Source organism: Poecilia mexicana, unplaced genomic scaffold (assembly GCF_051168715.1).
Source record: "Poecilia mexicana isolate PSO_F unplaced genomic scaffold, ASM5116871v1 scaffold_16, whole genome shotgun sequence".
In the NCBI taxonomy this organism is placed as follows: Eukaryota; Metazoa; Chordata; class Actinopteri; order Cyprinodontiformes; family Poeciliidae; genus Poecilia; species Poecilia mexicana.
Genome location: NW_028263385.1, coordinates 27,009,210 through 27,081,298, shown reverse-complemented (window position 1 = coordinate 27,081,298; position 72,089 = coordinate 27,009,210). Strand labels below are relative to the sequence as shown.

Here is a 72,089-nt window from a genome sequence, read left to right as displayed (position 1 = left end):
CCACTGTCCTTTGGCTCCAGAACTTCAGGCCTTCCACAATGGCTTCAAAAAACTTTGGCTAAAAAGACAAAGAAGCAAATAATGGTTTTTAAAAAAAGCAGTACCATGAATAATTGACTTTGTTGAGCTTTACATTATGTTAGCATGTTATTCCCTCATTAAAAACATACATGAACTGTTGAATTGATTCATTGGTTTCATGCAAGTTTGAGAAATCCTTTAATCTCCCACGTCCCTTCGAGACGCAGCTCCTCCCTGGAGCAGCAGTTTCCAGGTTTTCAAGTTTTGAAGCTACCGCCTTATAGATCACCCACCTCCTCTGTGCCTTCCCCACTCAGCTCCTTCAGACTAGCCAGCAGCAATTAGCAAACACTTGGTGGAACTGCTCATCTGCTGAGGTCAATATATGAGCTACTTCTCAGTGAAACTGGTAAACAATGTGTTAAAAAGTCACCACCACATCATATTGTGGTGACTTCCTGAAGGTGGAGTTTCAGGAAGAGCAGGAGTTTCTTAAAGAGGCAGAGGCCCAATTTCAAGGCATTAAATTACAGAGTAATATTTGATATGTACATCTTTTTCATAACAACTACCGGTAACATAATGATTTGATTGTGCTATAAAATGGCAATATGTGGCTGGAAATTACATAAAGCCATAATGTAGAAATAATAATTATATTGAATATCCATAGCAGAATAACACTATTGCACCTGGAATATTTTTCTGAGACATGTGTTGTTCTTATCATCTGGCTGGAAACTATTTGCTTTTTTTCCCCTCACAATTTTCCACAAATTGTGTGGAAAATTGTGTAAGAAATCAAATCTCTTTGCAAAAATAGCTTTTCTTTATTTTAAAAATGTAAAAGTAGTACATTTGTGTTTTTTTCTGTGCAAATGACAAACATTTTCTAACAGTAGAAATTTATTTTAAAATATTCAGGATGTCTTTTTTTTTCAAAAAGTCGTGTTTGCAGAGAAATTCTCAATAAGTTTTGTTCAGCTAAAGTGTCTCCTTGTGGATTATGTTTTCTGCAACGTATGACAATTTGGACTTGTGCTGCAAAGTTCAGATTTGTTCTCATCTGACCAGAGAACTTTTTTTTTTTTTTTGCATATTCTTTTACATAGATGGTGGCAAACTTCACAATAAGTTTGGGTGTTTATTGTATCGGATTGTATGGTTTCTCATTTATCGCAATAATGATTTTGATTTATTGTCGTCTTAATAATTTCCAGCTTATTGATGTTTAAATCCCCCAAAACTGTCTGTATTGTCAGGATTGTTATTTTTACTATTTTCTCTGCCGTTTGTTCAATGAAAACATTAATAAGTGCCAATAAATTAGAAAGAATGATTAAATGCAGTCACTTTTTGAAATTTAATGATTTAAATCACACTTCTTCCTCCAAATAACAAACGGGAATGTTTTTCAGGAGTGATTTCTGCGACGCATAGCGGCAGCCACAAATAGTTTTTATTGTCACTTTTATTGTCATCACAAAAGTACCAAAAAGTATCGTGATAAAACTTTAAGTCCATATCGCCCACCCCTGTTTGGCAAACGAAAAATCACATCAATGATTGAAACGCAAATCTGGTTGCTTACTCAGAACTGCCGGCGCTCTGCGGTCTTGCTGCTTCCGCCCGGCCTGTCGAGAGATTTATGCCTCCGAAACAGAAAGAAAGCGTCAAATCTCTCATTTCATTGCAGCCTTCCTCTTCCTCCCCTCAAACACAATCCCACCCCTTCTATCTACCTTCCGCCGATCAATGAAAACACACAAACATGACGCTGAACCCATGATAAACACCAGGTCTGCATTTAGAGAGCAGAGGAAATCAACTCCAGTTCAGGATGTGACCACTGCCTCTGCCCAGATCAATCATACTCCTATACAGAGCTCCGTGTGTGTGTGTGTGTGGTGGGGGGGACGCAGACACACACACACATACGCACACCAAATCTTTGGTACACAAGTCTTTTTGTTGCTTGTGTATGCATTAAACTGTTCTACGTTAACAAGTCTCTCAGGCAGAGAGGTAAAGAATGGAGCCGCTGCAACTGGATTCCGGGTCAGCGGTGGCGGGTTTACACTTTCAGCTCCCCTCTCCTTATCTCCCTGATTAGCTCGATAAGAGAATTATGAAGCCAGGCGGACATCTAAAGCTTCCTGGGGGGTCAATGCTGTGATGAGAGACAGCCTTGGAGGGGAGACCGCCGCCTCTGAAACGCTTAACACACACACGCACACGCACACCGCCGGGCCCAGGCGCTCATTTCTACGCTCCATCATCCCTTCTCCTCTTTATCAGAAAACGAAGGAGTGGGAAACAAAAGAGGAGGGAAGTGAAGGAAAGCGGTGAGGCCAGATAGCCGTGCTTCTCTGACTTCCTTCCTGGTGCATTCCAGGTTTTGTGGCCCTCCTTCAAGGACAAAGAGCTGAAATGTTGTCCGCCCCAACACTCCCCCCGCTTTTTTTTTTTTTCTCAAAATGGTGGGGAATGAAAAGAAGAAGAAAAAACTTTCTCTCAAAGCGGCAGGATGCAAAGATCATAAATTGTGGAGGTTGTGTCACCTGATCACAAGAGTTGACTCAGCAGGAAGAAAGATGTGGGAACGAGGGAAACTTCAAATACGGCCGACTTTAAAACGGCCTTTTAAACGATGCGGACGATTACGAAAAATAAAGATAAATAAAATTGATTTAGGTAATTATGATTTTATTTCAGTCAATATTAACAGTAAAAAATAGGCAAAATGTTACAATTTGTTTTATATTAAAATAAGAAAAAGATCCCCCCTCCCGACCCACAAAACAAACAAACTATGTGGCAGGATTATACACATGGAGTGTTCTGTAACTATTGCGGTATGTTTATATTTACGATATTTATATTTTCATTGAATGAGTCCCCCTTGTTTCGTTGCTCACCCCTAAATTATCTTCATCTTTTTTCTTGAGAAGCACAAAATCACACGTTGCAAACTGAGACTGAAGCAAGTAAAGCAGAAATAGGTTTGACAACAGCTAAACATTCACATAAAAGACGCAAAGCAAGTTTTATACCATAAGCAAAGATCTTCCAGCTAAGAAAGATGATTCATTGTAGTCATTATTTAAAAAAAAAAAAAGAATTTTAAGAATAAAGGAAAATAAACAAATAAAAACAAAAACATAATTTCACACTGTTTTTTAAAGACTTTTTTTTTTATTTCACAAAACAGAATTTTGTGATAGACGCACCAATAACTTAGAAACAAAGAGAACAAAATTCAGACACTTTTAAAGGAAAACAGAACAGTTTTAAGGAATACATACTTTTCTGTGGATTACAAAAAGGATGTTTTGCTTTAGGTCTTGTCTGAGTACGATGTGCACTTTTATTTTACATTCATGAACAGCAAAAATTAAAATATAGCGTAATTACCTCACTTGTTTCAGGCAAAATGCACACAAACTTCCAAACCATGTCATAATTCAAATTAAATTGTCTAACCTCAAAATGATATGAAAATGTTCTGGAAAGTAAGATATAAAGAGACGAGGTGGATTTGTTCACTCGTTCAGTTCACAGAGGAATCGGCCAGGTTGGTCTGACAGTAGATCCACAAAGCTGGATTTTATCTGTCAACTTGCTACAACTGGTCCATTCTGCTAAATGCTGAATGAGGCCATGAAAAGAAAGAAAAAGGAAAGCTGCCTTAATCGCTGAAAATTCAGGATGCAAAGATTACATTTGTTAACCACTGTATGAAAAATTTATTTTGCTTTTCCTAAGACAGAAAGAAATTAAACGAATAAAAATTGTATGGCAGCATTTTTGGCCGTCAGGAGTCGGACGTCTTACACAAATATGAACACCTTCCACTCATCTGACCAAGACTTGGGAAAAGAACCTTCATCGTCACATTAGATTGAGTTAAAATAATCTTCCATTTCCCCGACTGCATTCCTCAGACTGTTAGCTTTTAACCCTGAAGCTGCAGTTTATTTAGATACCTGTCGATTCACGTTCAAGTGTTTCCTAAATTAAACGATATTACTTTTCTACTTTCTTCTTCTCCAGATTGCGTGTCGGTAGACCTGGATATTAAATTCCCTATCCTAGTTTTGTTTTGGAACTGTTTTTCCTGAAAAGTGTAAAGAAAAGGAACAACAAAAAAGTAGAGTTTGTTTTTTCTGAAATCGCAAACACTTTTCTGAAGCCCTTCACTGCTAAGTCTGATGGCATCACCGTGGAACGTCGTCTTTGGACCATCTTCTCCTGATTCAGAGAGAGGATTTTCAGCAGTCTAAGAAATAAACACATAGAAGAAGAAGAAGTTGAGTCAAGTTTGATTCAATGACAGTATACACCCATCGTCCCCCAAAACAAACAGGATCTTGTCCTGTTATGGTTGGATCTCTTTTCCTGTTCAAACTTTCCCTTTAATTAAGTAAAATGTGTATGACTTCAGATTATGTGCAAAAATCATGTTTTTGAAACCCCAAAATATGACAAAAATGACAGACACCATTTATTTCCTCACTGTCTAAATTTAAATCAGCCCAAACTTAAAGTGTTTTAGGTCAGTAAAAATTACCAAAATCATTTCTCTTTGCTAAACTCCACAATAGTGAGTGAGAGAATATGTCAGACGACTATTAAAGTCTTCAAAATCATAAGTTTGCTTACGATTACTGTCTGTTGATGGAAAGCCAAGGTGATGATGATGCCATGGCTTTGGAAACTTATGACAAGTAAACTGAGACATTTGAGTTGTGGGTGTATTTTAAGGCCACGCCTGAGACGCACTGCCTTCTGGTTTGATACGTTGGGAAAGTCAAAAGAATTAGTCAAGATATCAGGAAGAGGACTCTATGCAAGTCTGGTCGATCTGTTCAAACAATTATGCTCAAGTTTTGTGTCCCAATAATGGATGTGTTTTGGTCCAAAATGTGCAGATTGGCCCCAGAACAAAAGCCAAACAACTCTCAGAGATACTGACCGAAGGTGGCAAGACAGAGTCATTATCCACAGTGAAACCCGTCCTGCTGTAATATGAGCTGAAAGGGCCACTCAGTGAGGAGGAAGCCATTACTCCGAAAGAAACTCAAAAGAGCCAGGCTGGAGTTTTCAAACACACACAGAGATAATAACCTTTGTTTTTTGAGACATGTTTTGTTTTCTGATTAAACTAAAGTGGAACTGTTTGACCACAATGACCATCGTTACATTTGGAGGAAGAACGGGGACAGTTGTACCATCCCGACAGTGAAGTATGGTGGTGGGAGCATCATGTTGTGGGACTGTTTTGCTGCTGGATGAACTGGTGCATCAACATGAAGGCATTAAAACTTGGACATAAATGGGTCATGTATAAATGACGCTAAGTTTTAAGCCACAGTAGTTACAAAGTGGTACAAGGACAAGAAAGTAAATGTTTTGTATGTGGCCGTCACAAAACCTTGAACTTAGCCCAAGAGAGAATATGTGGGCTGATCTGAAGAACATCTGATTTTTTTCCCCCCTCAACCCTTATTTTAAGGTGAAACTTAGTAAAAACACCAAACCTCCACCCTTAAAAACTGTTATTAGGGCAATTTACACGGCACGAGTCTATAGAAATTAATGTCTCAGACATTTGGGAACCCTGAGACTGATACGTCTATGGTATGTGGAAACAGGATTCTAGTAACTTTTTACTCTGAACATGAGTTGTTTCCCTTCTCGTAAGCCCTTAAAATGAGCCTTTTATGGCTTCCAGCCCCCGCCGCATGCTGCTCTGTGCACTCAATGCCGCAGAAAATTTCTAATTCAAGGTCACGGGTCGTGAGATAAAATCACCCTAATCCTAGAAACACAAACCAGACAAATCCTGACTACCTACAGCAAACCAACTTTGTTCGTTATTTACTTATTTTGTCTATCCTTTTCTCTTCCTTCCATCATCACAATTTTATATTTTTTGAAGAAACTAACTAATGAATTTCCGAACCCTCACACACCACCTCTGGCAATTAATACTTACTTTATGCCAAGAACCCTGGACTTTAAAAACGACCGTATAGAAACAGAAAGCCCTATAACACCCATACCCCGACCCTCACCCAGATTCCCTCTTCGTCTCAAAGCACACGTGCTCCCCGAGATCTTTGACGGCTGATTCAGTCGGTGCGTAACATTCGTAAAGAGATTGCAGCTGTATCCACACCTCATACGCGATGACTATTTCCTCTTGTATCAAATTTGCCTATTCAATGCCCCCCTTTTGCACCCTCCCAGCCCAACCTCCTGCACACCCGTGCCCTCGCCTCTGGTTCGGCCGAGCCGGCCTCTCATGCCATGCCAATTTAATCCAAAAAACACTTCCTATGGCAGCCTGTTAATGTCAGGATAGATTTCCTCTGCGCTCGCCGCGACCCAGAAAGGAGCACCACCCCTGCCACTTTGCCAGGAACCTTTCACGGTTTTGTGTTTCCCAACAAACGGCGAAAATGCTTCAAACCCAATAAAATAGCCGCTGATATTTATTAGGCTGTTATTCAAGTATTTCGTCCCTCCTCGGCCCAGTGGAGACGCACGGCCGCGTGAGCGCGCGTGCACACGGTCCACACACACCTTTCGTCGGCTGCAGACGGATTTGTAATTCTAATGAGGAGCAAAAGATTAAAGAGTTGCGTTGTCTTGGGTGTTACAGTACACGTCTAGCCTTACTGTGAGGACCAGAGGTCACGCAAAGGAAGACAGAGGGAGGAAATTGAGAACATTTCTTGATTAAAGACCTCTGAAACATCTAACCTTTGACTATTCACAGACCGCGCAGAGCTGCGGCTGCACATGCCGCTCCGCTGGGCTCCTTTCATCGTCTTCTGCATCTAATAGCACCTGGTGAAGAGAAGAGGGTAAAGAGCAGCTACTCAGGGACGCATGTCACTCCTCTTGACGTCTGGAGAGAAAACTGGTAAAAGCTGCGGCCGTCTTGGGGAAAAACAGCGACTGTTTGCTTCCAGCAATATTTTATGTGCAAATGACTTTCACACATGGGGTATTATCCGTTATACAGGACCACTGCTGCAATGCTTTCTGCATTTGGTCTCATTGTCACAAACACATGCTTTGCTGCTTGACATTAGAGGTTTAGACTAACATAGAGGAGTTAAATACAAGGTGGAATAAAGATGTTTTTCTTCAGCAGGGACAGTGAAACCGGTCAGAGGTGATGGAGGGGAAAACGAATCGAGTTAAATGCAGGACATTATCAGAGAAAACTTGTTGGAAGGCGCAAAAGTCTTGTGAGTTTTCAGAGTTTCACCTTCAGTAGGACAATGACAGTATGGATATATCCAGAGCTACCGCAGGATTCAGATTCAGATCTTTATACAAGGACCAATGGGTAATTCATTTTACAGTAAATCACAATAAAAATAGCGGAAACATCTATACACCAACAATTAATATTTAGCTAGAGGACTTAAACCCCCCTGCTTCAACCAATGGAGACATAAAAACACAAAACATGTCGATCAAAAAGGTATAAGTGATGGTTTGACTAAAAAGACAAACAGCAGGTTAAGTTTACAGCTTTTACAGACCATTTTAGGACGATTATTAGTAAAATGTCAGACTTATACATCACAGAAACGTATAAAAGAAATGCTATTGTTTTCTGTTTTGAAGGGACCTAAACTGTGAAATTTCTCGAGTCTTTTTGTGACTCTTGGCAGCAGCTTTGTGGTTCTCACATGGGATATGTGTCTCTATGGGCCTAATCCACATTGCATAGAATGTATGTAGAATGGGTTGGCAACTAAAGAGACCGAGGCGAAAACAAACGTCATCCAGCCAACTGCCAATAAATTCATTTCCATGGTAGACGCAATAATGGTACTGAGCTAACGTTAGCAGCTTGACACTGGTAGCCTCAACCTCCTCAAGACACAGAACGCATTGAGCGATGAGGTCTCAAACTTTTGTCTGATCAAGAAGTCCAATAAGAAAAAAAAAACCTATGTAGGATATACATGGGATGAAACAGTGACATGACAAAATTTAAGTCGAGACTATTTGTACAGCACATTTCAGCAACGAGGCAGTTCAAAGTTATTTCTATCATTAAGACATACAGTAAAACAGGCAAGTTCAATTATAAAACGAGCAATAAACATAACATTTTGTCAAATGCCATCATCAAGCAAATACACATCAAATATGTTGGTCAATGTTTCACTTCCTACTAATCAAAGGCAAATTTAAACAGGTGGGTTTTAAGCCTTAATTTAAAGGATCACAGCGTTTCAGGCCTGTGATTGATGTATTTAAGGATAGCCTACAGTTTCTTTGAAGTTAAAACATTTTTAAGGCCTTAATTTTTTTAGATACGTGAAATTAAGACTTTTTGAAGATGTGTGGACACCATGCCAACAGAATGGTTTTAGATCTAAGCCTGTGCTTAATTGCCCCAGTCTACATCAAGGCCCATTTCCATCCAGTAATCTGGTGTCTGACCTCTACATCCAATCTGACTCAGTTTGAGATATTTTGCGAAAATAAAAAATAAAAAAAGGCGTTCATGCAAACATTCTTCACATTTTTTTTTTTGTGCGGAAAAAATCTTCAAAAGTCTGACATCCCTCTCCTCCCAGTGGCACAACTCCGCATAACTCCCGGGTCAATCACGTGGAATCTGTGTTCTGAAGATGACAAATGCGAGGCGGCGTATCTCGACTCGTTCCTTATCGTTGCACCTGTAACAACACGAAACCCTGACTTTAACGGACCGGCCTGTCAGTGACAAACGAGTCTGAAAGCAACTTTATGGGGCGCATCTCCACCTCTTCCTCTCATTCAGCCGAGCCACCGTTTCCTCGTGTCCCCTGACCCAGCCTCCTCACCCCCACCGAGCGCTTTGCTTATCAATCCCGCCTCAGCTCCTTCATCAATCTCTCAGTGAAAATCTTGTTGTTTCCTCGTCGGCTGAGATCCTGCAACGGTTCCCTTTTTCCTGCCCACTCGGTCACAGGATCATAAAACTGTCTCGGCTGGTCACGAGACACCCTGAGAGAGAGAGAAAAGACAAAGCAGGGGGGTGTGTAGGTGGGTTCAGGTTATTGGGATGCCAGGGTCACGTCTCTGAATGGGCCCGGTTGGACCCGACTGGCTCAACAGAGGGAAGGCATCTCTTTCTTCAAAACCTGCGGAATGATTAATGGCATTTAAAGGAGACAGTAAAACACCGCTATTGCATAAAGTCATCAGTTAAAGGTAATTACAAAATATATGGGAGTTTGATTGAATGGGTCTCTTGGGAGTGATCAGGCAGGGAAACTGCAAGCGCAAGCCGTGGAAAGTCGTCAGATGAGCCACAGTGACTCACACACACACCTACACACACCCACACACACACACACACACACACACACACACACACACAGGTTTCTTGAAGTGGGACCTGGTCTGTGTAAAGGACTCTAAAGAGTGGCGATGATTCATTCTTATGCCGGCGTGAGAGCAAAAGCCATGTGCGAACACTGCCCAACGAGTCCCTCTGAGGAATGTGGAAACATCCAGAAAATCCGTTTAAAGCCTTTAGCCGTTTAGCGGCTGCAGCGGGTCGGATCTTTATGTGAACCGATTTCTCACCAATCAGTGAACAAATGCATTTAAGCCACCACAGCAGAGCAGAGTCTCTGGTGTAAGCTGCAGTCACTCAACATGACAGGCAGTAATGTGCATCAGCATCAATATTAATGTTTTTGTGTCCAACTGTTTATAAAAAAAATGTGACAAATGTGACTGTGTAAAATATTCAAGTTCTTGTTACCATAAGTTTATACATTATCATTCTCTCCATATTGCAGTGGTTGTGCTAAAGCTAGTTAGCATAGCAACTAATGACGGATGATAAATGTTTTTGTCTTTCTCTGCCTTTGGGACATTGAGCATAATTGATGGGCAGCAGTAAGCCCCTCCTCCTGGGTCTGATTGGTTGCTTTTGACTGGGAGCAGTGCATTTCTGCAGATTACAGGGAAGTGGAGGAACTCGATCTTTTCATAGATTATGTGTCTCATATTATATTGTCAAGACATGTTAACAGTTTTAACAAATGTGGAAAAACATATTTTTTTTGTCAAAGTTAAACACTGAAGCGTTAAAATATCGTGAAGGTTCTGGATGATCCAAATTATGTGAAAGCAACAATAGTTTAAGACTAACTGCATGTAGAGATATCACAGAAGATTATGTTTATTAATTAAAACAAACAAACAAAAAAAAGCACAACAGCTGATGACCCACATTGAACAACTTTTAACTTAACTTGTGATCTGCTGGTTGGAAGCTCAAAATTTGGATCCGTTTCCAATCAGGAAACGCACCACAACTGAGTCAGCGGATTGGTCAGTCATGCTAACAAGCAACACACTTCAGTGTGGATCCTATTACTGACTGAAGAAGAAGGTTTTGTGTACTCAGTGTCCATCAGGTGCTTGAAAATCAAATGAGAGGGTACGCAGAGATGTACAAAAGGAAACTGTGTTTTTCACAAAATATTGAGACAGAAAAAACAAACAATTAGAGCTTTGGGTTCATTTCAAATGCATTGAACACAAAGATGGAAAAGGTTGGGGGGAAGAAAGGAAGTGAGGTGGGGTAAAAAACATAAAGGGAAACTTGGAGATAAAAGAAGAGGAAAGAAAGAGGGATGAAGAGAATAGAAGAAAACATCTTAGACATTTGCTTCTATATTCTGTGTGCTACGCCTTTGCAGAGAACACATAAAATATATATATTACATTTTTATATAAAATTTTTTTTAAAAAGTGTCCGAATCAGCTAATACTGATAACATCAGGTCAAACCCTTACAAAGAGTTACACTGGTAACTTTTAGGTCTTTATTTGAGTTGTTTGAAATGACGACAATTATTTTTCTTCACTGTAAAACCACAATTGGATATTTTTCATCAGTGTGCTCGAGCCAAATCTTCTTTACAGTTGATCGAGAAAATCAAAATCCAGTTTTTATTGTTGTTTGCTGCCATGGAGACGCAGTGGTGCTGAGTCGCAGGTGGCGGGTGAGAACAGAAAAGCAAAACATGGAAGTTAAGAAAAAAAAAAGAAACAACCTCACATGAATCCCACAGAGGAAGCTCGCTCACTGTACGCGTGTGCTCACGTCTGTATGCGTGTGCAGGTGTGTGTTTGCGTGTGTTTGTGTGTGTTTCTGGGGGGGATCTGTTCCATTTGTTGGGGTGTTGGGGTGCAGCCGTGCATGCAATCAGTTGGTGTTGCTACATCATTTTCAATAGACCTTTTTTTTTTTTTTTGGACCCCAATAACTCAGCGCCAACTCTCCAACAAAGTAACACATACCCAAAGGGACTCATACAAAACACACACACACACACACACACGCACACACACACACACACACACACACACACACACACACACACACACACACACACACGCACGCACACAAAAACATGTGCGCCCTCTTCCAAGCTAAATGATTTAAACCAGTTCCTCATTCGACCAGCAGACGCCATGTGTTTCTCATGTTGCCCTGACAGCCTCTTTTCATGAGATCTTCATGTTTTATTTCAGAGTAAAAAGGACAGAAAGTCTAATCTCTCTGTATCATGTTATAAAGTACAAATCACATTGAGGGGAGGGTAAAAAAGGAAAAAAAAAAAAGAAAGACGAATGAAGGGTTGGTGGTGGTGGGGAGCGAGCATGGCGGTGGTAGTGGTATATAAATCTTCATGGGGTTTGCAGGGAAGGAAACTCTTACGCCGAAGAACAAGAAGCACATGTAGTGAGCAAGCTACCAGGAAATTGCTATAGTCTTGTATGATTTTATAGGGATCTTGGGCATGCCATTCTCATTAATTAGGATGTGGAGTGCGGAGGTATGTTTTACAGGAAACTAAGTATGGGACCCCTGCTGTCTCCGCCTCGGGGCTTCAGCTCCTGAGTGAAAAAAAAGAAGAAGAAGAAAAAAACTTAGAGGACTCTGTAACCAAAGTAAAGCGGGATAATGCAGGTCATATGCACACAAACAGACACGTATTCTTAGAAACACAGTCAAGCACGCATGAGAGGGACGTTATTTGTCGAGGAGGCAAGCGAGGCCAGTAAAAGTGCCCAATCAAATCTGTTTTCCTTTTTCATTGATGTTGTTGAGTGGAGGGGGGGGGGGGAAAGACCAGATAGACTTTCTCAGCGTGACCCTTTGAATCAGCGGGAGTACCATCTGTTGGCCTAAGTGCATCATGTGAGTGTGAGGATGAAGCTAAACGAGCAGAACGTACAGATTCTGCATTCCTGCTCAAGTGGCCGTCTCCTCTTTTGACTCTGTGCGTCCGTGTTGACCGGCCATTTGCAGGTGTCTCTTCTCTTCTCTTCTCTTCTCTTCTCTTCTCTTCTCTTCTCTTCTCTTCTCTTCTCTTCTCTTCTCTCCTCTTCTGCCCGCCCACCCAGGTAGCTCTTCAAAAGTCCACAGCCGTGACTTCATCCTTCGCTCTGCTGTCCACTTAAAAATGGGCGAGGCCGCGCCGCCAAGTTAACCGAAGGCTAAAAGGTAACTTCAGTGACAAGACTGTCAACGTTAGGCCCAAATGCCAAAACTTTGGACTTGCATAGAGACATCAGAGTCCACTTTCTCTTTAATTAAAGGGCTAGTTCAGGAATTTTTGTGGCATTTTACTGACATTGTTAGTGGGGAAGGATTAAAAATAAGAAATGAATCTTTTGATGTCATTAATTAGTGAATTAATCTTGATGAATCATATCTTTATATGTAGCAATATTGGACACAGTAAAGTTTATACAAGAGGGACCAAAACTGAAACTGACTTTCAACATTTCATCACAGCTCAGATTCAGACTGTTACTCCACAGAACCAGACTGTGACACATCTTGGTCATTTTGTACTTTGGTTGTTTTGTATCAAACTTACTAAAGTTATGTTGCCAGATGTCAATTTGCAACAGCACCGAGGATTTCTCGTTACATTTCTTAACAAGGTGGTATATCATGTGTTCTCCAGGCACATAGAGCCATTTTATAGCTGAATCAAGTAACTATATTATAAAACATACTGTACATATCAAATATTACTTCAAAGAAACCTGACTTTGTGATTTAATCTCTTGAAATTGGGCCTCTGTCTCATCCTTCAGGAAGTCATCACAGCATCTCTCCTCTATTAACCGTTTAACAACGTTTTTACCAGCGTTTCACTGACAAGTAACTTGAATGAGCTCAGCAGATGCGTAGTTCCACCCGGTGTTTGCTAATTGCTGCTGGCTAGTCTGAAGGAGCAGAGCAGTGAGGAAGAGGGGGATAGGTGTTCTGAAAAAATTATGTAAGGCTCAAAAAAGTTGATTTTGCATAATACTACCCTGGTCTTAATATAAATAACTATTGACTGTAGTTGTAATTGGATGCTAAATGGTGTGATGGATATATTATGACAATGTCACCAGTCCATTACAGGGTCAACACAGAGACACACAACACAACCTGTGACCCTAGGATGACTTTTTGACCTTGAGTTGATCCATCATGGACGCTTTTGGACTTTGAGGAAAAACTGGACTGTTTGGGGAGAACTAGAAAACTGTGAGAATCAGGATGCTGCTAAAAAAAGAAACTACAATTTAACTTTGCAATGTTGATTTTTTTTTTTTTCCATATGATTGCTGGCATTGCTTATGTACGATGGCAGATTAAGGCTGTTGTAGGCAGAAAAAACAAAGACGAATAAATTTTCACCAAAAACCCAGAAGTTTTGAGACTAATTAGAGAAATTCCCCAGGAAAACCCAAAATCCACTGTTGTCATTATTTCCTTGAGCTCCCACACGGATCTGGAGCTGCAGACATGGATCAGCCGTCAGCGCGAGTCGCCCGGTGTCAGTGCAAGCTGCGCCTGAATATCTGGATGTATGTTTACACAATCTAATGCACAAGTTCAAAGGTGAAGGGGAAAGGGGCTTTTAATGTTTCCGGGTTTATTTACTCAGCCTAGTGTCTGGCTAAGAACTAAAACCCCGGCCTCCCACCTCCTCTAAGGGCTCCCACCTCAGATGACATGACTGGAGGGGAAAGAAAGAAAGAAAGAAAGAAAGAAAGAAAGAAAGAAAGAAAGAAAGAAAGAAAGAAAGAAAGAAAGAAAGAAAGAAAGAAAGAAAGAAAGAAAGAAAGAAAGAAAGAAAGAAAGAAAGAAAGAAAGAAAGAAGCTGCAACAATTCGGTGGATGTTTTTTTTTTTTTTTACAGTGATACACACACACTTTTGGAGAGGGCTGTGGGGATTCAGGATGTAGGGTGTTAACAATTTTAAATAGCTCATGTAATTTTATTTACAACACATCATGAGGTTTAATGAGGAGTTGTTAGATTTTTTTTTTAAAAAGCCGAACAGAAACTGAGTGTCTTTATTGTGCACACGTAAAGGACAAAATCTGTTTGGCTTTTATTTTGAACAGATGTTCAAAATATTAATAAATGCACAAACACGCATGCACACACACACACACACACACACACAAGCTATAAAAACGGCCTTAGGTAGGCAGACTCGCCGTGCCAAACTTTAACTGGTGTTCATGTGAGCGTAGTCAATCATAAACAGTCGAGCCATTTTATTTGGCCAAATCTGTGTTAGCGGATAGCGTTGGCACGCTGCTCCGAGGCCCATAAAGTTGGCATGTCTGTAAATTCATGCATTTATTGACACAAATGAATAGATGCAATGCGTTTCTCTGCAAGTTCATTCAGAATTTTATTTTTTTTTTGTCGTTTTACTTACTCGGCCATCTGGAGAGTTCTGGATGGGTTTCCAGTGTGGGAAGTGCTTTTCTGTTTCTATTTCTTCTTTTTTTTAATCAGAATTATATATGCAGAAAGTTGAATATTACAGCCAGGCTAAATACACAACAGCAGAGTTTACTGTGCACAGATGCACTGTACAGTCAGGTTTGAGTCCAGGAACTGAAGCCAGAGTCATGGCTGACTGTATGTTATAGCTGTCAGGGGGCCTTCTTCTTCAGACAAGGACAAACCATTACATTGTGCAGTGGAGAGAAAGTTTTTTAGTGGGACGATTTAAAACCTCCAGTTCTGAAGCCTTTTTTTCCCTTTTTTTTTAATCTGTACATTTGTTTTATATGTATTTTTTTTCATCAGGCGAATTATTATTATCTTTTTTATTGGGGGGGGGCAAAAATCCAAGAACATGAAGTTCAGCTGGATGGAAAACCAGGACTTACAGTAACTTTGCATCTGTTCTGTTTCTCAACCTTGAACGTTAGCTTGAGTTTTGGTGATAATCTGTCTCCTTAAGATTTAAAAAGGACAAAAGAGTTGGACCCCAACCGAACACATTGTTTTCATGTAGCAGTTTGTTTACCTGAGAAGTCCAAACTCTGGTCTCTGAACGTCCTCACACCCAACCTGACACGGAGAACTCATGGGGTTTTTGCTAGTTGTTATCTCATTTTGCTAACTACAGCTAGCGACACGAGTTGATAGCATAAGTCCTAAATCCTCCTGCCTGGTCTCCTCCCTGACCGCAAGACTGTGTGGCATAAGTTTCGTCATCAGCCCACTCTGGTCTGGACTTGAAAGTTCTTTTAGGTTTTGGTGCCAAAGCAATGGAAACTCTTATTATTTATTTATTTATTTTACATTTAAAATAGCTTTTTGTTGATGTATGACTAATCCTGTTCCAATTACACTATTTTTTCAAGATATCTGAATTCCTACAGGCTTTAGTTTTCCATTAGTTGCATTTTAGAACTAAACTCTCAGAACGGTGCCAAGAGCTTTTTGATCCTCCATAATCTCAGATCTATTTATATTTTATTATTAGACGTATTAGACTTATTATTAGAACAGAATTGTGCAAAAATATGAATTGCACATTTGTTTTTATCCCACCCTGGGATCTGCTTAATTTTTTTTTTTTTTTTAGGCAAGTGCCAATAAAACATTACGTGTTTTTTTTTTATATTTAATGTAATAATTATATTTATGGTCATTTCTCCATTTGGTCATCCATAGCCAATTGTGACTAATGGGATTAACTTTTCTACGCTTGTGGTTTCAGAGAAGTCAAAATGAAAGGTTGAAAATAAGTGGTAAAAAAAATTATTGCAAAAAACAAACAAAAGAAACCATTGAGAAACTAGCTACTATATGAAGGGATTAAATTTAAAGCAAATTATTATTGCGATTGGATTGTAAAAGTGAAGAAAATCAGGATCTGGTTTCTGATACTTGCTCTGTGTCTTCCCCAAATCAAAAGATGCTGTAGCCTTGAGAACGGGCGAACTCCGCTCTCCCAGTCTCGTTTTCTCCGTTTTCAGCCTCCGCTCGTCTCCTAACAGGATCCACCAGCCACTGGACGCCCTGCGTTTCCTTCCTGGTGACGGATGACGAGGAGCAGAATTTTTGCCAATCAGCCTGGCTGGAAATCAGGAATGTCCTCCTCCTAAAGCCATCTTGTTTTCTGCCATTTCTGCCTCCTCCTCCTTTCCCTTTTCCTAAAGGCTCATACCAAACTCACCAGGAGAGCCGTGGCCGAGAACCACACAACTCCTCCAAATCAACCAGAGGACCGCCGCCGACTTCCCAGAAAAGAAGGGACAAAGAAAGCAAAGGCGCTGCACCTGTGTAATTTCCATTCTAGCATAACAACGTGCTACTTTAAAAAATCAAATAAAATCAAGAATAAATGTAATAGAAAGTTAAAAATTCATCAAGAAGCACAGCTTTCTTTTTTTTTTCTTTCTTTTTTTTTTTTTTAGCTTGGTTAGAGAAAAACACAAAACATTCCATTTATTCGGTGCCAAATAAAAAGTAAAAATATTCTTCCCTCTTGAGCCTTTATATACAGTGCCATGTTGGAAAAATACACTTCAGTGTGTCGTATTGTGACTATAAGCTGACAGACCAACGTGAAATAGTGCATAATTGTGAAGTAAAGGGAAAGATTACACTGTTCTCATTGTAAAAATGAAAACGAAACAAACAAAAAAAAAAACCCTGATAAGTGTGGCTTCCTATTTGCATTGAGTCCCTCTAATGAAAACTTTCTAGAACCATCTTTCTCTGTCTGCAGACTCTTATCTGCATTGTGGTCTGAACGTTGTGTCATTTTAAAAACAGTAATATGCGTTGATCTAAATCATTCCAATGTAGGTTTGATGGTGCGTTTAGGGTCGTTGTCCAGCTAGAAGTTGAACCTCTGCCCGTAAAAGAAAAATGTAAAAGAAAAATGAATGTAATTTACGATAAAAAAAAACTTGCAGCTGTTGTTGCCAGAATTAAAATGATTTCTTTTTGTTTGTTTTATAGTGCGGTCTCAGGTCAGTTGCTGCCTCTATCAGGTTTCCTTCCAGGATTGCTCCGTGTTGACCGCCGTCTGTCTTCCAATCAACTCTGAGCACCTTCGTTATCCCTGCCAAAGAAAAACATCCCAAAGAAAGTTCAAAGTTCAACTTTGGTTAAGTCTAACTACCTGACACCTGTTTGCTGTGTCCTCTGAGGCTTGTGATGAACTACAAACAGAACCTGTTGTGGATTTCTCTCCTGATGGAAATCCACAAAGGTCAGATTTGTGCAGTGACCTTTTATCACATGTTCTGTCAACAAGATCTTCCAGAAACGAATGCCTTAGGAAAAATATGAACCCGTGATGCTGTATGATACATCACAGATGAGTGAGGATGTTGTTTCCTTTGCTGTGACAGTCAGTCACAGCGAAGGAAACTAAAACTAAAACTGCAATGCATGGTACTCATGATTTATGTATGTACTTTTCAAACACATAGTGACATTTATATGACTTAAAAGAAATTTGATATTGTAATTTAACGCCTTGAAATCGGCCCCCTGTCTCTTAAGAGACATTTCGAGATTATTTTGTTTTTACTCAGTTTTTAATTGAGTAAAAAAAATTAATCAGTTAATTTAGAAAACAAAATATGATCCTGCACTATCTGCGGGTGGTCCAGTGTTCTGGCTCATCAGAACACCACAGCCCGGGTCACACCTCTTAAAGCTGATAACTGTTTACATGGTCACAGTGTGCAGACCTACAGCACTCTAATATATCCTAAACATTTTGTTCAGGGTACTTGATTTAAAGAAAGGTTTAGAACGTGGTTAGCTTCATGTTAACTTAACTAATAGTTTTTAATGGAAATGCAGCCCTGCATGAGACACCTCTTTACAAGACTTTAAATTAAAACATTTTGTTTAATTTTGGACCTGCGTAACCAATATCAGGTCATTACTGCCAATGCCTCTGGGAATCATTCCTGGTTGTTGAAGCTTTCTGTAGCTACTCAACAACTCGCAAAAGTGTTAAGAGAAAAAAAAGGGATTTACTTGGGATGCACCAACGCAAAGAAGAGTGTACAGTAGTTGTGTCGCAGAGATTTTTAATCTGCTTTTATAAATAAAAAATCTGAAAAGTGTGGCGTGCATTTGTACTAGATATGTATTTTCTTCAGGTTTTGTCACAAATCCTCAATTGGATTTATGTTTGGACATCTACTAGGCCATTCCAACACGCAGATGCTTAGATTCAAACCAAGAACCAACTTCTGCGGATCTGTATCCCTGATGTGTCAGGTGTGTTTGTTGGTCTTAATCAATGTGTTAATTAAGTTCTATAATATTTCGTGACAAAATCTTTAAAAATCGTGCAATTTGGGGAATTTTTACGGTGTTCTTTTGCACTGCATTTTAGGGTTTCGGAATAATGGGGATTAAATAAAAAGGCACACCGCACTTATAAGATGTTTAAAATTATGAATCATTTTCCTTACCTCTTCACATTTATGCCCTACTGTGGGAAAATGAAGTGAGCTTATATACTCCTTTAAGGCCCAATATTTCCTATGCAGACGGAAAAATTCGCATACACAGACACACTCCGAAATGAGAAACAGCATCTCATATCAGTGGGATATAAAATAATGTAGCAGTACAACACAGATACAAATCATAAATCACTAAATAGATAGCTGTCATATCACCCCGGTGTCATTAATCTCTGCGTGCGCTTCTGACGAGCCAACATGTTTAGGGGGAACAGTCAGGGAGGAAGGAGGTTTGTTACAGAAGCAGCATTAATCCGCTCCTCTCCGCACTCTTTGAAGAGCGGGAGCCGCCATGACAGCCTAAACGTTTCCAGAGATGTCACATTTCCACCAAGCTCTAGAAAGGGCTCTCTCGAGCACTCATCCTTTCATGTTTGATTGTGCGCTGGAGATCCTATGATAAACAGACGGGAACTGACGGCAGCAGTGGAAGGAGGAAGAAGCTGGGCGGAGGGGCTTTCTGGAGGGGAGAGAGAGAGATGGGGAAACACACACTGCTTGGCCTGCATTGCCACCAGATCCAGATGCTTCTTTAATTTATTTATTTTTTTATTTTGCAAATTGCTTCTTTGTCTGCTTCGGAAGGCTTTGACATGAACATCTGAAAGAATATCTCCGGGGTCTCTCTCCTCTGTGGAGTTTGTGAGTTTGCGCTGAATCTGATTAGAATGAGGAGAAAAAGTTGGTCCATACATCTCTGTCACTTTCGCTCTTATTGCTCAAAACATGTACATCCACAGACAGATATAGAACAGATGCTGCGAGAGGGGTTTTTATTTTTTATTTATTTATTTTATTAGGTACTGGACGTGTAAGATGTGATTCCTCCATGTGTCACTGGAGTGCAACTTGGCACAACAGGTACATTTAACACTAAAAGGTTCTCTGGAAGCCAAACACACTTCCTGTCAAATCTGGAGCTCACTTTCAAAGATAAAAACTTTTTTTTCTGTGTGTGTGTGTATATCAGGTTTTTATATCCTTATGGGAACCTATTTCTGTCTACAATGTGGGGTTGTGGGGACCATTGCTCCTTGTGGGGACATTTTCTTGGTCCCCATAAAGGAAAATGCTGTTTTTGAGTTAAGGGTTAGGTCTGTGATGGTTAGCAATAGGATAAGGGTTATGGTGGGGGGGGGGGTGTTAGGGTTAGAATTAGGTTGTAAAAAATGAATGGAAGTCAATGTAACATCCCCACAAGTCATGAAAACATGACAGTGTGTGTGTGTGTGTGTGTGTGGGTGTGTGTGTGTGTGCGTTTGTTTGTTTGTAATACCTTGTGGGGACGATTTTCCTGACATATGCTACATTGTGGGGACCAATCGCTCCTCGTGGGGACCTGAGCCTGGTCCCCACGAGGGGAAACCCTGTTTTTGGGTCAGGGGTCAGAGTTAGGGCTAAGGTATGAATTGAGTTTTGGTTAGGGTTAGGTATGTGATGGTTAGGGTTAGGAAAAGGGTAAAGGTATGAATGGAAGTCAATGGAAAGTCCCCACAAAGATAGCAAAACAAACATGTGTGTGTGTGTGTGTGTGTGTGTGTGTGCGTGTGTGTGTGTGTGTGTCCCTGTTTATCAGTCCCATCCTGCCGTCTTTTCCAGCAGGCGCTTGTGTGTTTTGTGTATCCAGGACTCCCATTGGCGCTCTGCTGGGGAGCCGTGGAGTTCTGGAGGAGAAAACAGAGAGGTCCCAGCTGACTGAGAGAAAGAGGATGAGGATGAATGAAGAAGGTGCAGGGGCGAAAAGGAGTTGGGGAGGAAAAGAGGATAAAAATACCATAACACTAGTGAGAAGTATTTTCAGAAGTTTTGGGAAAGAGCTCTTGACAAGCGTACACCTTGATGGATGCAGTGATATGACTGCCTACCATTCAGCCGCACCACAGCATCCAGGCATTTGTTGACAATGCTTGAGTTTTGCAAAGGTATTGTCGTGACCTTTTGAACTTATTCATGTTTTATGTTACAAGCACAATATCTGTCTAATTTTATCATGATTTTAGGTCATAGAGCAACTTCAAGTGTTGCCTTATTGTAGGAAAACTGATGCAGAGTTTAACAGTTTTTTTTAAACATAGAAAAATGTGTAAAGCGTAGCTATAGCTATTCAGCCCCTTTACTCTGATACGCCCAAATCAATTTTAAGGAAACCATGTGAACCCAGCTGTTCTTTGAAGGTTTTTGTTTGACAGACCAACCCCTGATAATGAAGGGTTATTTGCTCCCAAACTATAACCAAATACAGGTTATGGTTTGGACTGGACTTCCTCTGCACCCCCCAATGGCCCAAAACTGTATCTGGGCCGTAGCTATGTTTACAAAATGCTCTGAATGATCTGGTTCAAACTCACAGTACAGATTTTGTACAACAGGTTTAATTCCAGCACATAATTTGTTGCTTTTAAACTTTTTGTTCCAAGGCAGGACAAATTCCACATTTTTAAAGGGGCAGTGTTATTTAAAAAAACTACTTTTTTGAACTTTATTATGTTATCCCCTCTTCAAAAACATACCTGGAGTGTTGCCTTGATTCTTTGACCTATACCTCAGAGGATGAAGCAGTTTACAAACGTCCACACCACAGAGACGCCCTGCCCTGCGACTCCCCCACTCAGCTCCTTCAGACTAGCCAGCATCAATTAGCAATACCTGGTGGAACTGTACCTCCACTGAGCTCATTAGAGTGGGAAAGATTATTCACAAGTAGAAGACTGTTATCCTGTTAGTGAAGGTCCCAACAAATCCACCCCAAAGTCAAATGGTGCACTGGTGAGCGCAATTTTATAAAACCGAATGGCCTAAGTCAAGCATATGTTTGGAAAAGCTCACAACTTTTCTGAAAAGGACGCAATTATGGATTTCTTATGCTTATTCTCAATAATTGCTAAGAGAACTCTAAACTGTGTAGATCCTTGTTAATTCTCCTCCAGTCAGATCATCACATCATCCACCTTTGGGGGACCAAAATGTCAAAGGTCAGACGCATTGTTTCCTGAAAAGTTTGGTTTGCCTTTGAGTGCACAAGATATCAGATGTTCTTACAGAAAACATCTCAGGTGGCAGAACCGAGGCCTCTTTGGAGGGTTTGACGTGTTAGCAGGAGAAAGACAGAGATACAGAGAAGGTCAGACAGAGAGAACGGAATGCTGTTTACCTATTGCGCTCATCCATAAGAGCCCCCTGCCCCCCACCTTCCCTTCGGCAGCCAATCAGCCGAACATTGCCTTGGGTTTAGCGTCGCATCCAGCCAACACCCACCCTCTCCTCCCCCGGGACCCTCCGACCCTAAACCACTGCCACTTTACAAACACAAAAAGATGCGGCACGGCACTTTCCTTTTCACCCTAGCATGCAACAACCCCCCCTCCCCACCCCGCCGACAGCACCCAACACACACCCATGCTCACCCGTAGCCTCCCCCTTTCCCACCTTTGTATCAGTTGAAAGGCATATGGTTACTGCCATCCGATTCCCCCCCAGCTGAAAGTGCCTTTCACTTTGCCGCAGTTCACAAAGAGGTCAGACTACAGCAAACAGAAATATTGTGTGAGAGCTCCCTTTTTTTGTGCCTGAGCTCAGAGATGTGAAGGACTCGAGAACAAGCAAGGAGAGAGAGAGAGAGAGACCCTGATAAAGTTACATCTGGTCAAACAAACCTCAGTCCATTCCTCATGCCAGAGCGGGAGAATTTATGTTGTAGTGAATAAGGAGCCGCATTTGAGAGAATTGACAGGAACTAACCTCGGACTTGGTCGGACATAGATCATTCGTTCAGCCCCAGCATCCTTGCTGCACGTTTTAAAGCCAGGTCAGATTTCCTGAAGCTGCTCAAGCAGCTGCAGTTTGAAGCTTGCTGTTTGGAGCCACAACAGGGATTTTCTCTTGAGTCAAACGGTGATAAATCCATCACTTGGACAACGAGGACGTCTGGTTTGAGGTGACTCTCACAGCGAGGAGATCAATCACGAGCGGGCAGGTGGGGTCGATAGGAGCGAGGTGTTAGAAATATCACAGTGGACAGTGTGTAACACGACGAGCCGCTGTGTCTCAGTACCAAAACCTTGGGGGCCTTGGGGCTATCTTGTCTCTCGCTCTCCCTTTGTGCGGATTTGGTAAATGATTAATAGCGAGTGTTCCTCTGCTGACCTTGTTTGTTAAAAGACTTGTACCTGACAACTTCCCACAGTTGGTGCATGACGAATAAACCGTCCCTGACAGAGACGAGAACCGTCTTCTGTTTCAAGCCGTCTTCCTGGGCCAGAGAAACGAGAAGCTGATGACTCTGAACCTTTTCACTGTCTTTGCTAAAGTTCCCATTGTTAACCTTAATAATCGCAGCCATCAGTTGCGGGGTAAACTTTCAGTCCGCAGGCCTGTAATTACACCGCCTGTACAGGAACCAATTTACGACCAATATTTTTCTTGGCATAAAAGCTACTGAGCTGAAGGTTTGATTTCCAAAGGGAAACTCTGTGGAACCACACCAAAAACACCCAGTGGAAAGAAACCACACAGTCAGATAGTCTTCAACACTTCAAACACTTCACCCCGAGCTAAAGGAGATTAATTCTGAAAAGCTAACTGGTGTTTACTTTGCACTTCTGTGATGGTTTCTTCTAGTAGGATAACATTCGGTGAGAAAGTGTCAGACTCTGTTTCGCTTGAGGTCTTCTGCTTCCCCACAGACCCGGGACTCTTCGAGGGGGTCTTCTCACGGCTGCCTCCTTGTCACACACACACCCACACACACATACTGACTCTTAAGAGACGACTGACGACGGCTCTGGAAGTGTGCCTTGTTTTGTGGGTTCATCCAACATTTCTGCGTCTCCAAAACTCCTGCCAACATGCCGGGGCAGCATTGTGGTGAAGTTACGCAAAAAAAACACACACAAAAACTTACAGATATGACAGTTGTTTAAGAGATGATGCAGAGTTTGAATGTATGTCTGTGGCAGTGTGTGTCTGTAAGGGGGAATGTATGTGTGTTAGAGCGGAGAGGTTTTTTTGTTTTTTTTAAACACTGAATGGAAGACTGTCTTGTGCCATAAATCTGTCGCTCATTGGGAAGACAAAACGAAAATGGCCCCATCATAAAACATCTGCAACGGCTCCATCCACCACCAACACATAATGGGGCAATTACCAGGGAGGGGGTTTGGGGGGTGGTGGTGGGACAGCATGAAGCCTTCAGCTCTCTTTTGGTTCACCACAGAACGGTTCAGCGATTGTGCCTCAAATGCATACAGTATGTCAGTTCATCCACATGTCGAGATTCTTGGCCTCAAGCTTAATGTAGACCTGAAATTTGCTTTGTCTTATACTTGTTTGTTCATCCTTTTTATACATTCTTCCCCGGAAAGCTTTTCTGTCAGTTCAGCTCTGAACGACTGACAGACGGGCACATCTGATCCGACGTTGCATTATTGACGCCCGATGTTGTCGTCTCGAGGACCCGCGTCTTCCACACCTCGTAATCAAGCGTAATTGAGGTTAACTGTACGGCACGGCTGAAACGCTAGACAGGTAAGCCTCAGCCTCTCATGATTAATGTAGTGTGTTCGTTCTCTGGGCTTTTGACCTTTTGAGATAGGCCAGGCACCATTTTTAAGTGAAAGCTCTGCCTCTGTCGAGTCGGGGAGTTGTCCATCAAGTCCTCTCGGACCCTGCCACCCGACTTCCTTAAACCCGCCATCAGCTCCTGTTCAATTTTGAGTCCTTGTTTTTCCTGCCTGAATGCCCCCAAGCTATGTTTGTTTGTGCCACTTAGCAAATCACAGGTTAAAACTCTTTTAAAACAAAACAGGTTTCCTTTTAAGTAATTGTAAATCCTGAATGAAAGAGTGAAAAAGTCAATGCTGAGAGTTGATAAAAAAAGAAAAACATTCAACAGACCCGAGATTTACAGTGCGTTACTAAAGTATTCATGGCCTTTGAACTTATCTACATTCTTTCTTGCTACAAAGTAAAACTTTGATGTGTTTTATTTTGATTTTATGAGATAGGTCGACACAAATTAGTGCGTAAATTTTTAAGCGCAAGAAAAAGAATAAACCATTTTCCTTTTTTTCTTTCATACAAAAATCTGAAAAACTTGAAGTACCTTTGTATTGAGAAATCATTACTAACATCCCCTCAGGCTTTTACCAGCTTTGCACTGAGAAGCAGCTCGTATAATGAGCTCTGCTGATGAGCCGTTCCACCACGTGTTTGCTGACTGCTGCTGGCTAGTCTGAAGGAGCTGAGTGTGAGAGTCGCACTCTGTGAGGCCAAAGCCTTGGAAATTGCCAATTGGTGGAAGAGCTTCGTCCTTCGAAGGCGGTGCTACTGGATGTCCACCCAGGCGTTTTGCACATCTGAACGGTTGCTACGGGAAATTATTCTCAAACATGCATGAAAGAATCAAAGCAACTCTCCAGGTATGTTTTTGCTGAGGGAATAACATTACAACGTGAAGTAAATTTTTAAAAAGTTGATTTTGCACAATACTGCCCCTTTGACACTGTGGTGAGACATGGTAGTGGCACCATCACACGCTACAGATGCGGGACGTGGATACGCATCAGAGTTGGACATGACAATTCTTATGACATGTGGGCATAAGACTGGTGCCAAGGTTCACTTTTTATTAGGACAACTATAAACCAGAGAACGATCCAAAGAATGGAATGGTGTAGGCAAAAGCAGGTCTATGTATTGCAATGACCTAGTCAAAGTCCAGACCTACTTCTAATTAAGAATGTGTGGTAATTTCAAAATGTGGTAGTAGGAAGTACTGATTCGGGTCACTGACACTATCTTTTTCTCTTATTTTAAACCCCTCGCTGTGTATTTCTGGCCTTCTTTTTCCGTTTAATTTGCTCTCCTCCACTCCGGTATTGGATGTGAAAGCTTCTCTTTTTTTTTCCCTCTCCGTATTTTAGGTCCAGTCGTCCAGACCACTGACTGCCATTGTGTAGCCTCGGCTGCTCAGCAACCGTCCCTGCGCTGATCTAAATTGGCAGTGAGGTCATGTCCTCAACTAGCTCTCAAACCTAACCATTGTCAGAGTTAACTGAGCAAATTTACTTTTAACTTGAGCCCATTTGGACCCTTGCACCAACGCCGACACTCTCACCGCCTCAAAGAAAAAGAGGGAGAGAGAGAGAGAGAGAGAGAGAGAGAGAGAGAGAGAGAGAGAGAGAGAGAGAGAGAGAAAACAATAGACTTTGAGCATACAAGAAGTCAATGTTTCTTTTGACTTGCTGGAGAATTCAACAGTCCGCTTGTTGATCTGAGATGTTGAGGACCCGGGTCACCATCTCTTAACACAGACCAGGGGTAGCAAACGAATGAGGCGGGGTGAAAGGGCAACTGCAGACATTCCTTTGGAAAATAAACAGAACAAAAACGGGCTTCTCTGCACAGGTATTTTAAAGCAGATCTATCAACCTCAGCTGCTGCCCCTTTTCTGAGCATCTAAATATGCTTAATGACACATCTGTAGGATTCCCCGCCCTCCCCTGCCCCTCCCCAATGGAACATAAATTGCTTCTCCGCCGCAAAAGACGTAAAGTAAAGTACGGCTTTGACCACAATCGCTGCAAGCTGCCTTCGTCCTCACGTTTCAAAAGCCCCGGTGGGGAACGAGTTTAATGCAATTAGCAGGTTATCTGTGGGGGAAGTGGAGGAGCGCTCTTCCTGTTGCCGGTTCCCCCGACAGAAGGGAGGTGTGGTTGTCTGTTGGACCACAGAGGAGAGAAGAAAAAAAAGAGAAGATGGGCAGATGCCCTGACAGAGGAGAACATCTAGGTTTACTGCTACGCCACGTAAGGTTTATCTAGCATCCTAGTTTTGGTTTTGGTTCCTCGGTCAGCAGGTGATTCTTGAACACTCCAAGGAAAAGACAAAAACATTTCTTTTGATTTCTTGAATGATTACAAGGAAGCACACACAAATAAATCACAAGCAAAGTGTATCTAAAGTGTTTTTTTGGTGGCCAACCCTGCCTTTTGTGTCGAAGCCAGTGGTTGAATGAAAGGCAGCAGTAGGGGTCACCTCAGGCATCTGCTGCGCTCCGGCACCGTTCAGCTGCCCATCTGTGTACACCACCGTCCTTCTGTTCACCCAGACACAAACACACACACACACACACACACACACACACACACACACACACACCTACACACACACACGCATGTTTGCGTGGCTATCTTTGTGGGGACTTTCCATTGACTTCCATTCATTTCTACAGCCTAAACCTTACCTTTACCCTTTTCCTAACCCTATCCATCACATACCTAACCCTAACCCTAACCAAAACTCAATTCACACCTTAGTCCTAACTCTGACCCCTGACCCAAAAACAGGGTTTCCCCTTGTGGGGACCAGGCTTCGGTCCCCACAACGTAGTATATGTCAGGAAAATGGTCCCCACAAGGTATTACAAACAAACGTGCACATACACACACACACACAAACTAGTGAGGCAGGGGAAACGCCTCTCTCGGAGCGAAGAACATCCTGTGCAAATGATTGCACCAAGTATGTTGTTGGAGGGTTGTTTTTTTTTTTTTTTATCCAGTTTTGGCCAAAAGACAGCTATCAGGCTTTATTATAAAGGAAACCATTGGATCGGCAAACCAAAACGGTGGTAAATGGAAGAAAACAGAGAAGCTCTAAGTGGCAAGGAAATGAAACAGAAACAATAAGTCAGTAAAGTTACTTCAAAGCCCCCTCAGAGTGGGGCTTTCATGCCCATCTGACAGATTTTTATTGCACAGAACTCCATGCTTATGGTTTTCCTAACTGGTGAGAACAATTCTGCTACTGATCAGCACCTACAGCGTTGTGAAAAAGACAGAGTGTGCTCTGTTACAAACTTTTTTAGTGTGTTGTTTTTGGGTGGGTTTTTTTTTTTTTGTCCTTCTTACATGTTCCAGATCATCCAGCACACGTTAATACCAAATCTGGAGTGAAGACAAAGTGCAGTTATGAAACAGACTGTAGGATAAAAACCTTCTAACTTTGATAAATGCATCCGACAACAAACGCCTTTGCGATAACTGCAACATTTTTATTTTTTAATTCTGCCAAATTCAAATGTTTCCAAGCACTCACTCCCAGTATACACTCACTCCACATCTCTGCCCTCAGATTTAAACTCAAACTTTGACTAGCCCAGTTCAAAATCTCCATTTTGTTCTTTATTTAAGCATTCAGAATTGCTCTTCCTGGACTGCTTTGGATCATGATCCTCGTGCAATTTTGGAAGATCGTCACCTTGACGTCACAAAGACATTTTCCTTGAGGATGCTGAAGCAGAAATGGAGTCCCAGACCATCACACTACCTCCACCGTGTTTGACTGCCTGCATGACGTTGTTGTTCAGAAATGCTGTTAGTTTTACACCAGATTTACTCACGTCCTCCTAAATGTTCTCACTTTGTCTCACCAGTAAATAAAGTATTTTCCCCCAAAAATATCGAGATTCATCAAGAGGGGCTTTTTTATCTTTTGAGCAAACGTAAAATGCACCTTTGAGTTCTTCTTGGCCAGCTGTGGCTTTGCCATTGGAACTTCCCCGCCAAGTTGCCCAGTCTTCTTTCTAATTGTTGAATCATGAATATTGACCTTAACTGAGAGTGCTTCAGATGTTCTAGTAGGTTCCTTTACGAGCCACCGGATGAGTCATGGCTTGTTTTTTAAAAGTGTTTTTGGTGGGCAAGTCACTCCTGGGAAATTTGACCAATGTTCCACTTTCTCTATTTGTGGATGACGGGTCCCCAGCGTGATTCACTGGAGCCCCAAAGCCTTAGAGACGACTTTGTTTTTTGTTGTTTTTTTTTATTATTCTTACCAGTCTGGATGTTTCTCATCTTGTGCTAAAATTCCTTTATGTAGCAACACCATGTGTTGCTACATCTTGCATCACTTTATCAGACAGATTCTGTTTAAGTAGTTTCTTTGTTTGGGTGTGGCTGGTCAAAAATAACCAAACAGTATTATGTACCTTCCAGGCATGTGGTGACAATTTAGAGCACTAAAAAGTAAATATGTTACCTTTAACTGTTATAAAAATGCTACATATAATATATACATATCAAATATGGCTTAAAAAATTGACTCTGTAATTTAATTTCTTGAAATTGGGCCTTTGTCTCTTTAAAAACTCCCGCTGTTCCGAAACTCTATCTTCAGGAAGTAGTCACAGCATTGCTCCTCTATTAACCTTTTGACAAAGTTTTTTTTTTTTTTTTTTTTTTTTAACCAGCGTTTCACTGAGAAGTAGCTCATGTAATAAGCTCAGTTGATGTCCAGTTCCACCAGGTGTTTGCTAATTGCTGTTGGCTCGTCTGAAGGAGCTGAGTGGGGGAGTCATGGCAGAGGGCTGCTCTCTGAGACGGAAGCTCAATAGTTTCATCCTCGAAAGCGGAAATCAGCGCTTGGTCTGTCAGGCGTTTTCCATAGCTGAATGGTTGCCATTGGAGACAAAAGGATTTCTCAAACATGCGTGAAAGAATCAAGGCAACCCTACAAGTATGTTTTCTATAAAGGAATAACATTATATCATGATGTAAAGCTCAAAAAAGTACATTTTACATAATGCCACTCCGGGCTACTTTGGACCTCTTCCTCCTTCCCCACATAAAAATAATGACTTCAAAACTGAATTCTACATAGTCTCAATCCGTCTTTTGTCTGGTGTATAATTTAGTTTGATAATCTAAAACATTTTGGTGTGACAGAAGCAAAAACAAAGAAATCTGGAAAGGGGCAAATACTTTTCCACCGCTCCGCAGATCCCCGCTCTGGAGCAGCTTCTACAGTTCCTGTGAAGAGCAGCCTCCACACACAGATGTGGGGTGTCAAGACTATTTGTGTTATACATTCCCCACATTTCTCCCTGCTCCTGATGAAAAGGACCCCTCTCGTTGCCAGTTTTGGTTAACTCTGGACTAATATATATTAGGGCTGCGTTTCAAATAAACACAACACTTTTTTTCGCCTCCTCTCTCTCTCCCTGACTGTGTCTCAGTGTGTACGGAGGGACAATAAGGGAGCCGCGATGAAGAACTTTATAGGAACGTTCAGCTTAAGAGTGAGGGATTGAAGCCGGTAAACAAAGCATTCCTTTCCCTTTCATCACCATTTAATTGTTCCCTTAACACGCAGCCTCACCTCCAGGCCAGTGCCCAGCAAAGCGGCGAGCTTGTCAAATAAAAATAAATCTTAAAGCAAAGGTTTACTCCACTTGTTTGCCGCTTGCTTGGAAACCTGCTAAGGTGACATCGCCGCATTGGTGAATAATGAAGAGTCGGCTGAGGATTCCTCCGTTCCTCCAACTCTGACAGGAATCTGTTGGAAGGTGAGGGTTGCTATATGAACGGATTACTAAAGAGTGCACTGAGCATCCTCCGCCTCCCCTCCTCTAACAAACACGTGAGCAGTGACATGATACTGTACAAGAGTCTGGACAGCATATAACATATCAAAGCAATTTCCTAATTGCTTCCAGGCCAAGGTCGCTGCTTTTATGGGGAGATTTTCCCCCTCCCCCTGTTCCCAACCCCAAACACCCCTTCCCCTCACAACCCCCCAGTTTTGTGTTGTTTTCATCTCCAGATTGGGAAGCATTAAAGTGTTAAGTAAACTTGACCCAGCCGGGTTGGATTCATTGGGAAAGAGTCAGGGTTCCTGCACTCGGTGCCGTATCAGTGACAGTCAGTCCTGTGGATTTCCTCCCCGGGTTCGATGGACACCATATGTTGATGCGGTTTCCGCGGCCGTGGTCCCTGAAACATCCAGGCGCTACGTAATTGCATTTGTTGGGCCATAATGAGAGCGCGTTTGCTAAGGGGTAGCAACAGGATGAGTCTGATCCCATTGCAGACGCAATGTGGATCTTTTCAGGAGCGCTGCGAAAACACTGGTATAGCGCAAAAAATAATAAATAAGACAAAACTAACTTGAAAAAGTCACTCTTCCGCAAGAAATAGGAGCTTGATTTAAGTCAGTTATTCTTGAATATAGATATAATGTACTTGATCCACTGGCAGACTGTTTTCCTTATAGCAAAATATTTTTTCCATGTTATTAATGAAAAAATGTTATTTCCCCATAAAAAATAATAACAACATTGAGTGTTGCTTTGATTCTTTCATGCTTCTTTGAGAAATCCTTTAATCTCTATGGCAACCATTCGACTGTGCAAAACTTGCAGTTGAACCTAGCGCCGCCTCCGAGGAGTAGCTTCCGTCTCACAGCTCAACCCTCCGCCACAACACTCCACTCAGCTCCTGCAGACTAGTCAGCAACAATTAGCAAACACCTGGTGGAACTGTGCAACAGCTGAGTCGTTATTTGGTTAATAATGACACTTTAATGTAAAGATGGTACTTTAAATTGACTTTTAATGCAACTTCGTATTAAAAGTGTCATTATTTACCAAATGATAACAGTCATAAACATCCATAAAGACTTTTTCATGTTCACGACACGTGTTAAGACATATTTATGACAGTGTCCTGTCAGTCTTATGCACACCCTGTCAAATAAAGGGTCACCTTTAGTTCTGCCTCATCACAAGTGTGCTAAGAAATTTGCACTAGAAACTACATGAAAATGAAATAACTTAGTGTTGCATTGAGAATGGACTCTCCAAGCTGATCGTTCTCTTTTAGGAATCAATATGCTAGTTTGTCTCGGTGCCTTGCAAAAGTATTCATACCCTTTGAACTTTTCCACATGTTTTGCCACATTACAAGATCACAAACTTTAACATCTTCCATTAGAATTAGAATTTAACCTCTTCCAAATCCAAATCTGGATCAGTGTGGTATCAGGAAGGATCGCGGCAAACAGAAAGTTGTGGAGAAGTTTAAAAGCAGTTCATTTTTGCACCGTTTAAGCCGACACAGCAAATATGTGCATGAAAGAGAACATGTGGAAGAAGAAGATGAAGAGTTTAAACATGTTTGTCCTGCATGCAAACATAGCAAGAATAGCACCCGCTTCCAATGTTATCAGCACATTAAATGGCCACGATAAGCAGTTATCAGTCCCATACATTAGTTTCAGACTGAGTCTCCAGTACCTCCTAGTGTAGGTACTTATCTACCATTCTTATCACTGATAATATGCAGCTTAACCAGCATCTGAATGAAACCAGAGGGCTTTTTTGTTTGTTTATTTGTTTCATTTATGGGCTGATAACATTTGAAACTGGTGAGAATAGTACTCCACGTCATGTGAATACACCATCCCTAAGGTGGAACATGGTCATGGCCTTATGGTTCTGTGGGGATAGTTTTTCTCCAGCGTCTATAGGGAAGATGGTCTAGTTTGATGGGAAGATAGAGGGAGCTAAATACAGAGGATTCCTGGAAGAAAACCTGTTCGCTGCTTCTTAAAAACCTGAGACCAGAGAAAGAGCTTTAGCTTTCAGAAGGAGGAAGACCCTAAATATCAACCAGAACTACAGTGGATTTACATCAAAATATTCACGTGACTCTTGCATGAATGGCACCCTGACAGCAACGGCAGTAAACAGTTACATGACATATGATCATAATTCTTTCATCATCTATCAGCTAACAGAGGAGACAAGCGCCCTTATACTTGGGAGCGGCTACTTATGCAGCGTTTTGGGGAAATTGTAGTCTGCCATTTTACACAGGAGTTATGGATTCAACACATTTGAACGACACACAACTTTTTTTATATGAGCTGTGAAATGCTGTGAGAGGTATGGTGGAGTCAAATGCGCATTGTTCGAAACGAAACAAAACAAAACAAACAGCCCAACATCATCCTCCTACTACTTCCTTTTGTCTTCTTCCTGGTTTTCAACAGTAGTAACTAGTGGTGGGGGGATCGATCCTAATATCAATAATGTTGATACCAGTGCTGGTATTGATATTGAATGATACTCATGTAAAAAGATCGATACTCAAGTTTTTTCTCTCTCAAGCCTGTACAGACTGATTCATCAAAGTCTCCTCTGTGCCTGTAGGAGCAACACGGTGCCGTCACACCGCACGGAGCAGCGCTGCTCCACCCTCTATGGTCATGTGGTTCAGCGGCGCCAGCCAAACAGGGGAGAACGTATTCTTTCTTAATTTAATTTTCACTTATTCATTTTATTTTGTTTAAAACCAGAAGTGCGCTGAAGGGAATACATTCCTTATACTTTGCATTACTTTCTTGTATTGTTCAACTTGGAAAAACACAATAAGTTTAAAACTGTTTATTTGTTGTGGAGTGTTTATTTTGTTGTACTGTGGTTTGTCAGCCCTCTCAAGTATTTTCTTGTCACGTATCCCATATTGTTATCGGCGATACTGGCCCTGCATTTACTTGGTATTGGATCGATGCCAAAACTCCCAGTATCGCCCACCTCTAGTAGTTACACCCGGATGCGAAACAAGTGTTTCCATTGCAAAAACGCAAAAACATCTTGAGGAAAAAGTGAGATTTAGCTGTTGACCTCATGCATGAAAGCGATAGAAAACTTGTTCAATGCACAATTTACAGGTAAATTATGTTGTTAGACTGTGCTGTGGCCCCCACCTCCCGCCCTTTCTCTAACGATTAACATAAAACCCTGCCAGTGTTTATAATCCCCCCAACATCGATGCAAACCGAAATCCAATGAAGAATCTGCATCCAAACTAGAGCCGGAGGAGCTTTCAGAAAACAATGGGCCTTAGATGTTATGAAGCCGGGCGAAACATATCCCAAAGGACTTTCGGCTGCAAAAGTCATTCTACGTGGGTACTGACTCATGTGGGGCTCGATGCCAAACTTTTCAGTTTTATCATTTGTGAAATATGCGAGAAAACACGCACTAATTTCATTTGCGACTTTGGTTTGTGTCGGTCTGTCTCATAAAACCCCCCAAATAAAACCCAATGAAGTGTGAGGTCGCATCGTGACAAAATGTGAACACGGTTTTTAAGACATTCATTAAATGTCCAAATTTCCGAACATAAACCGAGTGAAATAAACACAAACAGGCAGAACTCACCAGAAATTCCAGACTTTGTTTGGAATTTTATTTGTACAGTAATGGTGTGGAGTAGTATCCAGTAATATGTTATATAAATGATCTCATATATATATCATTGTAAAAGCTCTTTACACTTTAACTGAATGCACCTCAAACTCAGATCCTATATGCAATAATGAGGTAGATAGATATTAATAATAGTACTTTCCACCCTCTGCAAAAAATATCGAAGACACTTTAAATTACTCTTTTTTTACGACGTAAGAAATATATGATTATCATGGAACTCTGTACATCACAAATAATAAAATAATTATAGAATAGACATTTTGTTTTTACCGATTTGAGTGCAGTTTTTTTTACATTTGCAAAGAAACGCCTTTCGAGCGTCACTTCATTCGCAGCACTTTGTAAAGTTTTTTTTTTCTTTCGACTGTACAAAATATTTACAGCTCAGAGATAAAGACGGGAAAAAAATAATGAACAGCAGTGCATTCAAAGCTAATGTGCATTTAAATATAGTCTCGATTGGCGAGTCTATTTTTTTTTCTTTTCTCTTATCTCCTCTCTCTCCCTCCCTCTCTCTCGCTGAACCACTTGTCCGTGCATGGCGCAGGAAGTCGTGGAAGTGCATTGCGTAAAGATGCAGACTTTTAAGCGAATAAAAACAAAAAATCCGCCCCAGTTATGTGTGCTTTTCCAAAAAAAAAAAAAAAATTGATTTCCATGCATCAGGTCCCAGGAGAGGCACAGATCTAATCTGGGTCCTTTTAAGGCAAAAAAAAAAAAAAAAAAAAAAGAGAAATCTCTTGAAGGCATCACCACCGCCATCTTTATCTCCTCACATACAGATCCACGTTTCTGTGTTTGGTACATTAGACATTCACCTCATGTGTTCATGTATTTACCGATTTCTTTTGTCTCTCTCTTTTATTTCCATTTATTCATTTATTTGGTGAGAGCATGCTCTGTCCCGAGCCTGTAATGTCTCCAGTTAGGGAGTGTGTGTGTGTGTGTATGTGTGTGTGTTGGGGGTGGAGGGACGACCCCAAAACGTCCCGATCAAGCGCGGCGCTCCCAGATAAACAGGCTCCTTTCTGGCCCGCAGCCATGCAGAGCGCGCACTGTGTCTATTCGCTGCTTTGCGCCAAAACCTCCTGGACATTCCGCTTGATACGGTTTTTTTAAAGGTCTCTGCGTGGATGAGAATAAATGTGCTGGACGCTTTTAGTGTTAATCAGTTTGAATAAATAAAACTGAAGTAGGGTGGAGGTGGACGGGATGCGCATCCTGTGAGCGCATCCCGTCATTTGGATTAAAACGCTCCTCACAGACCCTGTGAGGAGCTGATCTGTTCACGTCCACGGAGCCGTCAGCACTTCGGCTTGAACAAAATCTGTCTTTTCGTTTTTCCTCCGTTGTTTTATTTATGACACCAACACACCGCTACCTGCAGCCGCACTGCTCCACCACCATCTCCTCGTACTGCTTGTACACCACGTTGTTGCCTGAGTCCGTGAACAGGATGCTGATGGGGCTGAGCTTGGTGGGCACGCAGCAGCTGGGCGGGGTGCTGTTGGGGTCCATGGAGTTCATGAGGGTCTGGATGATGGCGTGGTTGGTGGGCTCCAGGTGCGAGCGCAGCGGGAAGTCGCACACGCCCTCGCAGTGGTAGGCCTCGTAGCCCAGCGGGGCGATGATCCAGTCGTCCCAGCCCAGCTCCTTGAAGTTCACGTGCAGGGCCTTTTTGCTGCACCTGTACTTGGACTTCTTCCCGTGCCGCTTCCCGTGCCGGTTGTTCGGCGCCGTCCTCCGCCGCCGCCGCGGGGGGCCCTCGCCCAGGCCCTCGGCCCTCGCCGGCTTTTCCTCGGCCGAGCGCCGCGACTTGATCTTCTCCTTCATCTCGTTGAACAGGTTCTCCCTCTTCCTGGAGCGGGTGTAGGCCACCAGGATGGCCTTCTCCTGCTGTCCGCGGCCGCTCCTGTCGAGGCCCAGCCGCCTCAGGTCCACCTCGGCGTCGGACTTGCCGTGCACGGCCCGGAGCTGGAAGCAGAGCTGGCTCCTGTGCTGGCGCTGCGTCTGAAACGCGTCCCACACGTCCAGAACCTCCCAGCCGCCGGTCTCTGCGGAGTCCGCGGCGTCCAGAGACCTGGAGTCCAGCGGCTTGTCGGAGCGGCACGGGTAGAGCTGGAGGTGGAAGGGCCCCGCCGCCTGAGGGGCCCCCAAAGCTTTCCTAAATATCCTTAATTCGGCTCCGACCAGCTCCTCTTTCTCGGACAGGGTTGAGACATCAAACAGATACTTCTGTCTTCTCAGAGGAGAGTGCAAAAGATTGTCTGCAAGGAGAAAAGAAGAAAATAATTGCAGTCAGATTCACTTAGAGTGTACAGTGTTCAGAGAGAGGTGGTGTGTGTGTGTGTGTGTGTGTGTGTGTGTGTGTGTGTGTGTGTGTGTGTGTGTGTATGTGTGTGTGTTGAGGGAGTTGTGGGGGGGTCACATTCTCCCACAGAGGCCTTCTCTCTCTTTTTCTTGTTTTTCAAACGTCCACCATGAGCCCGCCTCACACAAACTGCAGCTGACAAGCTGTTCTGAGAAGAAAGGCAAAACCCCTACGGATGGCCGCCACAGAAGTATGATTAATGTCCCCGTCTAATTTCTAATCCACATCCGCCCTCATAATAAATTTATCCGATAATGATGCAATTAAGATGCCCGTTAACGCCTCGCAGTGCTGCCTTAACATTTTTTTCTTTGTGGAAAAAGGGGGAAAAAAAGATGAAAGAAAGGAATGACTTTATCGCATAAATCTTGCGCATTGCGTAAAGTGCGCATTTGTCAGGTTGTTCCTGTTTTTTTTATTTTTATTTTTTTAGGAAAAACACCACACACCGATACATCTGATTATTATTATTATTATTAATATATTTTTTTAATGGCGTGCCACTTTTAATCAAAAAACGGCGTGTCTGGATGAAGAGTTGCGCTAGAAATCAGAATTTGTGGAAACTGCAAAAAATATTATTAGCGATGAAAGACAATCTATCTTTTTAACGAAGCATTCCAGGTGGCACGTTAAAAATATATATTTTTTGCTCCTTATGTTGCTCTAGAAAACCGCTCACAGTGACCCGTCCGGAAGGGCGGTGTTATAAATGATGATAAGAATAAAACTACAGATTCATATTTGTTATTGACAAAAAAAGAGGTGTAGTTAAAATGTTGCTAATACTAACGCCCAACTTATTACTAAATCACACAAAAAAGTGAAATATTTGTCAATGAAATTATTAAAAAATATTATAGAGTAGCTTGTAAATGTGATGCTTAATAATGGTTAACATCCAGCAGTATTTACCATTTTATTTTAATCACAAACTTTACCGGAATTTAACAGAGCATGTTGGTTCAGTCCGCTGCTGTAATCTGTCAGGTGACTGTGAGGCGGATATGATTTAAATGGTTTTATCAAGATTGAAACTTAAAGATTGTCACCTGTCTGATTTGTCATGAACCAGTTCAGCGTTAAAGTCTGATTTGCTACCAAGCTACTCTGTAAAAAAAAAAAGCTTCAGATAGTATCAAACAGGCAATGAAAAAATATTGAAATGAAATTAAGCATTTTAATTTGTAAATGATAGGCTCAATATTAGCTACATTTTAGCAGCTCTAACATTGCTGTTGGTAACAACCATTTCTTTATTTTATTTCTTAAATTTCTTTCGTCATTTATTTTTTGCTAAAAATTGTGCTCAGCTCTCCTGCAGTGTTCAGCTGATATGTTTGCATGGATTGTAATATGACTGAATTTATTACATCTTAAGCAATATTTAATATGTAAATATTAAATTAATATGTAAATATAATATTAAATACTGCTCAATCTTTGCCTACTCGTTGGCAAAAACTTTAACTTGTTAACTAGCAAAAAAGCTAATGCTAAATTCACGCTTCTTGCTTACAGTGAATGAGCCATCTTAGTTATGTTATGATGTAACAGATTTGCAGGTTTTATTATTGTTGATATTAATCGCAGACATTTTAGGCGTGAGTAACAGAAAAAGCTCTGACAAAAGAAAAACAGATTCGGAAATGACCAATTATTCGAGTAAGATTTTTTTGATTAAGTTGTCTTTTAGATGTTAGACTTCCATCATTTCTACTCATAAACACTGATTGAAATCGAATCCAGCAACTTTTCCCCCTCTCAATTTGTTACATCTATTTATTCCTTTATAACACCTTCATTAATTAGTGTGTGATTTAGTTTTATGCGCTGACAGGTCGATTAATAATGTCGACCTTTGTAGCGGAGAAGAAATAAAATGCTTAAAACAAACAAAAGAAAAAAAAACTGTCCTAAAAACATTTGGCATATAAACAGCAACCAGAACATCCAAAAGGGGAATACCATTTTTTAAAAGTTGTAGATTAAAAAAAGAATAAAAAAAACAAACAAAAAAAACCCCACTGATTTTAGGAAAAGGGGTTTCCCTTTTAGGCACAATGGAGCAAAGGCGACCAACAATGCACAATTATTACATTATTCTCCTCTCCAGAGGCCTGAACGTGTTTCATCAAGGCGAACCAATGAGAATGGGATGGAAACCAGAGAGAGAGAGAGAGAGACAGAGAGATAGAGAGACAGAGAGAGAGAGAGAGAGAGAGAGAGAGGCATTTAGCACAAACAGGAAACAGTTCGAGCATAACGGAGACATTTCGAACAAAACGTTTTTCGGTTTTCCCCAGAAGAAAAGCCGTATTAGAGAAATCTTCCCTTTTATTTTAACATTTCCGTCAATTTTCTCCCGAAACGTTCATCTGCAGTTTAAGAAATGTCCCTCTTGATTTGAGAGCAAAACTATACATTCAGAATGCAGTCTGCGTGTTTTAATATATATTTTAAGTGTGATTTATTTAGTCGAATTCGTCTTAATTTGTCTGTTTTTCTCCCCTCTAAATGACAGGTTGTCTCTATTTGTTTATTTGAACGTTGTCTTAACTTAAACTGACATGTTTCTACATCGCAACATCCATGTCACATCGTTTGTGAGAGCACCTTTAAAGAGAGTTTTTCCAAATAAATCTGGCTGTCAGATTCCGTCCCGTGAAGCCCGCCGAGTCAGACAGTAAAAAGCAGATTGAAACCTTCTGCCTTCTTTCAGTAACTTTTTCTTCTTCTCTCCCTCCGTCTGGTTCACGTTACTTTTTTTGTACTTTTATAAGCACTCAAACAAATCGAATACAAGTTTGCCAAATAATTAACAGTTCTCAGCTCCCATCCTCCTCATTAAAACACTTCCCCTCTTCCATTTCATTCCGACTTGCCAACGACAACATTCCGCTGAAAACGAGTGCGCCAGCGCGGAACGACTCAGTGATCGACTGAGTGAGTGATTGGGTTATTTAAGTTGTCAGTCTTGTCTGATTTTAAAACCTTTTTCTTCTTTTTCTGCTTTATTTGCTTGGTCACTTGAAGCATCCTGCTGTATCTTTCAGCTAAATCTTGGTTAAATCTCAAGAGCTGCCCCCCCACCCCTCCTCAGACTTTTAAATGATCGATGATGAGAAAGTGTTCCCTCTATTATTCAGATTTATCTATTTGATATATGATTTTACCACTTATATTTTTTTCTAAAGCAAACTAAGACATGGATTTCTTAGTTTTTCTTTATTTCTTTATTTTTTTTTAAATCTGCTCCTGCGTGCGTAAAATGACGCGCAAAAGGCGCACAGGTTGTTTTCCTCCAAAATGTGACACTGCTGCGATTTTAAACCGAGTCCCAGCTCAGCCCAGGTTCATGCTGCAGGTTAGAATGCAGCGCAATGCTTAGTGGGGGTTAGAGGGAGGTTTGAGAGAGGTGGTGGTGGGGAAGAGGGTAGGGGAACTGAAAGCAACACCAAAAAGCAACCAAAGGCGCTCGAGCTGCAAGAACTTAAGTTTCCGTAATTAAAGTGGTGCTCGCAAAGGGAGGTTCCGCAGTAAAACAAGAAGGGAGAAAAAAAAATCCAAACCACTTCACAGAAGAGGAAGCGCTCTAATTTTCCCCTCTTTTTCTTTCTCTCTCTTTCTTTCTTTTTCCTTTTCTTCTCTTTTCTCGGGGATCTGCCCACCGTGGCCGGGCCGGGTCATTACGGGAGAATAGACAGTGTTTGATATGTTATGACATGAACACTCAATTAGATCACCGAGTTCAAACACTGCAGTCAGCCGTTCCGATGCCAAGCTGCCCCTCAGAAGGGTCCAGCTCGGGGTCAGAGCCACTGACACATCACATCAGAATCACAAGAGAGAGCCTGACACGTCCAACCCCCCCCCCCCCCAAAATCCCCTCCTTAACCAGCACACACCCCCAACGCCTCCTAAAAAATAAATCAAACCAAGTCCCACTGCCAGAAACCAACAACGTCCATCAGAACTTTTTACGCGCAAATCAAGTTTAAAATCAGCTGCGTCGCTAATGGGGGGCAAAAGGGGGCCCCCACGATAAATACATTTATTGATTTAACCTTCATTCGTGGGCCACCTCCTTACATATACACACAGAGAGTTAAAATTAAAGTGTGCAACGCCAAGGTTTTCAGTTCTGGCACCCGGTTTGAAAACCTTCAGTTGGAACAGCTCTGTCGGAAGCGGCATCGAAATCTCTAAACTGTCTGGATTGCACAAAACAGAGTCAATACAGTGTCGAAACAAATCAAAATTCATTTTTTTATATATAAAAGTATTGACTCTCACATATAGCATCAAGATGTTGGGATGTTTTGCAGCCTGCGGCGCGTCGGGACTGCCAAAGACTTGCTTTTTATTTCTCCCTCAAAGATTAACTCCTGACCTTGCAATGTGTTTGTGTGTGTGTGTGTGTGTGTGTGTGTGTGTGTGTGTGTGTGTGTGCGCGCGCGCGCGCGTTTGTGTTGATCGGACTGTGTTTGCTCTCGCAAGCTGCTCCTATCACTTGGTTACACATGTATAACTGACTCAAACACCTGCTGCTCACACCGACCCGTTCTGCGCCCCCATGCCCCCCTCCGCCCCAACCCTGGGCCCCTCCGGACCTCTTTGTTGGCACAAGCTGGCCTTCTACTGGGTACCATAATGGCAACAGATTGGACGTTTTAATAAGTGATGGCTGCGGTGTGGGGTGAGGGGGCTGGACTCCGTTTGAAGGTTTGTTAGAGGAGGAAAATCGAAGAAAGCGACGACGGACCTTTCCACATTTTAGATTCTAGGCTGACAGTGACTTAAAGCGCTCGTTTAGAGAGAGAGAGAGAGAGAGAGACAGAGAGAGAGAGACCATTGTAAGTTCACTGTAGTGTTTATTTAAAACCAATTAAACTCTGTTCTCTCTCAAAATAAGTTGAGAAATTTAAAAAAGTGCAGCCTTAGCATAATTCATGAAAAATATATCAAGATTTCACACTATCTGATCGCGTAAATGTGCTTTTGTTTGCTATACACCGTGCGTAAAATCTAAAGAGCTAAAGCCGGTGATTTAATACGCTGCAGAAGATTTTTCCCTCTTCTTTGGTTTCTAGCATGTTCAGTGATGATACTATCAGATCGGTGGGCTGCGCAGTCGCTCTGAATCCAACCGGCTCGGTTCCTCTTTCTGCAAAAACTGTTGTGGTTTTCACAGTCAGAGGACGAGGATTTAAATCAGAGTTGATCGTCTGAAAGAAAGGAGACGAGAAGTGGCAAATAATCGCTTGTTTTCACATGAACCGAAATAAATCTGAAGCTCTTGTGTATTGTCTAAAAATTAAAAAACATTTGATTAGATTTTGAGCGCGTAAAATGCGTCCGTATAAGTTTTTTTTTTGTTGTTTGTTTTTGCTTCATCTGGAGTGTGCGTAAAAGATCTTGACCCTACTCTAATCGGTTCCAAGAGGACGGTATATCAGAGCAGAGCCGGGAAAAAAAGAGAAAAAAAACCCAACCTGTTCCTTTGTCCACAAAACTCGTTATGGTGTTGGCAGACTTTGAGGAGCTGAAGAAGCTCGCGTTTAGTCCGAGTTTCTCGGCCGCCGAATACGTCCTGTATATGGAGAGCATGTACTCGTGCGGCACCACGGCGTCCTTTGGGACCTCTCCGTCTTTGTGATGTCCCGCTGCGGGGTGCGAGGAGGCGATGATGTCTCTGAAGAGCCTGGGTGACCTTTGTCCGTGCGGATGAGAGGTATTGGCTTCCCTGTTCCTCCTCGGCGCAGAAGGGGAGATGATAGCAGCAGACTGGAAACACGGTACATTCCCAAACAAAACGAGGAGCAGGCCCAAATGTATCGCAGCGAACCGAGATGCGTCCATGGCTAGATGATGATGATGATGATGATGATGATGATGAGTTCTTCTTTTTTTCTTTTTGTTTTTTGTAAATCTCCCTCTTGTTGGTGAAGTGAAGCACCTGGAGCCCCGGGGTGGGAGATGATGGTGTGCGCGTCAGAGTCGGAGAGCTCCCACCTTTTGCGCTCTGCGGTCGCAGCAGAAGAAATGCGTTTTCCTCGCTCTGAACTCCACACAAGAGCGGAGAGACTGCTGGGCCTGAGAGAAACACGCCCACATGGTGGCTCAAATGCAGGGCTTCCTAAACAATCTTCATGTCACAGAGCTCCACGGAGCCGCGGCTGCAGCCGGCGGACCGCCAGAGGTGACACAGACAGGACTCAGAGGAGTAAACAAGTCGGGCGTCATCGCGTCAACATGTAATCTAATCTGTTGAAAAAAGAAAAAAATAAGGAAAAAAACAAAAACAAAACCACACCCTCAAATAATGTGACGATTAAATTAATTCTTATTCCACAACCGAACTTATCCGCTCTGAGCTTTAAACTGAAAGCACATGTCTTATCAGCAGAGGCATGTCTGCAATCCCGCAGAACCAAAGTGCAAGTCCGCACAGAGTCCAGACTTATCGCAAAGTCTCCCAATCCCAACCTCATCTGATCTGATAAGATTTTTTTACACGCAAGTACAGGTTCCCCATGAAGAGGAGACGCTTCTGACGCATAAAAGTTTCTGACCTTTCAATTTGTTTACTCGCTGGTAGAAATGGTCGAATGCATAAAAAAAAAGAAAAGAAAACAAACCAAACCAACAATAAAAAAACAGATCCCATATCAGCCAAAATTTATTTTCCCTCAACACATTAACAAACCCACAGAAATGTCATCAATTAACATTTAAACAAAACACTTTTCAACTTAAAAGATACCTACGGGGTTGATAGTCGTTTAAATTCATCAATCGCACATGGAAGGACTCTGGCGACATCTAGTGGTTGACATAATCTATTACAAGAAAGCTCTATGAACCGAGAAGCTCACGATTGAAGCTGAACGGTGCGTTCATGTGATCTGGGGAGGTTCCACGATTTTGAGCTTTTCAAAAGCGAAATTATGGAAAATATGACAATATATTGTATTTATTACACTGTGATGCTTGTGGAATATTTATAACGCATCACAAGGGCTTTGGAAGTTTAGCAGTTCATTCATTTGATCACCATCAGTCAGCTTTTAGTCTACCAGTGATTCTTGAGAATAGGGACAAAATGGGTTTTAATTTTCCCATAATTTTTTTTTTTGTTATTTCTCAACCTTATGTATGCAAATATGACAATGTTTAGGAAATGTAAAGATGCTAAGGTGAAGGCTCCCAGTTGCAACATTTTTAAAAAAATTACATTTTTAATCAACCTGACCTAGAACTTTGTCATCATCATCTGACAAAAATAAATATAAAATAATTTTTAATGACCCTATTAGTGATATTTTCATTCATTTTACAGACAAATGCTTCTCAAGAAACAAAAGAAATATTATTTAAAACAAAAAACAACAAAAAGTCCATCTGATGGAGTTGACAGTACATGACGGAGTTGACACAGAACTGAAGGTGGTGACAAACTAGTGAATAAAATGAAAAACTTGGTACATGTGAAGTAATGCAATTCGTGTAAAATACATTAAAATAAAATAATTGCACATTTAAGTGATATTTGACAATAATTTCACTGAAAGAGTCAGAAAAACTCTGATGGAGTTGACATCTGACGGAGTTGACGAAATGCCAAAGCACCTCAATTTATATGATGTTATTCTGAAGGAGGCCATATTGTAGCTCGTCAGGTCCATGAAATCTTTACAGTTTACCAAAATTAAGCTTTTATTTCACAAAATTTCATCAAAGTTTTGTAAATTGTCAGTTATGGAGTTGACACATCATGGTTCTGACAAGCAACTTAGGAATAAAACAGAAGAAAAAAACTAAAGAATAACTTAAGCTAACCAAAGCTAACTAGCCCTCCTAGCAAAGGAAGAGAAAAGACAACGTCATGGGGTCGTCAGAAGTTCTGGTGCCCCCCAATAATGCCTGATTTTTTTTTACATTCTTTTCATTTCTGACGGTGTTGACAAAAACTAGGGACAAATTTCAATGGAATTGGAAAATATATAAAAATGATTTTTAATTCAATTTATTGATACCTCTATAATTATTTATATGACTACTTATACTTAATTGTCACAATATATAATTTTAGTATTTCTTTAATTGTTTTAAACTATTATAATGTGTTGAGTTCTGCTCCTGGACAAGGGCTTTTACAGGCATCATCTACCGACTACAATGTTTAAAATAAAAAAATATTCAGCAAATACCTGGAAAATATACATTGTTGTGCTCATATGACCCAGGTTAGTTGAGTCAGATATTTGAAAAAATTATATTTTGTGTATATTTTATTCAAATTTTGTGCTTTATTCATAGGACCTGTTTTGTCCCTATTCTCAAGAATCACTGTCTGCAATACTGTTGTTGAAATCAGATACGACGTATCCAAGCGCTGTCAGTCACCTCCATGTGCGTGCTGCTTACCTCCACTTGCCCCCATAGTGGCGGTCTGCTATGATACAGCTTCTCCATATTAGCAGAGCCTGTTGTGAAAGCTAAGGCTAAGTTAGCATAGCAACCAATAATGTCGTACAAACCGTTTTCCTGTAAAGGTGAGTTGTTTCTCTGCCATTAGCACATTTAGCAGCACAAGGATTACTGACAGCGCTAAGATCCTCCTCCTGGCTCTGATTGGTTGTTTTTAACCGGCCTGGTTCATTTGTGTAGGCAGCAACAGCAGCACAAGGAGAAAATGGAGGAGCTCACTTAATTTAGATTAAAAAATAAATAAATAAATAAATAAATATGTCACCTAATGCCGAGATCGACTCAAAACCTTCCGCGATCAACGTATTGCACCGCTGCTCTAGCAAAGTACGAACAGTTCAGAAACAATGGGAAATGGGAATAAAGCTATTTATTAACTGATTAAGTCGTATTTTAGATTGTTCTTGAAAAACTAATCAGTCACGGCAGATTAGCGGGTCCACTCACGGCTGCACATGCACCCATTGATTCTTTACAGCAGACAGCTGCTCCTCACAGCTTCTTGCAGGTACTGCGTAACCCCTCTAAATCTTTTAGGGCTACGCAGTACTCGACCGTACCTGCCTACTTTCACCCCTGGTTGGAGGTACAACACTTTCAGAGACGATGTCGAACGATTTTAGAAAGTTTTCCATTTCCAGGAAAAATGATTCTTACTATCGGTTGGGGCCTTGGGTATCTCATCACAAAAGGAGTAGAAAAACTCCTGGGATACAAAATTAAAGATGAAGACTTTCCAGAAGAGAGCTCATCTGATGAAAGATTTAGGAACTTTTGTTTTGAGGATGTTGCCGAAGACAACTTAAAACACAGTGATGTGTCAGTAAAAGACAACGTAAAAGACGAAGGACTTTTAGTAAAAAGCAAAGAGGACTGGAGATGGAAATACTTTTGTTTTGAGGAGATTGTCCCTGAAGACGAAAAGGAAGCCTCCTCTAAGGATGAAGAAGTTCGTTCTGGAAGCATAAAAGGTGAAAATATGTGGGGACATTTTGACTTTGGGCACCACTGTTGTAGAGTTTAAACATTGGGGTCACGACAAACCAAACTGTGATACCAATGGAGTCATGGAGAAAGAAGACCATTGCTGATTCAGTAAGTGTCATGACAACGTCGGCGCAAGGGCCGGGCAGAAGGTTCTGGAGGGCCGGCAGAGCGCTCAGAAGGGGCTCTGGGAGGCGGGGACTCGGAATAGATACTTGAAGTCAATTTTTTTCTTTAGATTTTTAGTACTCTAAATGCATTTTTCTATTAAGTGTATTACCAGAAAAGAGCAGAAAAAATTTCAGCCCGTTATGTCTAATGGTTTTTGAGATTTTGGGGGGTAGGTGTACCTTGCCACAAACCCACCTTTGAGAAGAAAAAGATGGGGTTTTTGAAAGCTTATTACTTAAAAAATAAATCAATGTGACACTTATTTGTAATGACATTCTTTAAATATAATATATAAATCATATTGCAAAACATGAAAATGTACAGTATAAGTAGCTTACTTTAAAAATGAAGAGTCTTCTTCATAAATAATATTATATAATAATAATAATAGTTATTATTATTATTCAATTATTTTGAAATAATAATAATTATTTCAAAATAATTATTATTTTGAAAAATGTAAGTAATTTCAATATTGACCCCGACAGTACACATGGCATTTTTGGGATACCATATTAAAAAATATATGTTGAAACCAAGCCCCAAAAACTATTTTGCCCAGCCTGCTGTGTGTTTTTAACATGCTCAATTTTTTGTGGGGGTCTGGGACTATTAAATAAAAATTTATTAGGTCCAAAGCTAATTTGACCGACGGAAAAAAAAATTCAAAAATTGACAAAATTTAGTATTTTTTGCTGCTGAATAAAATAAAGGCATCCATTTTTGGCCATCTTTAATAGTTTCCTTGATATTGCTGGTGGGAAATAGGGATGTTTTGCTTGATTTTTAAAAAATCTAATTGTAGAGAATTTTTAACTTGCACCAAAATGTTTATTTTTTATGCATTTAATTGAAACTTCCTTCCTAGAAGTCAATAAGGCTTCTGCATCAGATAAAAGCATTCATTTATGGCTATCTCTAGTAGGATTTTTTTTATATTGCTGGCAGAAAATAGATTTTTTTTTTTTTAGATTTATTTTTTTATGGAAACTTCCCTTATCCGAACATCTAATAAGAGCTGGAAGTATAGAGCTTTGGAGCGTGACGTCACTGCTCTAGTCGGAGGGGTATCAGCGCCATCTTAGGGGTCCATAGACAACAGTCTCGCAGTATAAAAAAAAACAGTCTCGCAGATTTTTTCAATCCAAGTTACTTAAAATAATTTAGCTATGGTACGAACTTGCTACGTTATTGTCTGTAATGTCCGATCACACGACTGAAACGGTAAAAGGATATAAGACGGACTTTGGTTTCACTATTATCCTGCTTGGAAACAACGTGAGGAGGCTAAGCTATCGGTGCTAACGAAAAGAAGACGAATGTCCTGGTATCAGCGGTGACACGTCTTGATATCACGTTCTCCAAAATCCCCAGATACCTACAAGTTTCCTCCAGACATTTCCTTTCTGGTGAGTGTCTAAATTTGCTTTGTTGGTTTTGTGTCACAATGTTGTTCTATGATTTTGTCCGAGTGTTCTTACGTTCAGTTTCTGTTGTTTAGCTCGGGCTAATATTGTTTATGTAGCATAGTCCGAGTTTTGTCAGTGGACATCGAGGTTATTACATTATTGTGAAGTAAACTATTTTACTAGTGTTATCAAATTTACAGCTTTAATAGCGATGTGTTCTGATATGTCCTCTTAAAGGCAAACCGACGTATGAAATGGATGAGCTCAATCCTGACTGGGGTCCAGTGCTGAATGTGGGTCACTGCGAGGTAAACGCCACAACATCGGACCGACATGGGCGTCAATTACAGAGGCGATACAGCAAAACCATCAACAGGTTACTGAGACTGATTTCATTATTTACCCCAGAAGAGGTAAATAATGAAAACACAGTAGCAGAGGCAACAGAAGAGGAGCAAGTTGGAGAGGCTGAGGAGGAAGGAACCCCAGCAGAGGAGCTCAGCAAGGCTGCAGACTCTGAAGAGGAACAGGAACCATTTGTGTTGAAATACAGTTCTCTCATTTAATAATTTAATGTATTAAACATTCATGAATCGTTTGATTCAAGCACTTCAAGTTGCATGTAAACGTGAAGAAAAGAATCACATTTTAAGTAACAATTTGATATTTAAATATTCAGGTAATAAACATACATGTAATGAGATTATATTTTTAAATAAATATTTTATCTGATTAAAGTAAACAATTATATAATCAGACATCTGTCAAGACACTGGGTTTTTGGGTTTGTTTTGCTTTTCATTTTATTAACTTTGTGTTTCAATTCACTTAAGTGGTTCATGGTATTTAGTGTAGTTAGAATAATATTATTGCTTTTCCTTGTTTGTCTGAGTCCATGTCAAGCCTTCTTTAATGACTATTATATTTTATCCTTCTAGTTATTTCTTATTTAAGCCTCCCTGCAGGGTTTCTAGTAATGTTTATTTCTTAATTTGATCACCATAGGTTCAGTTATTGTTCCATGTCTGAGTCTGTATCTTTCTGTGTCATTCTAGTTGGGTTATTTCTTTGTTTAGATCTTCTAGTTTCTCTTGCTCTGTTCCTTAGTTCTTATTGTTAGATCAGCCTCGTTTCTACATCCACATAAAGTAAGTCCACTGCCTGCTGCATTTGTGTCCACCGCCACATCATGACACAAACCAGATGAAAGAGCCCATCTTTAAACATTTAATGTGTAATTAAACAATAAAGGTGACAAATTTTATGAAATAGACCACACTTTAATAAATATTTGTTGTATTTAACATATTTCAGGTAAGTGAACATGTAATGACATAGATCCTGGCCTAGAATTTTATGCAATTGAACATTACGGGTAACAAATGATGATCATCTGAGGTAATACATTTTATGAATTTTCTTTTTTTTTAAATATAATTCTGGTTAAAAAAGGGGTCAAAATGGAATAAAAATATGCCTAATCTATAGTTTAATAGAATAATTGTACACAGATTTTGAGTTAATAGGTTACATGGCCTACAAGCTAAGAAAAATAAAAAATTTTGACTGCAGAAATAGCTAAAAAATATATAAAAGGTGTTCAAATGTAATAAAGGTGAGTGTGCCTCATCTATACAATCTAGTAGAACAATTTCAAGCAGATTGAGTTAATGGGACACAATTTGGAAGCTACTGAAGAAAACATTTAATATTAAAATTATTGAATATGACTTAAAATTTTAATAGAAGATAGTATGCCTCGTGTAATAGCATGAATGTCCACTTTTTGGTATCAGTTGGTCACAAGACAAAGCATTTATGCACAGGAGTGTTCGGAAATTGACAGCAGCAATGTGAAACTCCGAGCGCTTGTGGAGAGACTTAAGAACAGCTGGCCGAAATTAGCGTTCATAAATCGGATCAACCTTGAGCTGAACGTCTCTTACTCCGTGGAGCTCGGTTTATCCAGTATCCAACTTGAAAACAACTTTACTGCGGTTGGTAACACAATGAAAACACCGGTGTTCTGAATAGTTTGTTTTGGTCTGTGGACCCCAGACATGGCGCCGAGCGACGAAAACGTCATATCCTGTGACGTCAACTCCAAAGCTCTATTGCTGGCTCCAAAGACGACAGAGAAGACGTGCAGCAGCGACTGGAGCTCCGGCAGGAGAGGTGACCGTGTAACACTTATGACATGATTACAGTTAATAGGACAGACAATAGGACCAGTGCTAGGTTCGGGAGTAGGGAGAATGACCAGAGACCAGAAAATAAGTTTAAACTGCCAGCTTATTATTTGTTGAAAAGAAAACAAACAACAATATTACAAACAGTTGACATACAATGACACAAAATTCAAAATAGTTTCCCTGTTTCTTCCAGAATATTTTATTTAATCCCTGTTTTGAAATTTAAACATAATGTTAGGTATTAAAGAATACTATTTATTCAAACCTAGGTAATAGTTATATTTAAGTTCAAGATAGTACTGTTAATCTATTCAATTTACAGTTTATTTTTAATCTTTTTAAATCTATTTTAGTTTAGTGTTCTTTTTAAGAAGTTAAGGTTTTTTTTAATTTCCTGTTTTAACCACTTCATGTTTCCTTTTTAAACCCAACGGACAATTTCACATTCCACTCACTGTAACAATGGATATTGAATGTGGTTCGAGAAGAAAAAAAACAACAAACAAACACAACAGAAACAATCCAGCAAAAGACCGAATAACTTGTGCTTCAAATCAATGTATTTTCTCTCTGATGATCCTGAAGGGTTAATCCCGTTTCTCTGAATCCACTGCTATTTTAGCAGGGAAACATGGGCAGGTCATACAAGTTTGGATGATTTGCAATGTCCAGCAGAGGGCGTAGCTCCTGCTAGACTGCGGTCACAGGGCAACCTGGGTTACGGTTCGCCATCTTGTTTCTCACTAGCGGAATCCAACACAGCAATCGACTCGGAATTTCCTGGTCCAATTTCCAGCAGAACCTTAAAGGCCTGTTTTAATAACCAACAAAGCATAATAAAAATTCGTTTAACTTCGCTTGGTACTGAAAAAAGTAATGTACTCGCTGATTTGGCGGCTGAACATCTGTCTGTGAGTGCGTGTTCCTGTGTGTGGGGTGTGGGGGAGGGGAGAACGAGCTTCACCCATCCGTTACTTCGACGGTTTTTGAACATAAATGCGCTACTTTAGCTTTCCGTTTCAATGAAATAAAATATCTTACAAATACATTCTTCTCAGAAAATAAAATACACTTTTTAACTCACCAAGTCCAGTTCTGTAACATATAACACTCCTGAACGCAGTCAGGTTTAAAAAGAATGCGAAAAAGCCCCTTCTCCAAAAATGGAAAAAATGTTTTTAGACAGCGGATAGACTTTTAATCGTCGATTTTCTCATATCTTTCTCTCGTTCACAGCACAACTCTCTTTGCTTCTTCGCGTTCTCTGCTTCTTCTTCTGGCGCCAGAGAACATAGCAAATCGGTTGGCTGGAGCTAGTCACGTGGGCTACATATCAATGTGACCCTTCAGAATAAGAGATTTATCTCACACTTGACCGTTTTAGCTGCTGACAAAATAAAACTCTGTTTTATGCAGATTTTTAACCAAATAAAATGTCATAACATGAAAATTACAGACATTTATGATGTCTGTAATTATTTTTAAAAAAATATTTTTTAACTATTTTAAGACCTATTTATTCTTTATTTATTCTCCTATTTGTTTATTTTTTATTTATTTCCTATCTATCTATTTTATGGCTATTTTTTATGAAAAGGCTTACATTTAGTAAGGGTTATTTTAGCCTGGGTTACACTCGCACCGGTGGCTGGTTCCGGGAACGACGGAGAGGCCGCAGTGGCTTCAACTGATGGTGGTGCTGGTCTCGGAGACAGCGAACGCTGCAGCGGCGACTTGAAGCGTGGCAGAAACTCCGGCAGGAGACGTGACTGGAGCTGTGGCTGGAGGTGTGGTGGATTGTTTTTTTCTGGAGTCATAGAGTTCCAAAACTATTTCTAATGTGGTCGGTTGATTCTTGTATTGACGAAGGAGAAGGAGGTAATCGGACTCAGAAAAATTGCTCCAGCTTGCTGGGTCCATGAAGATGTTGCTAAACGCGTTCCTCACCTTTTCACTTGTGGTCGGGTCATACTGTCATGATTTGCGGAAGGCGGTGGTGAGGGTGACGCGGCATTTTCTTATTTTCTTTTATATTTCCCCTAAACATCCATTTTCGTCAAGAAAAATAGATATTTTGCTTTTTCTTTTTTTGCTTCTCCCTTTTCTGCTCGCTGTATTTCTGCTTGCTGTTTTTCAGTTTGCTGTTTTTCTGCTGCATTGCTATGTTAATGAGGAGAGCTGTCTTCTATGTCTACTACTGCAGTGAAGTTAGTTTCGAGTTGGATATTGGATTTTCCAATATCCGCCGAGCAAGCGGCGCTTAGCTCAAGGTTGATACGATTTATGAACGCTAATTTCGGCCAGCCGTTCTCTAGCTCCCTCCTCAAGCGCTCGGAGGTTCACTTCACTGCAGCCGGTAACACAATAAAACCACCGGGATAAAGTTTGTTTTGGTCTGTGGCCTGCAAATATGGCACCGAGCGGCTGCACCTAACCTCCCCGTTCCACCCCTTCCCGCAACGTCTGACGCAGTGACGTTGGTTCCAAAGCTCTAGTGGGCAATAGTACGCATAGAAGGCAGCTCTCCTCATTAACATAACGATGCAGCAGAAAAATAGCAAATGGAAAAACAGCAAGCAGAAATACAGCGAGCAGAAAAGGGAGAAGCAAAACAAAACAAAAAAAAAACAGACAGGGCAAAATATCTATTTTTCTTGACAAAACTGTATGTTTAGGGGAAATAAAAAAGAAAATATATACATTACTTGACGGAAACCGTGTAAGGAAAAGGAAAAACTAAATATTATTTCTTATTATGTCGGTTTTGGTCCTCCATAATTCTGCAGTTATGTATCTTATGTTGGAAAATAAAATCTTTGCATGGCCTGTGGCGAGGACAGTGAGGGGTCACAAAATAGACCTGGTTTTATACCTGCAATAAGACACGAAGAGCAGAGCAACATTCACAGATATTCTGCTGTCATGGAAACACGTTCCCAGTATTTGCATCTATGGCTTTACTAGGAATTTGTCGAGCCATGCAGATTTGAGAAAGCCAGATCCTGCTTCTTTTGCACCAAATGAAGGGCGACTAGCAGAGCCTGTGCAGCAAAAGTTGAAGAAAGCACAAAAGAAAATATTGACCCATTTACATTGATTAAAAGAGAAGAGACACAACACAGACCAAAACTGTCAGCCTGTATGTTCATCTGAGCACTATAAGCTGTATGATAAATGGACAACAAAATGCCTGTGAAAGAACGTGAAACATATCACTTGACTTTGAATTTGCTGACAGTGCAAGCAGTCAAGTTGTGCAACAGCTTCATGAAAAACATAATAACTACTTCCTAAATATGATGAGGTCAGCCACACTTATATTTGCCGCACAGGTCGTGGATCAGGAACTGAACAACACAAGAATCAGAAGGGTTTTTTTACTTATAAGTAGCTGTAGTGCCTTACAAACATTGAGTGGGGTTAATGGTGTTATACTACAGCACATTTAAAAATTTCTTGTTTATTTACTGTTCTTTAAAGGCCACTAAGCAAAAAAAAAAAAAATCTTGAATAAAAAAACAGACATCCAGAGGTCAAACACCCACAGATCCTAACAGAAACATTTCAGTGAGACAAACAAGCCATGATGCATATAAATCCCCATGCTTATAAAACCTTTCTGCTTTTTCAACTTATTGTCACATACAGGAAACTATTGCTGCAAGTAAATAAATAAAGTAGACAAAATCTGTGTTCTTTTGGAGCACATTTGCAGACTCTGTGTGAGAAACTATGATTCAGGTTTCCATAACACATAGTTAACCTCTTAAAATGTTAGTTCTGTCAGCTCTAGAATAAGTGTGTTCACAACTATCCTGTTTGTGTGTGCGAGCGTGTACCAGGTTTTTATATTCTTATGGGGACCTATACTGTCTACAATGTGGGTTTGTGGGGACCATTGCTCCATGTGGGGACATTTTCTTGATCCCTATGAGGGGAAATGCTGTTTTTAGGTTAGGGGTTAGGTCTGTGAAGGATAGGGTTAGGATTAGGATTATGGCAAGGGTCAGGCTATAGAAAATGAATAGAAGTCGATGTAAAGCCCCCACAAGTCATGAAAACACGACTGTGTGTGTGTAGATGGCTGCTTATTTCTGTCTTTGACTCCTTGTACCCCGCAATGCAAGAGCGAGGTCGAGCCACACTAACACTGTAATTCCTAACAGTGAGATGAGTCTCACTGTTAGGAGAAAAAACGCTGGTAAAAATGTTTCAGTCGGTCATAAAAAAAAAAACAAACAAAACAAAAAACAAACAAACACGGTGTTCGTGCTAAGATGGCTGAACTTGAGGCGGTCAATCATCTTCAGCACCATGGAGAGAACACACCTCACCTGACCTGTCTGTGCTCAACACGACAAAGCCTAAAACGCTTTGTGCGGATATTAGTTCCGATGCTGTAAAGTTAGTTTGTCAAAACGCCATTCAGACGTTAGAACAATCAGTTCAGCGTCACTGCGATCATGTCTTTGAACAACCCCCCCCCACACACACTGCTCCCCCCTCACAACTCTCCCGCACATGCGCAGCTTCGACCAAAGATCCTACTTTTTCCGAGAGGAAACCCGTTGAGAAATCTATAGTTAAAAATGTAAAACGACTCATCTGAGACATTTCCATTTGGCCTGTTATGTCGCGCTGAGTTTCCCCTCCTTTAACGCCCCATTTCGCTGGTTAAGTAACAGCTGTTATGTAACACAGGCAGGCGCACTGAGCTCTCATCATCATCATCATCATCATCATCATCATCATAAGAGCTCCCGATTCCCGCCCAGTCTGTTTGTGTCGACAGTTTGCAAGAAGCGCTCAGCTCCCCCTCCAGTCTGCATCCCTCCGGCAGAGCCGAGGCTGGCACCGACAGCAGCAGCAGCATCAGCATCCTCAGCATCAGCAGCAGAAGCAGCAGCAACAAGCCCCTTTTGTGCATCATCAGCTGACGGGGGCGAAAAAACAACAACATCCGCTTGAAACATTCCGGTAGGCGTTTCAGGTCATTTTCTCAATATGAATAAGAAAATCAAAGTAGCATGTCAGTACGTCATTTAAGTGAAAGTGAAACTACTCGTGACTCGAAGAAACGAGATGTTTACAAGTTCAAAAACGGGGTTTTAATCGTAATAACGATCATATTCTTGAAAGGTTTTCTGCTTTGCAGTATCTCCGTCGAGGCTGAAGTTGTTCTAGTCCCGTCGCATTTTTTCTTTTATCTTAATGCGTCTCTGAGCCCAAGAAAAACAATCTCTGTGGGAGTGCCTGACAAACCGGACAAAAATCTTCTTTTAGACCCCCCACCCAAAAAAAGTCACTTTTTTTTAATCGAGGTATTTATTGTAAAAGTAATCAGGCTTATACGAAGACGACATGACACTCTGTGACAGGGTTAAGTGTGGAGTGGTAAACAAAGGGCGTCGTGTAAACACATTTGAGGCCATATTTTCTGTGTGATGATGACTCACCTCATCCTGCAAATGATGACACTTTTTAGGTTGGAAGCGTGTTGAGCTGTTGGCCGTCTATGACTGTGAGAGGTTTGGGTACAAATTGTACCAAAATAAAAAATTGGGGGAATCACTTGCAGTGGTGACAGTGTAAACAAAAGCCCTCTTGCTTCTGGTGGATCATGTTTGATTGGTTTCAGAAGTGATGTGCAGTGAGATCATGCAGTGGTGACGCAGTCTGTTTAGGAGATGATGAGCTGAGTGAATGATGAAAAGATCAGATTATTATATTTTTTTCTCTTTTACTGTGATTCAGATCGATTATTCCATCTGAAATGATGTGGGGGAATATTTATGCAAAGTGCTCAGTGGGTCACGAGGCTACTGTTGAAATGGGGTAAACAAATCCACGTTAGTCAGCGGGAGAGAGAGACGTTATAAAACATGCTTTGGGATGGATTAAGGGAATTAATATGGACGCCCACTCCATGCCGTTTGGAAAGGACACCATCTGGGTGAGAGGAAGCGTTCCAGATGAGGCTTAAAGAGTTACAGCCACTCCAACAGCTTTTAAAGAAGTCCAATTTTTCTGGATTGTCTATTTAGGAAAATCTGCAATTAGGGATTATTTGTTCTGCTTCCACCTCCAATTCAAAATGTCAAAATGTTCAGATTGGGCGCTGAATTAAATTTGTCATCGCAATATCAAAGTATGCAATTATTTACTGTTGAAGTGAATTGAAAGGAGTCTCACCTACACACATGATGTACATTTTTGGTGATTAAGTTGCTAAAATCTCAGAGAGGTTGTGAAGACATCAAGATGGTTGAAAAGAAAAAAAAGACTGAGCAAAATGGGGTTTAAAAGAACTTTTGTTTTTTAGCTTTACATTATTACATTATTGTGGTATAAAATTACACTATGTGCATGGAAAATACATAATACTGCCATTTTAATAGTTAATATTTCTTCAATTCTCAGCATCTACTGGTGTGGTTCTAAAAATGCATATATATATATATATATATATATATATATATATATATATATATATATATATGGTTTTACACCCATGCTAGTACTACCATTACATAATTGTTAAAAATCTGTTATGCTTCCCTAAAACTATTCATTTTTATCTATTCCTAAGGCCTCAGCCTCTGAGGATGAGAACACTGTGCAGATATGTAGATTCAGCTGCTCCACTCTTGCTTGCTTGATTCGTTCATTCATCTCTGTTGCTAAGTGTGTTGCTAGGGCAAGGCGGTTGTTGTTCAGCATCGGTACTTATAATCTCATTCTGCCGTGTTGCCTTGCTGCAGGATGCTACTCCAGAATAGGAGGTGCGGGGCCTCACAAGTGATTTAAGCCACCTAAATCGGTTTCTAAAAATGAGCTGAGCTCGGACTCCCTAGACACCCTGACTCATTTTAGCAATCATCTTTGGTCCTCCGTGGTTTGGGGGGGGGAAAAAGGATAATTTTGAATCATTCTGGGTTACCTAGAATGGAATACAGGGATGATCATTTTAGAACACTGTTGTGTCATCAATGCTGGATTTTAAAAAATAACATTTAAATCAGTGATGTGCTTAGAAAATGTCCAATCCTCCTCTTTGGAGGTAAATGACATCATTCCTTACAGAGAAAAGTAGAAAAATATTTATGCACTTATGCAACTCATCCCACTTACGCAACCAACAAGAGAGAGAAGCGACTGTAAAAAGTTTATCCAAGCATGAATAAAGGTCTGCATTATTTATCTCCGTGGCTTCAATAAAAAAATGCTTCAATATTGTGTATAACGTGCAAGAAAAAAAGCCGAGGTTTACTGTTATACAAGTTCTTTCCTGCTCTGCAAACTCTATCCAAGTCTAAGTCTGTCACTGTGTGTGTGTGCATGTGTGACTCTGAATCCTGTTTACCTTTTAAAGAGGTTTCTAAATTTAGTCAGAGAGTCAAAATCAAATAGTAGATTCCTTACCAAGGTGGGGTTTTTTCTTTTACATTATAACCATTAACTTTAGTGTATTTTGTAGGGATTTAATGTGACAGATGAGCACAAAGTGATTAATAATTGTGAAGTGGAAGTGAAATAATAATTTGGTTTTTACAACAAAAGATCTGTAGATACAGATGTCATTATTCTGTTTATAGCAGCTTTGCATTTTCATACGTTTTTTTTTTGGCCCAATATATTTATCAAAATAGCTCAGTGAGACAAATCATGATTATTTTCTGTAAATTCATTTTCCCTTTCCTCAGAGTAAAACTCAGTCTAATAGTTTTAGAATTATTCAATAACCTGGACAAAATAAAACGTGGCATCTGTACATTTTTTGTTTTTCACCTCATTCAATTGGGGTCAGACAAAAAAACAAAGATATTAGATTGGATTTTTATATGTCTGTCCAGGTCAAGAATTCATGCGCCATCTGTACCAGGCAGGCTCTGTGTTTGTGTGTGTTTCTAAATGTGTGAGTGCGTGTGTGTGTATGTGTGTGTTGAGGGTGGGATTTAATGGCGTAACAGAGTTCAGACAGAGGACTCTTGTTTTTGAGCAGTTTCAGTGCCACGTCAAAATGCTGCCACAGACATGTTTCGTACCAAAAATAAATCTCTGGATTTCTGCTTTTCCTTCCTCTCGTTAGGGAATAACGCTGCAATGGGACCATTCCAAGAATATGAGGTGAGTCTTCTCTTCTAGCTTTTGATGAGAGCTTTGACAATAATTGTGTATAAATTGCTGTTTGAGGTAGTTATAATAAATATAACTATAGTAGTAACATAAACTATAAAAACCCCTTGAGCCATTTCACATTTTGTCAAATGACAATCATAAATATCTTTACAAAACCTCTTTTTTTTCTGAACATGGGCTTTCCATGTATATTCAGTCCTTCTACTCTGATAGACCTAAATTAAATCCGGCGCAACCATTTTCCTATAGAAGTTACTGTGTGTGGACATGTTGGGGATGAAGTATAAAATAATATTCCAGTGTTTAACTGTTCAATCATCACCTGAAGTTAGAAATAGTTCTTCACAACTACGCTAAAAAACAGAAAACAGTGGAAACTTAAATTTGTCGTGCTAACTGGTCACAAGCAATCAAATGAAGTTTGCCCAAGTTAATTTATTAAAGTTATTAAGTTGCCATGTTAAACAAACGTGAATAACGTTTGTTTAACATGGTTTGTTTAACATGGTTTGTTTAAGATCAACTTAATCTGACAGAAAAACGACCCTAAACATACTTCCAGATCCAGCGCTGTCATGGAATGATTTAAATCAAGTCGAAGTCTGGACCTAAACACAACTGAGAATCTGTGGAAAGAGTTGGAAAATAAAAGAAATGGGAAAAGGGTTTAGGGTTATGAACAGTTTGGAAAAGGGGTGGGCTTTTATTGTATCATTTAGGATTTATTGCGATAAATTTCTTGTCATGATGAGAATGTTGATTTATCATCTTCACAATACATCTCAATTAATGTTGTTTAAAAAGAAAACCTAAACTGACCATATTTTTGGGGTTTGTTGGTTTCACTATTATCTCCACTGTTTGTTCGATGAGAGCATGAAAAATACCAACACATTTGAAAGTATCATTAAATGTGGTCACTGTGTGCAGTTTAGTGATACAGATCACACTTCTTTATGTTACTTGTGTCCTGAAGAAGCATATAAGAAATGTTTTTCAAGAACATTATTTATGTTTGTTGGGCTGTATGATCGCAGCCATACAGTTAATTGAAAAAGAAGTAAATAGTTATCACTTTTATCGTTATCACGATAGTACCACAAAATATCGCGATGAAACTTTAAGTTTATCACGATATCACCCACGCCTAGCTATTTCCAAAAGAAAGCTTTATGTATGTTAATCTAAATTCTTTTATTTTGACTTTTCATGCTGACAAATGTTTACAACAGGAAAAGAAATCACCCGAGAAAGGAAGCCCCCGGAGCCGCATCCCACGTTTGGTCCTCCATCCTTTCCGGCTGAAGGACAAAGGCTCGCCTCTTTCTGATTCCCTGCTATCCGAGGAGGAGGGGAAGGAGTGCGACATCAGCTCGGATCACTCCAAGAGGACCATCAGCACCAACAGCTTTTGCTCCGGTAAGACGACCCTCAGGATCAGCCAAAGATTAGCAGTTTTCACAGTAAAATGTCGTTGCATAACACATATTATGAGGGCTTTACATACTGAATTAAACATAGAAACCTCAGATGCTTTAATCAGTTATGTCAGGTGTCAAATTGCATTACGCTGCTTCTGCTGTTTGATTAAATTTGCATAGTGGATTATGTAACCTAAAACAGACCTGGCCAATGTAATTTTTTTTTTCGATGTTGACTCAAATGCAATCCTGTGGAGACAAGGAGCAAACACAATGCACCGGAGAATGTCTGTGTGTGAGCGGAGGTGATGAGCCTCTCTGACTAGCTGCGTTTCCATTAAAAGTGTGTGAATTGAAATTACGAAAAAAAAAAGCCTAATGGAAAAACGCCAATTTAGAAAAGAAACTCTCTAAAATGTTTTTTGCGCTATGATGAAGAGCTTTTTCAGTGAAATAGATGCATTTCCATGCAACGGAAAAGCTTGTTTCGCATCACGTGACTAACAACCGGATGTTACTGCTGCAAAAAAAACGACGAAGAAGACGACAGGAAGTAGTAGGAGGACGATGGTTTGTTTTTGTTAATTTTCCTGGAGACGTTAGCGTCTCAGGAAGTGGCTGAGTTACGAATATTTCACATGTAACTGTTACATCCATCACTGCCACGATTTTCAATGACTTATCGTGTGAGCAAGCTTGTTAACGTGCGACTTTAATTTAGTTACTTACATAAGGGAAACTCCGCAATTGCGACATCGTGGTTTTTTTTTTTCTTTTTCTCTCGACATAAGCATAATATCGACTAACGTCTGCGCACGTCAGTGATGGAAACGTAGCTACCGACTGCTTGTGTTGACTGCATGGTCCGCCCCGCATGTTCCTGGCATGTTCTGTGTGCCTGTCCACAATAGATGACACCGGCTGCCCCACTAGTCAGTCTGTGTCCCCCTCCAAAACTCCGTCAGGCTCAGAGCGGAGCGCCCACGCGTCGCAGACGATGCCGGAGCGCAAAGCCAAAGCGAAGAGGGTGAGGGTGGTGGCGGAGAGCGGCGGGGAGGCCCGCGGCGCGCCCAGGCACAAGAGGGAGATGAGGTCTGCCCTGAGAGCCCGAGGTAAAGAAGAAGATGTCACAAAATGTAGTTTTTAAAAAATAAATAAATAAATAATTATTTATTAATAATAATAATAATAATAATAATAATAGTAGTAGTAAAAATCATAAAATTTTAAAATGCTTTCCCCCAGATTTATCATAATCCCTTATTTACTTCTTTATGTCATTCATTTACGGTTTAAAATGAACATGTCACATGCACACATTAGCAAAAGCTTTAGAATGAAAACAAGTAGTTACAAGATAAAAATTTTCAGAAGTCATTCAAAAGTGATATATTATCTAATGATGCAACACTGCTGAGTCAATATAAAACATAGCATTCATTATGCCTTAATAGAATGTTATGTTTTATTATTTTCTTAAAAGTGTAAAAAAAAAAACCCATCTCCTCTCTTTGGTTTCTTTAGACAGTTTTCTTCTGTTAGATTTATTTTCTCCTTAGGCTTTTGTCTAACAACATCACAGACCAAAGTACAGTAGCAGCGGTAGTCACATGTCACATTTCCAATCACATAACAAACACTGTCAGGGTCAAAGTCTGTTTCCTAAAAAGAGACCAGGGTGTATTTTTAAGACGGAGCAGAAACAGTTCTCCAGTTTCACCCCCAAATTAAATTTCCTGCCCTTTTAATCTCAGCGTAAAAGAGAAAAAGGGGGAGAGAAAAAAAGTACCTGATTGTGACTCAGAGGCAGGAAGACAGGTGATTGGTTGTGGGAAAAGTTTAGGCGCTCAGCCAATTAGTCTGATTAGCAGGAGGTTACTTCACTGAGGGAACATGCACACAGCCTCAGTTAACTCACGGAGTGGTGAAGGGTCACAGTCATCAAGTTTGAGTTACTTTTTGTTTTCACAGCTGTCACTAGACACGTTACTATGGTGTTGTTTGATGGGAAGAGATGTTTCTCAGGTAGGACTTTGATTGTTCCATTATCTCAGATCATTATTTTAGTGATGATGAATCCTAACATTTAGTCTGATCTTTGGAATTAGGATTTAGTTTGGCAGAACGCTGAAAAAAAACAAAGTCTTCCCAAGTGTTTTTATATTGCAAAAGTCTTGGTAGACTTTAAGTAACTTACAAGTTACTTTTCTGCAAGATATAGAAATTTTTTAAGTCAATAATTCCTTAATATTTGTGAAGTTACTTATTCCACTATGGGGAAAACATCGTATAATAAGGGAGACAATTGAACAAGTCCTGTTTTTAATCAATATTAAGGAATTATTGATTTAAAACAAACTCCTGTATATTGGTGAAAAGTTACTCGTCAGTTAATTTTGTCTTCAAGTGCGCGAAGGTATTTGAACTAGAAACTAGACAAAAATTACTTGGTAAGCTTTTGTTTTTGCAGTAAATGCAGCATTCAAATTTGATGTGATTTACTAATGTGTTTGCTGGGCTTTTTTTAACCCAAGAAACAGACAAAGCAATGAAGTTGTAATACAAATTATAAAATGCAGATCCATTTTGTTGTTGCTATATTGGATTGCCAAAGGCAACACCTGCTGAAGACGTGCACCAGTGCGTCTAAAAACCCCGAAAGGATGAAAATCTAACAAATTTGAAATGTCACTTCTGAAATTAAGTGATTATTTGAAAGGAACACGACCGCTAACGGGGATCAGTAATGGACACATGTGAAAATGGTGACTGTCATTAATCATTGAAGCCAAAACAAATAAATTGATTAGCAGACTTAGACTTTACCCTGGCATCTAGGCAAACTTGTCAAACTGAACTTGTCAAAATAAAAGGTTTTTAGGTGAGAAGTTTTCAAAAGCCTCCAATCAGCTGAAAGTGACTGTATTGTTTTACAATTGAGCTCTATGTAATGTGACGTTGATCTAATCAGATTGGTTTGTACTGGATCTTGGAATAATTTTAAATTCAACTTGAACTGAACTGGATTCTATAAAACTGGACTCAAATTGGACGTATCCAGTAAAGTGGGACATTGCATCATTTCTTGTGATTTATTGTGAACTGCCTATGAGATGTACAGATGGATTTGTGAAAGCCATTTCAAATAGAAATGTACAAATCCCTGGTTAGCCAACAGCTTATGAACTAAACCTGGTTTTTAATCATAGCCATTAGTTTTTTTTTCCAAACAGGTGATGTATCAGTGAGAATTTCAATCTTGATTAAAAAAAAAAAAGAAAGTAGCTTAATTGGAAATCTTTTTTTTTTTTTCTCACAGAAGTTAAAATATTCCAGTTTGAATTTGAAGTCAAAAATCCAAGTTGGAAATTGTGCCACAGTGTTGGAAATTAGAGCAGCCTTCTAACTTTTGCTCAGAAATCCCTCAATTTTCTATCACAGAAAGTAGCATAAAGAATCTTCACTCATGTTTTCAAAAACTTTTAAAATCTGCTAACAAGCTAACATCTCACCGGCTCCCCCTGCAGGCAGCGAAGCAGATTTCAGTTCCTCCAGCAGCACAGGCAGCCTGAAGACCAAGGACATCCTCTCATCAAGTTCGGTTGGGAAGAAAGTTTCTTCACGCTGGTATGTTGACTGAATCCTCTTGTATCGTTCTGATGGCCCAGAGGAAGTTGCCAGTTTTTAACTCATTCATAAGTTGTTTTTTTTTTTTAACACCTTCTCCAAACTCCACTGAAGCCGTGACCCTCAAATCAGAACGCTCCCAGTTTTCAAACCAGCTGGGGTTCCGTCTTTGAAGCATGACTCCGAACTTTACGCCCCCTACAGGACTCCCCCCAGAGCTGCATCTTCGACTCTCAGCAGCAGCTGCAACTCCAGTCCCACTTCCAGGTACAAGTCCTTCATTTAACACCAATCATCTTACATGTTTAAGTTGCCAATGCGAAGTAAAAAGTTCTGGTTGCAATTTATGTTAAGACAATGACCTGATGAAATTTCCATCTTACATTTATCAGAAATCTCTCTGTGAGGGTGAGAAAAAGATGGACTTGGGGGATTTGAGGTTTTAACTAAACAGGCAAAATGGCTGAGAGTGAGTGGGTGGTGGGATTAAAACCAGACTGTCATTTCCTGTCTTGCAGCTGTCTGGGATTATATTAGTTATAGTCTGACTGGGATTAGTGAGCACTTTGTAGTGCAAATGTAAAAGCAGGCACTTTGCTGACTCGGGCCAGTCCAGAATGGAGGAAGTGGGAAGATCTGGAGTTTTTTTTTTTTATTTTTTTTTTTTTACATCATTGAATTTTTTTTTTTTACTTGGTGCTTTAGGCTGCTCACTACATGGACAAAAAAGATGACCTAAAAATATCTTTGACGCTTAAATGAAACTGTTAGTCTCGAAGCCTTCTCGGGTTTTTGTTCAAATGGATTCTTCCTTATCTGGTACTCGCAGCTCAATCCTGAACTGCTGCCACTTTAAAACCTTCCCTTTGTCAGCTCTTTTTTGATTTTTCTGCCTGTATGGCTTTGTGTCATGTGACATCCTTTTCTCCCCAGTGTTGCCTTCTCCTTGGCTGTTCTATTTCTGGCAGGAGAGCAGAGCAGAGCATTTGCATCAAAGCCTCAAGTATTCCAGGTTGCTAGGATATTGCCAGAGAGCGAGGCTTTCATGCTGCTTTGTCCAAATCCACAAAAAAAGATGAACAGAAACGAATCCATGAATCTTTCTCCCTTAAATAAATGTACATGTCATAAAGCACTCAGACGACATTAGATTTATTTTTTTTAATAAAGACAAATTAAGATGTTTGTGCTCATAAGACAAGACTCTCAGTAATCCTGTGTCAAACAGTAATTCCAGGCTTCAGGGAGCATCTGCTCTGACAGCACTCTGTGAGTCAGACTAATTACCTTTACCACAGAATCACTTTGCATCTTAAGCATCAGTTTCTTTTTTTTTTTTTGGTGCTGCTTTAAAATGTCTTGATGAAGACGGATGGGTGTTTGTTCCAGAAGAGGTAAATGTTCCGTTTCACCACTGTCGTCATCTCTGTGCTCGACAGAAGAGTGAGCTTGGGCCGCTACCGCTCCTGCGGAGACAACCACGGTGTCAGGCCCCCGAACCCGGAGCAGTACCTGACCCCACTGCAGCAGAAGGAAGTGGCCATTAGACACCTGAAGACCAAGCTGATGGAGTCGGAGAACAAAGTCCATGACAGGTTGTACGGCTCCCACTGCTGAAACTTACAAATTGGCCAAAGTTGGTTTTACAAACCAATTCACGCTACATGTGGTTTGGCTAATGTGGGTTAAGTTTTTCCATTTGTTTTATTTGGGTAAATGGCAACTTAACTAGCATTATGGCTAATGCTGTCAAAGTGTGTTGGCTAAAATACACCAAGTTTTTCTCCATCTTGATGCTCAAGGATACAAACTACTCATTTATTGCATGCATAAAGCCATAGAAAACTTGTTTGGGGTAAATCTGATTTTTATCTTGTATAATTGCACCCTCTTTTTAATAATGCCTTCCTGCAGAATTGCCAACATGGCCCATTTAAAAAGACAGAGTCCCACCACGCATGCACATAGAAAAAGTGGATCAATTTACAATATTTAAAATTAAAAAGTGATTTGTTGTAGCAATTGTGCCTCAACAGTTGCTGTTTTTTCATTACGAATATGTACAAAACTTTGATATTCCACCAATGTTGGGAGTGGGAGTGCAGGGGGGAAGACGCATTGGCACATTTATGTTTTTTCCCATTAAATAGGAACATAATGAAAATCACACTTGAATAAGTTTGTTCATGTGAGAAGTCATTGAAAATCAGACCATGCTGTCAAACTCAAACTACTTCAAACTACTATTGTCTTTGTGGTAGCAACACTTGGTTGTTGATCACATGACTATCACCGTGCAAAACAAGTGTTTCGTTGCAGTTTTGCGAACACAGATTTCAATCAAATGAGTTTTTTTTTTAATTGGCATGTTTCCATTAAGCAAATTTATTTTTGTAGTTTCAATTTGCACAACTATATGGGTAATGAAAACAAAGCTAGTGTCTTCTAAAGTCAACAAATCGACTTTACATGTTCCAACCTGCTTTTCTGTTGGCATCTGGCAAAACATCTCAATTAATAATTTATTCTTGTACTTTTCTACTTGTAATGTTGGTGAAAAGGAAATGTCTCTTGCCATTTGTTTAAAAAATGGTTAGATAACCGCTTTAGAAGAAACTGTGGTGACATAATACCTCCAGGAGCTCAATCCAAGCATCTACTTGGTAGAAATAAATTAGGAATGAGCTATTGCATAAGGAAAACATTCTGGATGTCTTGTGGAAGTTCTCCCCTGTATATGATGCGGTGTACCAAATGGATCATTTCTGACGGTGTGCTTTCTAATTCACCAGAGAGAACGAGATCCAAGAACTCAAGTCCCAGCTCTGCAGGATGAGGGAAGACTGGATTGAAGAAGAATGCCACAGAGTGGAGGCTCAGCTGTCCCTCAAAGAGGCCCGCAAAGAGATCAGGCAGCTGCGTCAGGTGGTGGAAACCATGAAGAACAGCCTGATGGAGAAAGACAAGGGAATACAGAAGTACTTCATAGATATCAACATCCAAAACAGGAAGCTGGAGTCCCTGCTGCACAGCATGGAGCTTGCCCAGAGTGGCTCTGCCCTCCAAGATGAAGGTGCCTTGGACTTCATCTGCGACGGTCCTGAAGGGGGTGATAAGAAGCTGATGGGTGTGGAGGACAGAGGGCTGGAGATGGGGAATCCGGGAGCAGAGGCGATGGCAGACAGTGGGCTGCTGGTGAACGATGAGATGGCCAACAGAGAGGACATCTTTGAGCAAGTCTTCATGTCTACTGCAGCAGATTTCAGCCAGGACTCCAGTTGCAGGCAAGGGCCCCCGGTGGAGACCGAAGCCGGGCAGCCTGTGCTGTCAGAAGACAGACAGTTGGCGCGCGAGTCTTCTCCAGCATCTCCGCCAAATGCACTTTCGTCCACAGTCACCATCTCTTCAAACGCACCTTGCCACCAAAACACAGACGACAAAGAAGTTCAGACCGACTTTCCGTCCATATCTGCAGACCTGCAGACTCTACTACTTCAGCTGCTGAAGCTCCACGGGTCATCACTAGGGGATGCAGCTCCTCCCAGCGGACTCCTGGAAGTCCCAAAGCTACCCACATCCTCAGTGGATGAATCCAGCAAATCTACTGATTCCGGTTGTTCAGACAATACGAAGAGCAGCCAGTTCATGGACGAGCTGGACTTCACCACCCAGGAAGAGAAAGCTTTCGAATCGACAAGACAGGAACTGGTGGACAAGCGTTACTGGAGCAACAGCTTCCTGGTTGATCTGGTAGCAGTGGCAGCCCCTGTGCTGCCCACTGTGGCCTGGCTGTACTCGAGGCACGGTGTGGACGGAAACGCTCCGGTCTACAACATTGGGGCCCTGATAAGGGGCTGTTGCATCATGGGATTGCACTCGCTTCGTCGCGTCGCCCGTAGTCAGGACGCATAATCGCTTTAAACCTGCATGCTCACACCTAACTTTGAACTAGAAGCACTTTGCAAAGAGTATCATGGAAAAGCTTTTTTTGTTAAACACTTGATGAGATTATTGCAGCTGCTTTGTTTTCAGCACCAGTATTTTTGCATTGTACAGTTACCATAAATGGAAGCTTGGTGGTGACCAAACAGTATTTATTCTTTATTTATATATTTATTTATATTTAATAAGCAGATCATCGGAGTAGATGGTTATGTTTTGTGATATCTTTTAGTTTTTTTCTTTTTTAATTTAAGACCTTTGGGAAATGGAAGTCCATGCTGATTTGAAATGTTTTGTGTTGCTGTTCATGAAGAAACCTTAAACCTTCAGCCAAAGCTTTAATGTGAGTTCACTGTTCTTTGTGAAGTCCCCTCACTTGACCCTTTCCTTTGGAGTGGAGCTTTACTCTGTACAGCTTGTGTATTGTTCATACAAGACTTGTTCTGTGCCTGAGCAATGTGCAATATTGTCAGTCTACATCAAATGTCATTGTAACTTTATTAATAAAGCATGATAATTCTGAGCATGTTCAGACTCTGAATGTTTTAATCTCACGGTGACCAGAATTCCTGTCTGGAGCCGTAAGCTCTCAAGTCTGGTTTATGTAAGAGGCTTGTCGGGGGGGGGGAAATCTATAAGTTCTGACGTTTCTTCAGTTCGTTTCGTGAATAAATAAAAACTCTGAATGGTAGGGCAATGTCTCCAGCCTCCCAAAAGCTTCCAAGCCATCGTGGATAAAAGCCTCTGCCTCAGACATCCCCTGGGTGATGGAGCTGACAGCACTGAGAGCTTTAGATCCACTACTTAAAATTCTTAGACCATAAAATGCTGCTGCTGCACAGATCAGACTAACCCCATCTGTAAAAGCCACCAATGCTCCATTTTGCATCCTTATTCAGTGGTAATTTCTAAACGGAGCTAAAAATAAAACTCAGTCTTACTTTTGACTCCACTTCCACTCTGCCATGTGGTAATGTAGTTGCATAACTGATTCTCATTTAAATCGGCACTAAATGAGTCATCAAAATTCTCAACTAGTCACACCGATACCCAGATGTAATTACTGTGCAACTTGAGATCGCACTTGTTCTGCAGCATCCTTTACATTCCAGTCGGCAGCTGAAGCTTATTCACTCTCTGCTACTAATGACAAGCGGATTTCTTTTTCTTTTTTTTTTATTATTAAAGTGGGTCAGTTTCCCAATGGCAGGCAGAGTCCCCCAGGTGAACGGTTGTGATATTATTGTAATGCGGGTCAAATGAAATCTCTAAATGTAGGCTGATGTAACAGCCTACATTTGTAACATCACCAGGTTCTGGTGATGTTACATTCTACAGTTTAGGAGTTTGACAAAGGGCTGCTTTCATGTGATCATGCTCATGTTTTCCAAACGGGCTGCACAGTGGGGCAGCTGGTAGAAATCCACACTTGCTGTCTTTCTGCATAAAGTTTGCAGTTTGAGAAAGTCTTTATTTGGAGACAAAAAGTAGTCGATGCCGATTGTCAAATATAGACTCTGAAACTGTAGATAGTTTCCTAGGTGTGCAGTTGGATTTAACAATAAATTGACTCCTGGAGCAATGTTTTTTTAACCACATATGCATCAAAAATTTAATTATTTGGACACTGAACTGAGGACGTGTTTGGTGTAAACCAAAAACAGCATTTAAGAAAAAGAACGTCATATAATCTGTAAATAAATTTGGTGAAAGTGTCTCAGTCTTTGCTGCAACAGGACCTGACCAGCTCCATAAAAGTTCAGATTTAGATTTTGTCGAGATGATTTAAGGCTGTTTATGCAAGAAAGACCTTACTAATAAAAACTGTAAAATGTCATAAATATATAATTTTATTTTGATTCTGCTTTGGCGTGGATGATGGCAGTCAGCTATCACTGCGTCTCTTCTCATCTTTAATCTTTTGTATTGTAAAACAGCTCCACCTATCGGATCACATATAGCATGACAACCTGTCAGATGATGGCTGCTCCTAAAACATTATCATAACCCCCCTTATTCAGCACTGTGCAACTTTCTACCATTAGCTTAACTATAAATTATACAAAGAAAACATTGGTGAGGGTCAGTGACAGGAAAAACATTTCTCATGAAAACTTAACTTTTAAGTAACAGACAGTGGAAAGTGCTGCTTAATGCCAGTTGGTGTATTAAAATGAATTTTAGAAAGAAGAAAATCCAAATTGACTCTCAAGGCAATGAGAATCTAATGACGCAGCTCCTTTAGGATTATTTAAAGTTGTGCATAAAAAAAAGAGGTACATAAATAACTTTAAGAAAGTGAGTAAAGAAACCAATCCTTGTAACTTTTACTTCCATGCTCATATTAGGGACTCTGCACATCTGATCCATCTTAAAACATGAGGGGAAATTATTACATTTGTTTTAAATCTAAAGAAAATTTGAGTTTTTGACCAAACTCTAGGCATGAGGGTCAAAACTGGCCTGTCAGAAGTTGAAGTTGTATCTTAAGTTGTGTGCTTAAGTATAATAAGTCAAATCAACACAGTTTTTGTACCAAATTACATCAGTGAAAAAAGATGTTAAAATAAATATAATTTGATCTTAGAAAGTACAAATCAGTCTGGAAATCTTTTAATAAGCAGTTTTGTCACCACAGGCTTGATGAGGACATTCATGATATTTTTGTTTCCCAAAGAAATTGACTGATACGCGATGTGTAAATAATCTTGGCTTCCGCCCACCGGTGGAGCTGTTTCCGCCTAAAAGCGGAGCTCCCGAAGTTCCAAGCAGTCGCTGCAGTACCATAAGGAACCAGAAAGAGGCAGTGTTGCTCAAGCTTAAATATAAAGCAGGTTTGAACTTTCCTTTGGTTCTCATTAGGGGATTAATTTACTCCTTCACTGTCACTAATTCACATGAGCTCGTTAGCTGTTTGTTCCGGTCGGTGTCTGCTGCAAACTGACATGTTTTAATCCTTAAAAAAAAAAAAGAGGCAGCTTTTGTCTCCACATGTCGCCTTGTATTTGGCTGCCGCCTTATAGCGACCACACCGCTGACAGGTAGTCTAACACGGCTTTCAGTTTTAATGTGGGAAAACAAAGAATACCAATTTGTCTGCCGGTATGGAATAAACCTCTGAGTCTGACAGTCTGAGGGATGACTAATCCTGGCTTGTACTGCATGTAATTAGTAATTTGTGCTTAGCGCGCGCAGAGCAAACACACTGTGTGACGCTGTTTGTTTGAAGTGCCACAGATAATGTATTATTTGCTTTGTTTCCGAAGGCGCAGGTACCCGATCTTCTTCACAAGCACCTCTCAGAGCAGAGGCCTGGCTCTTAAGAGCTCCAGGAAAATGTGCTCAACCTGAATGCCAAAGAAAGAATAACAGCCTCTAATGCTCTCGGGGTTCTGCCCTTCACCAGCTCTGTGGCGTCGTCAGCTATTTGTAAAGCTGCATCGTGCATACGTGTTTGTACACTAGTGTGGTTGTTATTTATTTATTTACATATTGTGTTATTGCATTAACTTAGTTTTGATACTAGTACAAATATATATATATATATATATATATATATATATATATATATATATATATATATATATATATATATATATATATATATATATATATATATATATATATATGAATTTGAGAATACTTTTTTGGGTCTAGTTTCAAGTGCAAAGCACCCTTGAAATAAAACAAAACTAGCTTACAAGTAACTTTTCAGAAAGACATAGGAGCTTGCTCTAAGTCAATAATTCCTTAATATTGATTTAAAAGCAGCAGCAGTTTCACTAGCAGATTATTTCACTAAAAAATATTTTCCCGTGTTACATGTGCAGTAATCTGCCAATAGAACTACTGCTTCTTTTTATTAACATTTAGGAATTATTTACTTAAAACAAGCAACTTTATCTTGCTGAAAAGTTACTTGTAAGCTAGTTTCGTCTTATTTCAAGTTTACTAAAAATATTTGCACCTGAAACTGGACAAATAACAACAAAAAAAAACTTGGTAAAATTTTGTGTTTGAAGCAAGTGTGTGGTCCTCCAACTCTACAGATTTCAATTTTAATTGCACCTGCTTGCAACTATTTATTTCTAATTCATAAGTTATCATTGTGAATTAATGCACACAACTATTGACGTCCAGGTGTAAAACACAGCAGGCTGGTTACTGTCTTTGCTTCTCAAGATGATCAGAATGAAACGCCGCGTGCTGGCAAGCTGCCAGCACGCGGTACTTACTTAAATCTGATCCTTATCATTCTGCTGTGGTGAGCTTTGGTGCAAAATGTGTGTTTTCTTCCAGTAACTAAGTTGTTTTCATCTGCAGAACGGCACCATCCTCATTGCGAAGCCTCTGTGGATCCACGGATGCTGATCCCAGGAAAAAAGGAGGAAAAACTCTAAGAAACAACAGGAGTTTCTGCAAAATGAAGCTGTAAAATGCAGCCAAACTGACATGCAGACTGGTGTGTGTCATGGAGGGGCGGTATCTGTGAATCAGGTGTCTCGGTTGGTAAAAAAGTGTTCAACCTTTGATTGTCCCTGACGGACACGTCTACGTCCCGCTGTTGCCTTTGCCTTTGCCGTTTACAGTCGGACACACTGTTGTGGCTCTGTAAAAACCCGTGGAAGGTTAAAAGGTGCAACTGCAAAGCATTTACATCCAACGTCAGATGATAAGAACTAGAAACGAGTCTCACGCAGAGAGCAAATCACCAAGATAGATATACAACTCGGTTTGTGGTCATGCCCCAAATACCTAAGACGCTCATGCAGCTAGCGCATCACGGGCCTGTTTAGATGAAGTCACATGTGATCAAGATTATGCATTCTGCCTTCATATACACTTACCTCTCATATGTCATGTCACTCCTCCTGTAACCCGAGATGCTCATCCCTTGACGCTGTAGACAATGATGAGTTTCATCTCTTTTGGGAGCGTTTGTTGATGTGTTTTTGGAAAGATTTGTAGTGTCTGTTGAAACTGAGCCATGCTTGAAACGTCTTTTGTTTTAAGTACAAGACCAAATTATGTAAATTAGATGAGGAGAAGACAGCCTGCTGAAGTGGTTGTGCAGGTCTTTTCAGTCGCAGCTACCGTCTGGGTTTACGGAGCATTCAGAGAATGTCATCATTTACGAGGACAGAGAAGAAGAAGAAGAAGAGCTCAAATTTAAACTAATTTATGCCGAATATCTGATAAATGTACAACATGCCAAACCTTGAAGACTTGTTGGACGATGTGACAGTCGGATTAAAGTTGCTTCTTTCACTTCAAGTTAACCTTCTGTCCCATAAGTCCCGGATAAAACTTGTCATTTAGAGCCTTTTGTGCTCCCAGCCAGTCTCCACCTGCCAGGTCACTGCCCACCGTTTGCTGCACTGCAGTTCTTCACTGTGGTG

The 72,089-nt window shown here is 40.5% G+C and overlaps 2 protein-coding genes and 1 long non-coding RNA gene across 4 annotated transcripts; 2 read left to right on the top strand and 1 right to left on the bottom strand.

Annotated features, from left to right (window-relative positions):
- Positions 1-33,896: 33,896 nt before the first annotated feature.
- gdf6a (growth differentiation factor 6a) lies at positions 33,897-43,126 on the bottom strand. The gene is made up of 2 exons (XM_014993787.2): positions 41,808-43,126; positions 33,897-36,208 (listed from the first exon to the last, which is right to left on the bottom strand). The coding sequence occupies exons 1-2, from the start codon at positions 42,172-42,174 to the stop codon at positions 35,319-35,321; spliced, it is 1,257 nt and encodes a 418-aa protein (XP_014849273.2). The 5' UTR covers positions 42,175-43,126; the 3' UTR covers positions 33,897-35,318.
- A 3,564-nt stretch (positions 43,127-46,690) lies between these two features.
- On the top strand, positions 46,691-48,072 carry LOC148155108 (uncharacterized). Its single transcript, XR_015765691.1, has 2 exons — positions 46,691-47,369; positions 47,607-48,072. It is a non-coding gene; the product is annotated as an uncharacterized LOC148155108 (long non-coding RNA).
- Positions 48,073-57,541: 9,469 nt separating this feature from the next.
- On the top strand, positions 57,542-67,216 carry sybu (syntabulin (syntaxin-interacting)). Of its 2 annotated transcripts, none has more exons than XM_014993785.2 (7): positions 57,542-57,688; positions 58,933-59,119; positions 60,033-60,233; positions 62,649-62,748; positions 62,953-63,015; positions 64,188-64,343; positions 65,541-67,216. In XM_014993785.2, exons 1-7 carry the CDS (start codon positions 57,596-57,598, stop codon positions 66,658-66,660), a joined length of 1,920 nt encoding a protein of 639 aa, XP_014849271.2. In that variant the 5' UTR covers positions 57,542-57,595; the 3' UTR covers positions 66,661-67,216. The 2 variants fall into 2 exon arrangements, with proteins under 2 accessions (XP_014849271.2, XP_014849268.2); XM_014993782.2 differs by having other exon boundaries at positions 57,545-57,688; positions 62,863-63,015.
- The last annotated feature ends 4,873 nt before the right edge of the window (positions 67,217-72,089 follow it).

Excerpts from the sequence above, each read along its gene's own strand:
- sybu (XM_014993782.2), top strand. The coding sequence starts at position 57,596 with ATGTTTCGTACCAAAAATAAATCTCTGGATTTCTGCTTTTCCTTCCTC. Across the intron at positions 60,234-62,648 it reads GTCTGCCCTGAGAGCCCGAG|GCAGCGAAGCAGATTTCAGT; the intron begins GTAAAGAAGAAG and ends CTCCCCCTGCAG. Across the intron at positions 64,344-65,540 it reads GAGAACAAAGTCCATGACAG|AGAGAACGAGATCCAAGAAC; the intron begins GTTGTACGGCTC and ends CTAATTCACCAG.
- gdf6a (XM_014993787.2), bottom strand. The coding sequence starts at position 42,174 with ATGGACGCATCTCGGTTCGCTGCGATACATTTGGGCCTGCTCCTCGTT. Across the intron at positions 36,209-41,807 it reads TTTTGTGGACAAAGGAACAG|ACAATCTTTTGCACTCTCCT; the intron begins GTTGGGTTTTTT and ends TTCTCCTTGCAG.